We start from the raw sequence: 72,089 nt of genomic DNA, 5'->3' as shown, positions 1-72,089 counted from the left end.
TCGGTCAGTAGGGACCGATGCTGCTTAAAGGAGTCCTCTGGGGTGATGGTATGGCAGCTAGATGGTATAACTTCCCACAGGTGAAGTAGGTCCCCAGGGCTCCCAGTGTATGGTGAAGATGGTGGGTGGAGCGATGAAGAACGAGGATACAGGTTTGCAATGTCTTTACCTGGTTTACTGTAGGCTTCAGGCAACCGCAGTCCAGGGCACCAGACAACAGGTACAGGCAGAGTCCGGCCGGCTTGGAAAAGAATCCAGAGTCTCCCTGACCTGGTGGAGATCAAAGCCTTCCTCCAAGTGCGGTGGTGTTGTAATCCCTTACTGCTTAAGGCTTCCAATAAGGTCCTCACAATTCCTCTCTGTCCCCCATAAAGGTTAGGACACAACCCGTTTGACAGGTGATCTGGGCCTTTTTACAGGGTCTCTATCATGACTCGGGCCCTATAGATATCACTGTGTCTCCTGGGTATCAATGCGGACAGGTGATGTACAATCCAGCTGTCCTGCCGGTTTCAGCTATGCCACTATATAGTTCAGCACGGCCATGGTCTTCCTGCTACCGGAATCTGCACTAGCCACTTCTCAGCTCTGCTCCACTGGTGTTATTCTCCTGCACTTTCTCCCTCCTGCACTCTTCTTACAAGCTGTTTGTTCTTTCCAGTTATCTCAATCCTGGAGCTGCAGCACCTCAGGCTGCACGGCTCCAAACCCATCTCTCTGCCTTAGGGCTGTCCCACACGTCCAGATAATTCCGGTACCGGAATAAATTGGTACCGGAGTTATCCGTGTCCGTGTGCCTGGGAACTCACGGAGGCCATACCTGCGGCACACGTGTGCCGCCCGTATGGCGAGTGGGTACCACACGGAGCGTGTGGTACCCACTCTGCATGGTGCTGAAGCTGCGATTCATATCCTCTCTGCAGTAGCGTTTGCTGCAGAGAAAATATGAAGAATAGTGTTAAAAATAAAGATTTAGGTGTCCGCCGCCCCCCCACCCCCTGTGCGCCCCCCCGCTGGTCAGAAAATACTTACCCGGGTCCCCCGTCGGCTGTCGCTCCTTCTTGGTCTTGCCGCGGCTTCTCCTGCATGCGGTCACGTGGGCCCGATCATTTACAGTCATGAATATGTGGCTCCACCTCCCATAGGGGCGGAGCCGACTATTCATGATTGTAATTGATCGGCCCCACGTGACCGCATACAGTAGGAGGCGCGGCCAGACCAGGAAGGAGCGACAGCCGACGGGGGACCCGGATAAGTATTTTCTGACCAGCGGGGGGGCGCACAGGGGGTGGGAGGGCGGCGGACACCTAAATCTTTATTTTTAACACTATTCTTCATATTTTCTCTATAGCAAACGCTGCTACAGGGAAGATATGAATACCGGCTTCAGCACCATGTGGGGGGGACAGCGCTTACTGTAGCGCTGTCTCCTGCACGCACACGGACCCCAGACGGAGAATGTCCGTGTGAGGTGCGTGTTTTACGCGGACCCATTGACTCTATTGGGTCCGTGTAAAACGTGCGCTCCCACGAACACTGACATGTCTCCGTGTTTGGCACACGGAGACACGGTCCGCAAAAAATCAATGACATCTGCACAGATGCATTGATTTTTATGGGTCTACGTGTGTCAGTGTCTCCGGTACGTGAGGAAACTGTCACCTCACGTACCGGAGCCACTGATGTGTGAAACCGGCCTTAGGCTGCTCCAGTCTGCTGTCAGGCACTCACTGCTCACTAACTTCCCCTACAGCCAGAACATATATGGGCAGCTCCCCTTAATCCGGGTTCAGAGCGCCCCCTTCTGGCCTGCAGTATGAACGTTTTGTATGTAGTGTTTACCTGGTGAAAGATATCTTTCATCGCTTCCAAGCGTGACACCACTCTCCCCGAGGGGAAAGCAATGCCACTGTGACGGCCAGGACCCTGGGGCATCACACTGGCTTTACATTTCTCACTGATTTTCCTCATTGAATTTAATGGCTGAATGGGCTGAAATGAGGAAAATGTGTGCGTATTTGTCGCAAGCTAGACGAATGGTCCGTGTGGTGTCCGAGTTTCTCTCACATCCATAGACTTGCATTGGCAAGTCTTGGATGATATACGGTGCAAATCGCAGCAGCTGCGATTTTACAAGCACGTCAAATATGCTTGAGAAAAAAAACGGTGATGTGAGCTGCCCCATAGATTAACGCTGGACCGAATGCTATGCAATGTTTTCTCACATAGCACTCGTCCGTAGTCTACGCTAGTGTGACGCCAGCCTAAATCTGTATGTAGCACATACACTATGTTCCAAATTATTATGCAAATGACATTTTCCTCTGATTTTCCTAAATGGTTGGTGCAAATGACAGTCAGTCTAATAAAAGTAATCACCCGTTAGAGTATACATCGAATTTTATTGAATAAACCTCCCAATGATAACAGTATTATCTTCAAAATGAATAAAAACTTAAAATGCGCTGTTCCAAATTATTAGGCACAGTAGAATTTCTAAACATTTGATCTGTTTTAAAGAACTGAAAATGCTCATTTGTGGAAGTTGCAGCATTAGGAGGTCACATTCACTGAACAAAAGGCTATTTAACTCCAAAACATCCTAACAGGCCAAGTCACATGTTGACATATAAACCTTTCTCTGATATCGCCTTCACAATTCATGCATCCATTGAACTTGTGAGTTTTTGGAGAGTTTCTGCTTGTATTTCTTTGCATGAAGTCAGAATAGCCTCCCAGAGCTGCTGTTTTGATGTGAACTGCCTCCGACCCTCATAAATCTTTTGCTTGATGATACTCCACAGGTTCTCTATAGGGTTGAGGTCAGGGGAAGATGGTGGCCACACCATGAGTTTATCTCCTTTTATGCCCATAGCAGCCAATGACTCAGAGGGATTCTTTGCAGCATGAGATGGAGCATTGTCATGCATGAAGATGATTTTGCTCCTGAAGGCACGTTTCTGCTTTTTATACCATGGAGGAAAGTTGTCAGTCAGAAACTCTATATACTTTGCAGAGGTCATTTTCACACCTTCAGGAACCATAAAAGGGCCCTACCAGCTGTTTCTCCATGATTCCGGCCCAAAACATGACTCCTCCACCTCCTTGCTGACGTCGCAGCCTTGTTGGGACATGGTGGCCATCCACCAAGCATCCACTACTCCATCCATTTGGACCATCCAGGGTTGCTCAACACTTATCAGTAAACAAGAATGTTTGGAAATTAGTCCTCATGTATGTGTGGGCCCAATGCAACCATTTCTGCTTGTGAACACTGTTTAAGGGTGGCCGAATAGTAGGTTTATGCACCACAGCAAGCCTTTGAAGGAGCCTACACCTTGAGGTTCGAGGGACTCCAGAGGCACCAGCAGCTTCAAATATCTGTTTGCTGCTTTGTATTGGCTTTCTAGCAGCTGCTCTCTTAATCCGATGAACTTGCCTGGCAGAAATCTTCCTCATTATGCCTTTATCAGCACAAACAGATCTGTGCTCAGATACACAAATCTCTTAACAGTACGATGACCACGCTTAAGTTTTCGGGAAATTTCTAATGTTTTCATCCCTTCACCAAGGCATTGCACTATTTGATGCTTTTCAGCAGCAGAGAGATCCTTTTTCTTTCCCATGTTACTTGAAAACTGTGACCTGCTTAACCCCTTCGTGCCATGCGCCGTACTAGTACGGCGCTGCCGGCACTGCATTAGTGCCAGCCGCAGTACTAGTACGGCGCCCCGATCACCGCGGTCTCGCGCTGAGCGCCGCGGTGATCGGGTGCGGGTGTCAGCTGTATATGACAGCTGACACCCCGCAGCAATGCCCACGATCGGCGCTATCGCCGATCGCGGGCATTTAACCCCTCTGATGCCGCTGTCAATAGTGACAGCGGCATAGAGGGGGATCGCGCAGGGACGGGGGCTCCCTGCGCTCTCCCACCGGAGCAGCGCGATGAGATCGCGCTGCTCCGGTGACCTGGAAGGAGTCCCCGGATCCAAGATGGCCGCGGGACTCCTTCCGGGTCATGAGATGACCCTGCTTGCCGGCGTCTGCTGAGAATTCCTCATAGCAGGCGCCGGCAAGCCTCTGCAAAGTGCCTGTCAGATCGGTGATCTGACAGAGTGCTGTGCACACTATCAGATCACCGATCTGTGATGTCCCCCCCTGGGACAAAGTAAAAAAGTTAAAAAAAAAAATGTCCACATGTGTAAAAAAAAAGAAAAAAAAATTCCTAAATAAAGAAAAAAAAAATATTCCCATAAATACATTTCTTTATCTAAATAAAAAAAATCACACAATAAAAGTACACATATTTAGTATCGCCACGTCCGTAACGACCCCACCTATAAAACTATATCACTAGTTAACCCCTTCAGTGAACACCGTAAAAAAAAAAAAAAAAACGAGGCAAAATACAACGCTTTATTCTCATACCGCCAAACAAAAAGTGGAATAACACGCGATCAAAAAGACGGATATAAATAACCATGGTACCACTGAAAACGTCATCTTGTCCCGCAAAAAAAAAGCTGCCATACAGCATCATCAGCTGAAAAATAAAAAAGTTATAGCTCTCAGAATAAAGCGATGCAAAAACAATTATTTTTTATATAAAATAGTTTTTATTGTGTAAAAGCGGCAAAACATAAAAAAATTACATAAATGAGGTATCGCTGTAATCGTACTGACCCGAAGAATAAAACTGCTTTATCCTTTTTACCAAACGCGGAACGGTATAAACGCCCCCCCTAAAAGAATTTCAGGAATTGCTGGTTTTTGTTCATTCCGCCTCCCAAAAATCGGAATAAAAAGCGATCAAAAAATGTCATGTGCCTGAAAATGGTACCAATAAAAACGTCAACTCGTCCCGCAATAAACAAGATCTCACATGACTCTGTGGACCAAAATATGGAAAAATTATAGCTCTCAAAATGTGGTGATGCAAAAACTATTTTTTGCAATAAAAAGCGTCTTTTAGTGTGTGATGGCTGCCAACCATAAAAATCCGCCCAAAAAACGCTATAAAAGTAAATCAAATCCCCCTTCATCACCCGCTTAGTTAGGGAAAAATAATAAAATTTGAAAAAATATATTTATTTCCATTTTCCCGTTAGGCTACTTTCACACTAGCGTTGGTACGGGGCCGTCGCGCTGCGTCGGCCCGATGTACCGACGCATACTGTGCAAGCGCCGCACAATGGGGGCAGCGGATGCTGTTTTTCCACGCATCCGCTGCCCCATTGTGAGGTGCGGGGAGGTGGGGGCGGAGTTCCAGCCGCGCATGCGAGGTCGGAAATGGTGGACCGTCGGCACAAAAAAAGTTACATGTAACGTTTTTTGCTGCCGGCGGTCCGCCACAACACGACGCAACCGTCGCACGACGGTTGCGACGTGTGTCAATACGTCGCTAATGTTAGTCTATGGGGAAAAAACGCATCCTGCAGATGACTTTGCAGGATGCGTTTTTTTGCCAAAACAACGCATTGCGACGTATGCAAAAAACGCTAGTGTGAAAGTAGCGCTAGGGTTAGGACTAGGGTTAGGGCTAGGGTTAGGGTTGGGGTTAGGGCTAGGGTTAGGGCTGGGGTTAGGGCTAGGGTTAGGGCTGGGGTTAGGGTTGGGGTTAGGGTTTCAGTTAGAATTGGGGAGTTTCCACTGTTTAGGCACATCAGGGGATCTCCAAACGCGACATGGCGTCCGATCTCAATTCCAGCCAATTCTGCTTTGAAAAACTAAAACAGTGCTCCTTCCCTTCCGAGTTCTCCTGTGCGCCCAAACAGTGGTTCCCCCCAACATATGGGGTATCAGCGTTCTCAGGACAAGTTGGACAACAACTTTTGGGGTCCAATTTGTCCTGTTACCCTTGGGAAAATAAAAACGTGGGGGCTAAAATATAATTTTCGTGGAAAAAAATATATTTTTTATTTTCGCGGCTCTGCGTTATAAACTGTACTGAAACACTTGGGGGTTCAAAGTTCTCACAACACATCTAGATAAGTTCCCTGGGGGGTCTTGTTTCCAATATGGGGTCACTTGTGGGGGGTTTCTACTGTTTAGGTACATCAGGGGCTCTGCAAATGCAACATAACACCTGCAGACCAATCCATCTAAGTCTGCATTTCAAACGGCGCTCCTTCCCTTCCGAGCTCTGCCATGCGCCCAAACAGTGGTTCCCCCCCATATATGGGGTATCAGCGTACTCAGGACAAATTGGACAACAACTTTTGTTGTCCAATTTCTCCTGTTACCCTTGGGAAAATAAAAACGTGGGGGCTAAAATATAATTTTCATGGAAAAAAAATATTTTTTTATTTTCACGGCTCTGCGTGATAAACTGTAGTGAAACACTTGTTGGTTCAAAGTTCTCACAACACATTTAGATAAGTTCCATGGGGGGTCTAGTTTCCAATATGGGGTCACTTGTGGGGGGTTTCTACTGTTTAGGTACATCAGGGGCTCTGCAAATGCAACATGACACCTGCAGACCAATCCATCTAAGTCTGCATTTCAAACGGTGCTCCTTCCCTTCCGAGCTCTGCCGTGTGCCCAAACAGTGGTTCCCCCCAATGTATGGGGTATCAGCGTACTCAGGACAAATTGGACAATAACTTTTGTGGTCCAATTTCTCCTGTTACCCTTGGGAAAAAAAAATTGCGGGCTAAAACATCATTTTGTGGAAAGAAAAAATGATTTTTTAATTTTCACAGCGCTACATTCTAAACTTTAGTGAAACAATTGGGGGTTAAAAGTGCTCACCACACATCTAGATAAGTTCCTTAGGGGGTCTTCTTTCCAAAATGGTGTCACTTGTGCGGGTTTCCACTGTTTAGGCACGTCAGGGGCTCTCCAAACACGACATGGGTTCCGATCTCAATTCCAGCCAATTTTGCATTGAAAAGTCAAATGGCGCTCCTTCCCTTCCGAGCTCTGCCATGTGCCCAAACATTGGTTTACCCCAATATGTAGGGTATCGGCGTACTCAGTACAAATTGTACAACAACTTTTTTGGTCCAATTTCTCCTGTTACCCTTGGTAAAATAAAACAAATTGGATCTGAAGTAAAAATTTTGTGAAAAAAAAGTTAAATGTTCAATTTTTTTTAAACATTCCAAAAATTCCTGTGAAGCACCTGAAGGGTTAATAAACTTTTTGAATGTGGTTTTGAGTACCTTGAGGGGTGCAGTTTTTAGAATGGTGTCACTTTTGGGCATTTTCTGTCATATAGACCCCTCAAAGTCACTTCAAGTGTGAGGTGGTCCGTAAAAAAAAATGGTTTTGCAAATTTTGTTGCAAAAATTAGAAATCGCTGGTCAACTTTTAACCCTTATAACTCCCTAACAAAAAAAAATTATGTTTCCAAAATTGTGCTGATGTAAAGCAGACATGTGGGAAATGTTGTTTATTAACTATATTATGAGATATAACTCTCTAATTTAAGGGCATAAAAACTAAAAGTTTGAAAATTGCTAAATTTTCAACAAATTTTTGTTTTTTTCACAAATAAATGCAAGTCATATCAAAGAAGTTTTACCACTATCATGAAGTACAATATGTCATGAGAAAACAATCTCAGAATCAGCAGGATCCGTTGAAGCGTTTTAGAGTTATGACCTCATAAAGTGACAGTGGTCAGAATTGTAAAAATTGGCCCTGTCACTTAGGTGAAAACAGGCTTCGGGGTGAAGGGGTTAATAATGTGGAACATCATTTTTAAGTAGTTTTCCTTTAATTAGAATCAACTGGAAAACTAATTATCCCATGTATTTAAGATTGATTTCAGTGATCCATTGAGCCCTGAGACACAATACCACCCACGAGTTTATTTGAAAAACAAAATAATTAAATCTTTATCACACTTAAATCCAATTTGCATAATAATTTGGAACACAGTGTACAGATTCCATCTCGGATTTTTTTATTGTGTGTGAGCTCAGCCAACGGCCACTTCCACAAATCAGAGTATTACATATAGAAGCAGAAAGACACAAAACATACATACAAAATCTTGATTGAAAATGTTTTTTCTTCACAGCTTTATGGTATATGAATAAAGTATGCAACTCTACAGTGTGCATTCTTCAAAAATAGCTCGGTACATACACCATAGGGTAAGTTGTCAGTCTAATAGCAATGCACACATAGCTCTGCTGCACGCACTGGACAAATACAGTACATACAGTTCTGCTTCATGCACTTGTCATATACACACACAGCTCTGCCTCATGCACTGGTCATATACATACAGCTCTGCTACAAGCACTGGTCATAAACACACAGCTCTGCTACATGCACTGGTCATATGCACACAGCTCTGCTACATGCACTGGTCATATGCACACAGCTCTGCTACATGCACTGGTAATATACACACACAGCTCTGCTGCATGCAGTGGTCATATACACACAGCTCTGCTACAAGCACTGGCAGCGTCGGACTGGAGCACCTTGGGCCCACCAGAGAAAATCATGCTTGGGGCCCACTATGAAGCTACATATAAATAGATACAAGACCACCAATTGTGCGGTAAAAAGCGCTAATATCAGGGTATAATATAAGGTAGTTCACGTCTTAATTATGTAGCAAGGGTTGGGGTAGCCCCCTCACAGAATATAATGTAGCCCCCCTCAAAATATAATGCAGTCCCCTCTCATAGAATATAATGCAGCACCCCACAAAATATAATGCAACGCCCTCAGGTGTAACGCAGTCCCTACCATAGAATATAATGTAGCACCCTCATAGGGTATAATGCAGCCCCCTACATATAGTATAATGCAGCCCACCACAGAATATAATGTAGTCCCGAGAGAATGCAACCCCACCGCATAATATAATGCAGCCCCCCATAGAGTATACTGTAGCCCCCTCATATAGTATGATGTAGCCCCCATAATATAATGTAGTGTAGTCCCCTGAGAATAATGCAGTCCCCCCACAGAATATAATGTAGCCCCCTCATAAAGTATAATGCAGCCCCTCTCCACCCCCATCATTGTCCTCATCACCACCTCCATCATTACCTTCTCCCCCTCCACCCCTATCATTCTCCCTCCCTCCATCACTGCCCATTCCACCACCTGCATCATTGCCTCCTCCCCCACCATCATTGTCAATTTCATCACCTCCATCATTGCCTCCCCCCTCCACCATCATTGCCCATCACCTCCATCATTGCCTCCCCACCATCATTGCCTATCACCTCCATTGCCTATCACCTCCATCATTGCCCATCACCTCCATCATTGCCCATCACCTCCATCAATGTCCATCACCTCCATCATTGCCCATCACCTCCATCATTGCCTCCCCACCATCATTGCCTATCACCTCCATTGCCTATCACCTCCATCATTGCCCATCACCTCCATCATTGCCTCCCCCCACCATCATTGCCCATCACCTCCATCATTGCCTATCACCTCCATTGCCTATCACCACCATCATTGCCCATCACCTCCATCATGGCCTCCCCACCGTCACTGCCTATCACCTCCATCATTGCCCATCACCTCCATCATTGCCTCCCCCACCACCATTGCCCATAACCTCCATTGCCTATCACCTCCATCATTGCCCATCACCTCCATCATTGCCCCTCACCTCCATCATTGCCTCCCCCACCACCATCATTGCCCATCACCTCCATCATTGCCTCCCCACCATCATTGCCTATCACCTCCATCATTGCCTATCACCTCCATCATTGTCTCCCCCTACCACATCATTGCCCATCACCTCCATCATTGTCTCCCCCCACCACCATCGTCTCCCCCCACCAATATTATTGTCCTTCACCACCACACACACACACCTCACTGCAGCTCATCACACACACTCTCACACACACGCAGGCACACACACGCGCAGGCACACACACACACACGCAGGCACACAGCACAGCTCACCTCCCCGCAGCAGCAGCTCATCCCAGCAGCCTCTTCCTCGCTGGAAGCTTTCTGTCTGAGACAGCATGCTGGATGATAACGTCAACCAGCTGGGCTGTCTCAGACAGGAAGCAGGATGCTGCTTCATGAGGTGCTCTGTGTGAGTCTGTGTGCTTGCATGTGTGTGTATATGTGTGGTGCTGTGGTGTGTGTGTGTGTGTGTGTGTGTGTGTGTGTGTGTGTGTGTGTGTGTGTGTGTGTGTGTGTGTGTGGTGGTGGGGATTTACATGCAGGCAGAGTTAGCTACAGCCTGCAGCTGACGCTGCCCGCTATTAAAGAGAAATGGTATTCACACCTCTCCACGCCCATAGGGGTGTGGGGAAGCGTGAATATTCATTTTTGCTTTAGCAGCGGGGACAGGATCCTGTCTCCAGCTGCTGCTACGCTGGCACAGGGAGGGCCCCCTTGACTGAGGGGCCCCATAGCCACTGGCTAGGGGCCTCTGGAGCAGTGGGGCCCTAGGCAGCTGCTGGCCAGTATGCCAGCAGGTGTCAGTGCCTCGGCCCATCGGAGAATCCTCCGGTTCTCCGGTGGGCCAGTCCGAGCCTGAGCACTGGTCATATACATACAGCTCTGCTGCATGCACTGGTTATATACACACACAGCTCTGCCACATGCACTGGTCATATACACACACAGCTCAGATGCATGCACTGGTCATATACTCACACACAGCTCTGCTGCATGCACTGGTCATATACACACACAGCTCTACTGCATGCACTAGTCACATACACACAGCTCTGCTACATGCACTGGTCATATGTACACAGCTCTGCTACATGCACTGGTATTATACACACACAGCTCTGCTACATGCACTGGTCATATTCACACAGATAAGCCTCATGCACTGGTCATATACATACAGCTCTGCTACAAGCACTGGTCATATACACACACAGCTCTGCTACATGCACTGGTCATATACACGCAGCTCTGCTACATGCACTGGTCATATGCACACAGCTCTGCTACATGCACTGGTAATATACACACACAGCTCTGCTACATGCACTGCTCATATACACACACAGCTCTGCTACATGCACTGGTCATATACACACAGCTCTGCTGCATGCACTTGTCATATACACACACAGCTCTGCTGCATGCACTGATCATATACACACAGTTCTGCTGCATGCACTGGTCATATACACACACAGCTCTGCTACATGCACTGGTCATATTCACACACAGCTCTGCTGCATGCACTAGTCACATACACGCAGCTCTGCTACATGCACTGGTCATATGCACACAGCTCTGCTTCATGCACTGGTAATATACACACACAGCTCTGCTACATGCACTGGTCATATACACACAGCTCTGCTGCATGCACTGGTCATATACACACACAGCTCTGCTACATGCACTGCTCATATACACACACAGCTCTGCTGCATTCACTGGTCATATACACACAGATCTGCCTCATGCACTGGTCATATACATACAGCTCTGCTACAAGCACTGGTCATATACACACACAGCTCTGCTACATGCACTGGTCATATACACGCAGCTCTGCTACATGCACTGGTCATATGCACACAGCTCTGCTTCATGCACTGGTAATATACACACACAGCTCTGCTACATGCACTGGTCATATACACACAGCTCTGCTGCATGCACTGGTCATATACACACAGCTCTGCTACATGCACTGCTCATATACACACACAGCTCTGCTGCATTCACTGGTCATATACACACAGATCTGCCTCATGCACTGGTCATATACACACACAGCTCTGCTCCATGCCCAGTCATATACACACAGCTCTGCTGCATGCACTTGTCATATACACACACAGCTCTGCCGCATGCACTGGTCATATACACACAGCTCTGCTACGTGCACTGGTCATATTCACACACAGCTCTGCTGCTTGCACTGGTCATATACACACAGCTCTGCTGCATGCACTGGTCATATACAAACACAGCTCTGCTACATGCACTGGTCATATACACACACCGCTCTGCTACATGCACTGGTAATATACACACACAGCTCTGCTACATGCACTGGTCATATACGCACTGGTCATATACACAAAGCTCTGCTGCATGCACTTGTCATATACACACACAGTTCTGCTGCATGCACTGGTCATATACACACAGCTCTGCTACATGCACTGGTCATATTCACACACAGCTCTGCTGCTTGCACTGGTCATATTCACACACAGCTCTGCTACATGCACTGGTCATATACACACACAGCTCTGCTACATGCACTGGTAATATACGCACACAGCTCTGCTACATGCACTGCTCATATACACACAGCTCTGCTACATGCACTGGTCATATACACACACAGCTCTGCTACATGCACTGGTCACATACACACTGCTCTGCTACATGCACTGGTCATATACACACAGCTCTGCTGCAAGCACTGGTCATATACAAACACAGCTCTGCTACATGCACTGGTCATATATACACACAGCTCTGCTACATGCACTGGTCATATACAAACACAGCTCTGCTACATGCACTGGTCATATACACACACAGCTCTGCTGCATGCACTGGTAATATACACACAGCTCTGCTACATGTATTGGTCATATACACACAGCTCTGCTACATGCAGTGGTCATATACACACAGAGCTCTACTGCATGCACTGGTCATATACACACACAGCTCTGCTACATGCACTGGTCATATACACACACAGCTCTGCTGCATGCACTGGTCATATACACACACAGCTCTGCTGCATGCACTGGTCATATACACACACAGCTCTGCTACATGCACTGGTCATATATACACACACAGCTCTGCTACATGCACTGGTCATATATACACACACAGCTCTGCTACATGCACTGGTTATACAGTTTTTAGTATTTTTAAATAAGGCTACTTTCACACTAGCGTCATACTCGGCCCGTCGCAGTGCGTCAGGCCGACGTACCGACGCTAGCAGTGAATGTGCCGCACAACGGGGGCAGCGGATGCTGTTTTTCCACGCATCCGCTGCCCCATTGTGAGGTGTGGGGAGGTGGGGGCGGAGTTCCAGCCGCGCATGCACGGTCGGAAATGGCGGTCCGTCGGCAGCAAAAAACGTTACATGTAACGTTTTTTGCATAATTAAGTTACCTATTTGAGGTATGAAGTGACACGTTAAGAAGCAATAATAAAAAAGAAAACTTTATTGACATATAGTTTTAAAAGATTTACAATTTTTTAATAAAAAGACAGGATGATGTAGGGGAAGGACCTCCAAAATACAAACAGGGGGTGACCCACCGGTTCCCAGTTATGATGTCTAGTTATAAATTGAATATACGTATAACGTATTAAAATGCTTTAATCAGTAACCCTATGGAGTGAAAAAGAAAATAAAGACCAGTCTATGTGGATGGACGGAATCAGCGTCTCTTTAGAAATACCATATAGCGGTCTGATGATTTAAATAAGGGTATACCTGAATAATGAGCAGATGGTAATATATCTGTGCACCCAGCTAAATCTAGTACATCAGAAAAAAAAAAAAAATAAATAAATATATTAATAATGAAAAATGGCTCTAAATAGATTTGGAATGGTGATGGAGAGAGATGGTATTTGCTAATAGCATAAATTGCTGTGCATAGAAGGAGCGTAATGCTAGAACCATAAAAAGAATTGGCCGCTAGGTGGCAGTATGGTAAAAGAAATGTATTCCTGGGTGAGACAGCCTCGCAAGAGGACGGAGGAAAACACAAATGAAACCACGGCCAAAGTGAGTGTTTTACCTGATGGTAGATAAGAGTGGGTGCGGGTAAACTGGGAAGTCCGGTCACCTCCTGTGCCCGACGAGCGCCGTTTCGCCTTTCGGCTTCTTCCAAATCAGGAGGGGCATTGCCCCTCCTGATTTGGAAGAAGCCGAAAGGCGAAACGGCGCTCGTCGGGCACAGGAGGTGACCGGACTTCCCAGTTTACCCGCACCCACTCTTATCTACCATCAGGTAAAACACTCACTTTGGCCGTGGTTTCATTTGTGTTTTCCTCCGTCCTCTTGCGAGGCTGTCTCACCCAGGAATACATTTCTTTTACCATACTGCCACCTAGCGGCCAATTCTTTTTATGGTTCTAGCATTACGCTCCTTCTATGCACAGCAATTTATGCTATTAGCAAATACCATCTCTCTCCATCACCATTCCAAATCTATTTAGAGCCATTTTTCATTATTAATATATTTATTTATTTTTTTTTTTTTTTTCTGATGTACTAGATTTAGCTGGGTGCACAGATATATTACCATCTGCTCATTATTCAGGTATACCCTTATTTAAATCATCAGACCGCTATATGGTATTTCTAAAGAGACGCTGATTCCGTCCATCCACATAGACTGGTCTTTATTTTCTTTTTCACTCCATAGGGTTACTGATTAAAGCATTTTAATACGTTATACGTATATTCAATTTATAACTAGACATCATAACTGGGAACCGGTGGGTCACCCCCTGTTTGTATTTTGGAGGTCCTTCCCCTACATCATCCTGTCTTTTTATTAAAAAATTGTAAATCTTTTAAAACTATATGTCAATAAAGTTTTCTTTTTTATTATTGCTTCTTAACGTGTCACTTCATACCTCAAATAGGTAACTTAATTATGCATCAATAATCGAAGTGCTAATGCCTTGCCTACATTAAATCTTTTTTCGGATTATGGGATTAATGTAACGTTTTTTGCAGCCGACGGTCCGCCACAACACGGCGCAACCATCGCACGACGGTTGCGACGTGTGGCAAAGCGTCGCAATGCGACGCTAATGCAAATCAATGGTGAAAAAACGCATCCTGCAAGCACTTTTGCAGGATGCTTTTTTTCAACCAAACGACACATAGCGACGTGCAGTGCACGACGCTAGTGTGAAAGAGGCCTAACACAGCATGGAAATGTTTTCAGATCAATTAGATGAAAATGACTTACAAAAAACCGCACATAATTAATGCTACATGTGAACAGTCCCACTTTGCACACACTGGGCAGTGACATTACACGTGTACCATTATGTCCACACAGCTCTGCACATGTGCTTTCTTCCTTCTTTTCTATGGTCCCAATTTATCATTTGCTTTTTTTAGTCATCTTTATTTATTGGTCTTGTGGCATCCATTAATTTTTGCGCTACAGTCTTCAAAATGGCAGACAGGGGTTTATGAATTTTGTGTAAAACAAAGAAAATAATTCAAAACTCCACCAGAGCGGATTGGCTCGGACTGGAAAATGTTTGTGCAAAAAAAGGCGCAATTGTGAGCCAAACGAGAACTATCTGTAGTGAAAAAAAAAGCACAAACACAAAACAGACTAAATTAAGAGCAAATGAAAACCCTAAATGCAATGTCACACTGTAACACTGCAATGGGAATGTCACGCGCACATGTAGCCCCAGCGTAATGTTCCCATGCTCAGTATTTTACCTCAGTACTTATAAGCCAAAACCAGGAGTGGGTGAGAAATCCAGAAGTGGTGACGTGTTTCTATGATACTTGTCCCCTGACTGTTCCGATACTGAGGTAAAATACTGACTAAATACTGAGTGTGTGACCGTGGCATGATGGCGGGGCAGTGAGAAGCGTGCACTGCACACCCCTGGGAGCAGAAGGCTGTATGTCACCTACTGCTGTGCACATAGCACTGAGCACTCCGCATGTGCTGCATCTCCTCCAGAGCTGAACTCCTCCCACACACGTGACTCATCACATGATCCTGACATCACCACAGGTCCTTCAGCTGCAGCCTGGGAGTCAGTCACCGTCTGCCTCAGGTATGTGTGTGACTGTGGCTGCACCACATCTCCCAGCATAAAGCCCAGCTGCCTTACACCTGCCATAGGCCTGTACTGGGGGAATATAACAGTGGGGGGCGCTCTCCTACTATCCTGAGGAGTGGAGCCTCCAGAGAGATGTATGATGAGACCCCCATCCATATACAGTCCCCTATACCCAGCACCCAACAACACGGTCCTAACCACTGACAGATGTTTAGGTCGTCAGCTCTAACTTTGTTAAAACTTTTTTGTTTTTACTTTTTGGATTCTTGATTTTTCCTCCTGTTTTTCCAAGGTATATAACTTTTTTTTTATTTTTCCATCTACATAGTTGTGGGCCGAGTTGTCATTTTGATTGTCGCTGTCCTAGTGGGGGTGAAATGGGTAAAAAGCTGCAGTTCCACCATTGTTTTCTGCGTTTTGTTTTCACGGTGTTCATTGTACAGTAAGATAACCTGGTCATGTAGTTCTCCTGGCTGTCACCATAACAAACTTGTATTGTTTCCCCATGTCTTGCATGCAGCCCTATCTACAGACAGCTATGTAAGCCAGGACGCGGCAGCTGCTGCCCCCCGGTGTTGTGAGACCCCAACTACAAGGTATAACACCTCCGCAATCCGTCATGGCTTCCCGCACAAAGCCTCCATCTCTCCATCCAAACACCGCTGCTGTCAGTGAGTGCTCACCTGATGATGAGGAGGAGGAGGAAGAAGAAGAGGTAAATAATGAGAACCACATGTATTTGTCTTATATAGCATTTGTTGTTTGTTACCTTGTTTATTAAGATCGCTTTGTTCTTGGCATGATTAGAGCAGAGGAAATATGGACCCTGGTAATGACCTCCGTAGGAACGTAATAAATCCATATCCGAGTGTTGTTATCCGGGCAGATACCACGTGTTCTAAGCGTGAGTCTGATAGAGACGGTAGGACACTCGCTGAGGCCTCATTTGGAAGTCTGTGATTCTTCAAGTACACACAAACATGCTCCGAATGTGTACGGTCCGTGTGATGTTTTTACCATCATCAGTGTTTTTCACAGATAATAAATTAATTACAAAGATTCTCCTATTTATTGCAATGTGACTCCCGGACAGCACATGGATTGTACACTGATGCCATCCGTGTGATTTGTACAGACCCATAAACTTGTATTCCTACTTTTTATCCGTGATGTTGGATAAAAACAGACATGTGGCCGTGATTTTTGATTGAACCCACAATCTGCAAACAACACGGATGAGTGAGTAACACTATAGCTTGTAATGTAAAGTGTTCCAAAAGTGAAAATCATTGACAGGACGTGTATGTGACTCTCAGACGCCTGAATGAGGCCTATGTCTTCCAACATAATTACTTTTGTGACCTAATATACAAGTAAATATGGGAATGCACTATAGATTGATGCGGTGTCAGTTGTTACTACCAGGGCTGTGGAGAATTAAATTGACTGAATCCTAAAATAAATAATACATTGGGTACAGTAGTACAGTATAGGATGTGATGTAAGTGTTTTCATAATAATTTTGGAAAGTTATGAAATGTCCTATAAATGTCTGTTCTGTTCCTGATCTAAGGATCTCGGCTTTTAGTGGAGATGAATCTGTGCTGCACTTTATGCACATGCTCAGTAGTGACCAGTGCTGTGGAGCCGGAGTCGGAGGTTTGGCTTACTGACCTCACAACCCTAGTAACTACCTGTACTGCGCACCACTAAAGTCCAGAAGATTCATAGATTTGACTTAATTTTATATTAATATTTCCCATATTTCCGTGTGAGCAATATGTCCTGCTGCAAGGGCTTAATTACTAGCTTAGAAGTGAAATAAACTGTTACTTAATTTGCACATAAGGAACTATGCAAATGATTCCTACCCATGCCTAGGAATTAAATGGGGGTTTACATCACTTTTTAAAAACTTACCAGAAGGAAGGGATATTTATAAAATAAGGAACTAAATGGTACTTAGTCCTCCAAACCTCCGCTGCTCCAGCACAACTCTGGTTGTCTAAGTTGGCAACAGAAGTGATGGTGTTTGGTCTGTTCAGTCGTCTGACCACTGAAGACACTGGTTTATTTCTCAATATACCGTATTTAGCATAGAAATAGGTCCACTGAATTATTAGCCCAAACAGCAGAAATAAATATTGTGCCATCTGACAAACACAGACAAACTCAAAGTTATGAGTCAACTGTATTCATTAAGGGAGCCCCCATCTTCTCCACAGTGATTGATGGCAGCTGTGCATGCATGCAGTTATACAGGGGCCCATCAGCCACTGGTAAGAGGCCAGAGTGACTTACAGTATATAGAGCTGTATTTTTATTAAGTGTCGGTTAACCTTACATTATCTAAAACGGAGCAGTATGGTGTGATTGCAGATTTCCTTCAGGCAGGCTTTTTTTTCTTTTCTACTAAACTTGATTTGTAAGATATGTGAAATGAATAAGATATAAAACGGAACAATCCACTCCTAGATTGGGTTAAAAAAAAAAAAAAAGATCTACAGCCCTATTGATAACACTTAATTTCCTAACCAGTCGATTGTACATGTGTGAATGAATGAATTAAATTTAAAAATACCTTTTATTAATTCTTAATTAATTAAATTAAAAAATACCTTTTATTAATTCTTAATTAAAATATGTGAGGCCAGAAAAATATAAAGCCTACATAGGCTGAAATCAATATAAAAACAATCAACCATAAAGGCCCCGTCTCACATAGCGAGATCGCTAGCGAGATCGCTGCTGAGTCACAAGTTTTGTGACGCAACAGCGACCTCAGTAGCGATCTCGCTATGTGTGACACGTACCAGCGACCCGCCCCCTGCTGCGAGATCGCTGGTCGTGTCGGAATGGCCTGGACCTTTTTTTTGGTCGTTGAGGTCCCGCTGACATCGCTGAATCGGTGTGTGTGACACCGATCCAGCGATGTCTTCACTGGTAACCAGGGTAAACATTGGGTTACTAAGCGCAGGGCCGCGCTTAGTAACCCGATGTTTACCCTGGTTACCAGCGTAAATGTAAAAAAAAAAAAAACAGTACATACTCACATTCCGGTGTCCGTCAGGTCCCTTGCCGTCTGCTTCCTGCTCTGACTGACTGCCGCCGTACAGTGAGAGCACAGCACAGCGGTGACGTCACCGCTGCGCTCTGCTCTCACTGTACGGCGGCACTCAGTCAGAGCAGGAAGCAGACGGCAAGGGACCTGACGGACATCAGATGGTGAGTATGTACTGTTTGTTTTTTTTTTGGTAACCAGGGTAAACATCGGGTTACTAAGAGCGGCCCTGCGCTTAGTAACCCGATGTTTACCCTGGTTACCCGGGTGCTGCAGGGGGACTTCGGCATCGTTGAAGACAGTTTCAACGATGCCGAAGTCGTTCCCCTGATCGTTGGTCGCTGGAGAGAGCTGTCTGTGTGACAGCTCCCCAGCGACCACACAACGACTTACCAACGATCACGGCCAGGTCGTATCGCTGGTCGTGATCGTTGGTAAATCGCTATGTGAGACGGGGCCTTAAGCCATCAGGCCACTGTATGTGGTCACTAGCATAATTCTTATCAATCTTTCCAAGAGTGCAAACAATCTGTAATCAACCAACAGTTTAAAGCCAATAATCACAAAAAAATTTCAACGGTGTCCCTTCTGACTCATGGAGAAAGTTAGTGGACTCGTTACTAAAATACATACATACATACATACATACATACAGACCAAAAGTTTGGACAAACCTCATTTAAAGATTTTTCTGTGTTTTCATGACTATGAAAATTGTACATTCACACTGAAGGCATCAAAACTATGAATTAACACATGTGGAATTATATACTTAACAAAAAAGTGTGAAACAACTGAAAATATGTCTTAGGCCGGGATCACACATACGCGAGATACGGCCGAGTCTCGCAGGTGAAAACCCAGCTCTGGCACCGTCTGCACGCTCCGCTCCGGAGTGCCGGCGCCAGAGCTGGGTTTTCACCTGCGAGACACAGCCATATCTCGCATATGTGTGATCCCGGCCTTATATTCTAGGTTCTTCAAAGTCTTGCTTTGATGACTGCTTTGCACACTCTTGGCATTCTCTTGATGAGCTTCAAGAGGTAGTCACCAGGAATGGTCTTCCAACAATCTTGAAGGAGTTCCCAGAGATGCTTAGCACTTGTTGGCCCTTTTGCCTTCACTCTGCGGTCCAGCTCACCCCAAACCATCTCGATTGGGTTCAGGTCTGGTGACTGTGGAGGCCAGGTCATCTGGCGTAGCACCCCATCACTCTCCTTCTTGGTCAAATAGCTCTTACACAGCCTGGAGGTGTGTTTGGGGTCATTGTCCTGCTGAAAAATAAGTGATGGTCCAACTAAACGCAAACCGGATGGAATAGCATGCCGCTGCAAGATGCTGTGGTAGCCATGCTGGTTCAGTATGCCTTAAATTTTGAATAAATCCCCAACAGTGTCACCAGCAAATCACCTCCTCCTCCATGCTTCACGGTGGGAACCAGGCATGTAGAGTCCATCCGTTCACCTTTTCTGCGTCGCACAAAGACACTGTGGTTGGAACCAAAGATCTCAAATTTGGACTCATCAGACCAAAGCACAGATTTCCACTGGTCTAATGTCCATTCCTTGTGTTCTTTAGCCCAAACAAGTCTCTTCTGCTTGTTGCCTGTCCTTAGCAGTGGTTTCCTATCCTTAGCAGTGGTTTCCTAGCAGCTATTTTACCATGATGGCCTGCTGCACAAAGTCTCCTCTTAACAGTTGTTGTAGAGATGTGTCTGCTGCTAGAACTCTGTGTGGCATTGACCTGGTCTCTAATCTGAGCTGCTGTTAACTTGCGATTTCTGAGGCTGGTGACTTGGATAAACCTATCCTCAGAAGCAGAGGTGACTCTTGGTCTTCCTTTCCTGGGGCGGTCCTCATGTGAGCCAGTTTCTTTGTAGCGCTTGATGGTTTTTGTCTCTGCACTTGGGGACACTTTCAAAGTTTTCCCAGTTTTTTGGACTGACTGACCTTAATTTCTTAAAGTAATGATGGCCACTCGTTTTTCTTTACTTAGCTGCTTTTTTCTTAACAGTCTATTCAGTAGGACTATCAGCTGTATATCCACCAGACTTCTGCTCAACACAATTGATGGTCCCAACACCATTTATAAGGCAAGAAATCCCACTTATTAAACCTGACAGGGCACACCTGTGAAGTGAAAACCATTCCCGGTGACTACCTCTTCAAGCTCATCAAGAGAATGCCAAGAGTGTGCAAAGCAGTCATCAAAGCGAAAGGTGGCTACTTTGAAGAACCTAGAATATAAGACATAATTTCAGCTGTTTCACACTTTTTTTGTTAAGTATATAATTCCACATGTGTTAATTCATAGTTTTGATGCCTTCAGTGTGAATGTACAATTTTTCATAGTCATGAAAATACAGAAAAATCTTTAAATGAGAACATGTGTCCAAACCTTTTGTCTGTACTGCGTGTGTGTGTGTGAATATATATATATATATATATAATCATGAAGCAGCTGACAGCACCACCAAGGCACTGGATGAATGAACACATAGGCTGTCAGCATGAGCCGGCCGCTAGACCTCGGGTGCTGAAAACATAACAATGCAGATGCGAGTAGAAAGGGAAGCGGTAGCACTCACCAGTCTTCAAAGCAGGTAAGCGCTTCAACAGGTTTGATGAAGCGCTCGAGCAGCGTGTAACGGCCGTCGTTTGACCTGTACACTCTGTTGTATATGCACCCCCGAGCCGTGAAGATTTTATTGCAATAAAGTATTACCTGCTTTGAAGACAGGTGAGTGCTGCCGCTTCCCTTTCTACTCGCATATATATATCTATATATATAATTGTCTAAGGGGTACTTCCGTCTTTCTGTCGGCAACTTCCGTCACGGATATTCATTCGCTGATTGGTCTCTCCAGCTGCCTGTCATGGCTGCCGCGACCAATCAGCGACGGGCACAGTCCGATTAGTCCTGTTGTGAATTCCGTTCTCGGGCTCCCTCCTGTGGTCGTGAATGGTACTTTGGTGAGTTCTGTCCTTGGACACCCTCTGGTGGCTTTAAGTGGAACTGCTGATCTTTGAGGTTGGCTTTCTCAGCTGCCCTCGTTTATTGCTGCTGCTGGCTTCCCTATTTAACTCTGCCCAGGTCGTTAGTTCATGCCAGCTGTCAATGTCTCAGTACTGGTTCAGATCTCTCTTGGATTTCTCAGATGACCTGTCTACTCCAGCAGAAGCTAAGTCCTCGCTAGTCCATTTGCTGTTCATTGGTTTTTTAATATATTTCTCAGTACATGCTATGTTTCTAGTCCAGCTTGCTATTATGATATTTCCTTGCTAGCTGGAAGCTCTGGGGGTGCAGAGCTGCACCTCCACACCGTGAGTCGGTGTGGAGGTCTTTTTGCACACTCTGCGTGGTTTTTGTAGTTTTTAATACTGACCGCATAGTTCCCTTTCCTATCTTCTGTCTATCTAGAGAAGATTCGGCCTCCTTTGCTAAAATCTGTTTCATTCCTGTGTGTGTTACCGTGTTTCCCCGAAAGTAAGACAGTGTCCTACATTCTTTTACCACTCAAAATTCCCACTATGTCTTACTTTCGAGATATGTCTTATATTGGAAAATTGCGCCGTGTATTGCGATTGCGCCGTAAGTAAAGTTGAGCGATACCTTCCGATACTCAAAGGTATCGGTATCGGATGGTATCGGCCGATATCCAAAAAGTATCGGATATCGCCGATACCGATACCCGATACCAATGCAAGTCAATGGGACACAAGTATAGGAAGGTATCCAGGATGGTTCCCAGGGTCTGAAGGAGAGGAGACTCTCCTTCAGGCCCTGGGATCCATATTCATGTAAAAAATAAAGAATTAAAATAAAAAATATGGATATACTCCCCTCTCTCTGTTGCCTTTCCACAGCACAGGTTATGAGGAAGCTGCAGATTCTAGTGGGGAGCCTGAAGGACCTGTGATGATGTCAGGAAGAGGGAGGGCTCTGAGCTGCCATGTGACGCTCCAGCCCGCCCACTTCTGATATCATCACAGGTCCTGTTTGTGCAGAACACTCTGCCTCCAAGCATGGCAGGCAGGTATACAGCGATCTCCTGGCCCCTGCTGGTGCTGCCTCCTCCTCCCCCGGACACACAAATCTCCCTAGCTGCTGCAGGAATCAGCAGCTGAGGAAGCCATGTGTGTCCCTGCTTAAGTGCAGCATTCATTTGCTGCTCCGGGCTCACCGCTCAGCTGGTCGGTGGGCGGGGAGCCGCTAATGAATATTCACTGCACTTAATCATCGGGACCACATGGCTTCCCCAGCTGTGATTCCGGGCAGCGGAAAAATACGGTAATGCAGCAAAAGGTACCGGTACTATGGCTTATATTTTTCCAACGTACAGTTTACTATGTCTTACTTTCGGGGTGCGTCTTACATTAGCCGACCCCGCTAAAACCCCCACTACGTCTTACTATCGGGGGTGTCTTACTATCGGGGAAACACGGTACTTCCTCTTAACTCACAGTCAATATTTGTGGGGGGCTACCTTTACTTTGGGGAATTTCTCCGAGGCAAGGTAGGCTGCTATTTCTATCTTTAGGGGTAGTTAGCTCTTAGGCTGTGAAGAGGCGTCTAGGGAGAGTTAGGTACGCTCCACGGCTATTTCTAGTGTGTGTGATAGGATTAGGGATTGCGGTCAGTAGAGTTACGACTTCCTCAGAGCTTGTCCCAGGTTTTTCCATTTTAACCATCAGGTCATTTCGGGTGCTCCTAACCACCAGGTCCATAACATAGTCCCTCCCTACTCCCCTGCAGTCACTGCCCGGCGCCCGCTCCATACTCCCCGCAGTCACGGCTCACACAGGGTTAATGCCAGCAGTAACGGACCGCGTTATGCCGCGGGTAACTCACTCCGTTACCGCCACTATTAACCCTGTGTGACCAAGTTTTTACTATTGAGGCTGCCTATGCAGCCTCAATAGTAAAAACATCTAATGTTAAAAATATGTTAAAAAAAAATAACAAATCATTATATACTCGCCTTTCCGACGCTCCGGTGACCGGTTCTTGATAGCGGCAGGTTTCAGTGCTAAGGTTGGTGTGCGACAAGGACCTGCCATGACGTCACGGTCATCACACCCTCGGACCGGAACCTGCCGCCTGAACCGAACACAGGCGACAGAACTGCAAGGGGCCCCTCGGAAGGTGAGTATATGTTTATTTTTTAACCTGTGACATACGTGGCTGGGCAATATACTACGTGGCTCTGTGCTGTATACTACGTGGCTCTGTGCTGTATACTACGTCGCTGTGCAATATACTATACTACGTGGCTCTGTGCTGTATACTACGTGGCTCTGTGCTGTATACTACGTCACTGGGCAATATACTACGTCACTGGGCAATATACTACGTAACTGGGCAATATACTACGTGGCTCTGTGCTGTATACTACGTTACTGGGCAATATACTACGTCACTGGGCAATATGCTACGTAACTGGGCAATATACTACGTTGCTGGGCAATATACTACGTTGCTGGGCAATATACTACGTTGCTGGGCAATATACTACGTTGCTGGGCAATATACTACGTTGCTGGGCAATATACTACGTGGCTGGGCAATATACTACGTGGCTGGGCAATATACTACGTGGCTGGGCAATATACTACGTAACTGGGCAATATACTACGTAACTGGGCAATATACTACGTAACTGGGCAATATACTACGTAACTGGGCAATATACTACGTCACTGGGCAATATACTATGTCACTGGGCAATATACTACGTAACTGGGCAATATGCTACGTAACTGGGCAATATACTACGTTGCTGGGCAATATACTACGTGGCTGGGCAATATACTACGTGGCTGGGCAATATACTACGTGGCTGGGCAATATACTACGTCGCTGGGCAATATACTACGTAACTGGGCAATATACTACGTAACAGGGCAATATACTACGTGGCTCTGTGCTGTATACTACGTCACTGGGCAGTATACTACGTCACTGGGCAGTATACTACGTCACTGGGCAATATGCTACGTAACTGGGCAATATACTACGTGGCTGGGCAATATACTACGTGGCTGGGCAATATACTACGTGGCTGGGCAATATACTACGTCACTGGGCAATATACTACGTCACTGGGCAATATACTACGTGGCTGGGCAATATACTACGTGGCTGGGCAATATACTACGTCACTGGGCAATATACTACGTCACTGGGCAATATACTACGTGGCTGTGCAATATACTACGTCACTGGGCAATATGCTATGTCACTGGGCAATATACTACGCGTCACTGGGCAATATACTACGTGGACATGCATATTCTATAATACCCAATGCGTTGGAATCGGGCCACCATCTAGTGTGTGTGTATATATATATATATAACTGCTGATCTACTGGGATTTTCACGCACAACCATCTCTAGGGTTTACAGAGAATGGTCCGAAAAAGAAAAAAAATCCAGTGAGCGGCAGTTCTGTGGGCGGAAATGCCTTGTTGATGCCAGAGGTCAGAGGAGAATGGGCAGACTGGTTCGAGCTGATAGAAAGGCAACAGTGACTCAAATCGCCACCCGTTACAACCAAGGTAGGCCTAAGAGCATCTCTGAACGCACAGTGCGTCGAACTTTGAGGCAGATGGGCTACAGCAGCAGAAGACCACACCGGGTACCACTCCTTTCAGCTAAGAACAGGAAACTGAGGCTACAATTTGTACAAGCTCATCGAAATTGGACAGTAGAAGATTGGAAAAACGTTGCTTGGTCTGATGAGTCTCGATTTCTGCTGCGACATTCGGATGGTAGGGTCAGAATTTGGCGTAAACAACATGAAAGCATGGATCCATCCTGCCTTGTATGGAGCATCTTTGGGATGTGCAGCCGACAAATCTGCGGCAACTGTGTGATGCCATCATGTCAATATGGACCAAAATCTCTGAGGAATGCTTCCAGCACCTTGTTGAATCTATGCCACGAAGAATTGAGGCAGTTCTGAAGGCAAAAGGGGGTCCAACCCGTTACTACCATGGTGTACCTAATAAAGTGGCCGGTGAGTGTGTATATATATATATATATATATATATATATATATATATATATATATATATATATATATATATATATATATATATATATATATATATATATATATATATATATATATATATATATATATATATATATATATATATATATATATATAATATATATATATATATATATATATATATATACACACGTCCACTAACTTTCTCCATGAATCAGAAGGGAGACAGTTGATCTTTTTTGTAAATATTGGCTTTAACTGTTGGTTGATTAGAGATTTTAGAGATTGTTTGCACTCTTGGAAAGATTAATAGGAATTATGCTAGTGACCACATACAGTGGCCTGATGGCTTATGGTTGCTTGTTTTTATATTGATTACAGCCTATGTAGGCTTTATATTTTTCTGGCCTCACATATTTTAATTAAGAATTAATAAAAGGTATTTTTTAATTTAATTCATTCACACACGTACAATCGACAGTTTAGGAAACTGAGTGTTATCAATTTGGCTGTAGCTTATATTGAGAGTGGTGACAGGTAGTCACATACCCATGCTACATTCTAAAAAAAAAAATGATATCCAAAAAATGCACCTTTTGCTGAATGAAGAACTGTGTGTGCTTCTAGCTCTAAGCTGGAATGGTTATCTGATAGATGTTGTGTTTAGTTGATGATTGTAGCGGTGACATGGTTTCTCTCCTTTCAGGAACAGCTGGTCTTGGTGGAGTTAACGGGAATCATTGACTCTGACATTTTAGAAAAGTGCGGCGACAAGTGCAAAATTTTGGTAAAATGCAACATTGATAATCTAATACAGTAGTTATTTAGTTTAACAATTTACAAAATGCACAAAAATAAGGATGAGGCTTCTCCTTTTTATGTCCCAACATATGAGCTATTTGAATGTCGGAGTATTGGTGACGATAGCAACAATGGCTTGTTTAGGAGAAACCAGGCAAACCCTCCCTTTTTAGGCCACGTTCAACAGAGACTGGCTGCAGCATTTCTGAGAAAACCTACTATGAAAACATACTGGACTACTTGTGTTAGCTGACTAGTCTGAGGCCAGTCCCCTCAGCTTGGCATCGCCTTGATTTTTTTGATTGACAGGCCTCTCCTTGTATAGATGCATTGGGAGAGATCTGGCGGTCAACTAGAAAGGACTGTACAGAGGCTGCTGGAGACGGGCCTGGAATGCAGCCTTTTAGTGTAAAGCATGCCTGCAATCGTGCAGCCACACTGATTCCTGTGATTGGAGCAGCATGAATCTGATGACTGGTTCCCTTTAAATCAGTGATACAGAGCTATTTGCACTTTAGTGCTGGCGGAGTAGCATGATTTGTGTAAGATTCTGGGAAAAATCTGAGATATAACCAGTTAGCTATCATGTTTCCATGCAGACCACCATAACTGGTCTTTCCACTGTCCTCATGTTTATTAGCTTATTGTTTCTAAGAATAAAGAATAATTTACATATATAAAGCAGAACGCTGATTTCTAATTTCCTTTTCCATCTAGGGAATAAATACAGAAAAGCCTTTGTTGCAAGTTGATAAATACGTGTTTGCAGGCGAGTATGAAGGTAAGGGGCTGGTGAGTTACTGTGCTGTCCTTGCCAGCTAATTAGCTTCAGTGGTCATACACTGTTTCCCTATCACCCTCTACAAAAAAAATAATGAACAACTAAACTGCAGTAAATAAATAGTAATAGTACATGCAAATAACATAGGGTACTTAGTTGACACTATATTGATTACAAAATACATAAAAGCCATACGAACGAGACAAGGCGTACCCAATCAGGATGGTCCCTCACTTTGTGTCAGCAGGCCTCAAAATAGTCAGGGGCAGAGCTGTACCCAGGCTTGACTGTTTTGTACCTGCCATGGACAAGACGCACAGCCCAAAAAGGGTTTTCCATGTCCACATATGTATAAAGAACCAGCCCAAATCCTCTCCAACAGCCTTGTCACATGCTAAGGTATTGGTGTCGTGTACAGTAATGCAGTGGATGTAGCTCTCGCTGTGCCCGGCGTATGCTTTCCACACCCTTTGGTACATATGCAGGAATTGTATAGAAAATGTAGAAACCTATTTCTTCCTAAACAGGTGTCATTGAGTTTTTAAGTATGTTCACAAGTAGAGCCCTGCATTAGCTATTTATTACCCAGGCTTGCATGTCGGCTTACAATAAAACAAGCCATCACCCGAAATATTAGGTTGTTAATATATAAACTGTGGTGTTTTATTGTCATTCTAGATGCACTGGGCACATGTGTGATCTTTGAAGAAATGCCAGATCAAGGTAAAGGCTTGGACTGAGGGTATATTACAGTGTCCTCTTCTACTATTATGAAACACTAGATACATGATCATGTTGTTTCCACAGCGATGCCGATCATTTTAAGGTGATTTTTATAATTGTGTCATGGCAAATCACAAAGATTTAGTCGCTAATTATGACAATATAAGACAAGGAACAAGCGGCACAAGTTTTATGTGGAACTTTAATTTCAGTTGAGTTTTGATAGATTTAAAGATTTCCAGTAATGTTGCAGCCAAGCCACAACCAGCTGGGGGTGAACATCTGTTCAGGATAGCAAACCTCGTTTCCTGTTTGCAGATCTAGTAGTATTAGTGAGATAGATGCTTAATAAGAAACTTTTAATGTTCGTCCCTGAAAACCACCAGTAAGATTGGTGCCAAAATCACATCCGTTACTATTCGGTGACTGCAGTGTAAAGCAGCCAACACCTGCTCTGTACGAATTGGGGTCCGCTCCACATATTCATCGCGAACAACCATTGGACATGTACGGAAGAGACCTCTAAGGGGTTAGAGAACCGATCACAATCACAAAAATATTTCCAAAATAACAACAACAAAAGCAACAATGATCTGTATGATCTTCATGGTTGAACGTCTGTGTAAATTCTGCCAATCAGTGACTAAAGAGGAAAAAAAAGCTTCAATCTAAACGTATTCGGATGGGTTAAAGAACTAAGCAGTAGAATGCGCACAATCCAGGGTCCAGGGGATATCCAGTCCAGTGTAGGCGACAGGCCAATCTCTGTCTGTGTTGAGCCCTATAGATAGGACAGTGCTACACTATTCCTCAGTCTTATATGGTTGCCCTTATTAGTCCTGCAGGCTGCAGGGCATCTGTAAATAACCGTATCCTTTTTCTATGCAAATTGGATGAAAAATAGACTTCTCAGCCTTTTCCTATGCGAACAAGTAGGTTTGTGAACATGCCATAGACTATAATGGGTGCATGTTCTTATAGTAAAAAACACTGCTAAAACACGTATGACAAATGAAACCTAACTTGTATTTTAATCATGGACATGGCTCTGAGTTGTGCAGTCAAATATTAGACTGAAAACAGGAATATCAAGAAATGAGATGCAAGTTATACTATCATTTTCTGCTGGCGGATCACACCGTAGGTTCAATGCGTCCGATTTCCTTTAGCAGATTTTACATAAGACACTAACTATGGGTAAATACCTGTTATTTATGTGCATTTTAGCACTAACCGATAAGGGCAGGCTTCCAATTAGTGGCTGAAATTCCGCAGCATTTCCTAATGGGAATATGTGCTGCCTGTATACTGCTCGAGCTGCCTAGGCCCCTATGCTTCATACTGTTCAAGTTGGCTTCACAAGTACTCCCCAAGCAAATTTGTGGGTTTCCACCTGCTGAGTATGAATGAGAGTAATAGTAATATTTATATTCTTATTTTTGTTATTTCACACTCAGGAGATGGAGAAAGTACAAAACCCAAACTGAAGTACAAGTGCCACACAGTAAAGAAACTGAATATGACCAGAACCTTTCTGACAGAAAAGAAAGAAGGTGACGATGGAGGTAAGAATTTGGTTTTGAGTAATATGTTATGCTGTCTATTTCCCACTGTATAGAGGAATGCTCAGCCAGTATGTATTTGACTTGTGTGTGTATATAATCCTGTAATATGGAACACAAAGGGTGCCGGATAGTCTAGATTATTGGATTATCAAAAAAATCTAGATTTGTGACAATGGAGCTGTGAGGACATCACATTACTGTATTCCTTGGTTCTCCCTGCTCAGCATCTTGTGCAGTTCAGTGCTCAGACAAATGCTTTGGATATTTAAAATTAATTTGTATTTGCCATGGCTTTCTTATTCTTGCTGTGATTTGGTGTCCCCCTCACTAGCCCACTGAAAAAAAAGTTATATTTTTCATTATTCCTTGTTAGTTCTTTATTTCGTGGGGTTTTTTTTTGTTTTTTTTTTTACATTGTTCCTCTTTGATGTGCGTGGCCGTAATAATGGACAATTTAATTGCAGGGGGTAACATTGAATGGTTCCAGATTAAAGATGATAGTTCGGCTAATTGGCCACAGATGATATGCAGCTTTGCCCAGGAAAATGAGGATGCAGGCGAGTCTCAAAGTGAAGAAGATGACCATGGACAATTGGATGTATCTAATGAGGAGGCTGGACATGTAGAGCAGAGCTATTACTCAGATGGGAAGCAGAATTCGTCTGATCCTAAAATGAGACCTTCTGAATCTGAGCACCTGGACACTGAGAAAGTCGACAGTAACATAATGGTAACTGAGCAAGAAAGTCATTCAGCCGCAGAAAAAGGCTCTACTCCCCAAGATGATCAGACGGCTTAAAATGATTAGATGGTGAAGCATGAATACTTTCTAGTTTACTGCACCAAATAGGTCATGGTTAAAGGGGTTGTCCTGTGAAAGCAAGTTATCATTTATCCAATGGTCGGGTAATAGCTTGGTGATCGGTATAATCCGCTCCAATTGACAGATCAAGGAATTCATATCTCCAATGGGGTACTTTTATCTTCATTACAAAATGGTGCGACAGGTCAGCGCCGACCACTGCTCCATTTATTCTCTGTGGGGATTCTGGAAAAGGACAAATGCAGCGCTCTGCAGCCCCCATAGGAATGAGAGGAGCTTGGGTGGAGAATGCGTGTTTCTGCTCCATTCTATTGGGGAGAAAGTGTCCAGTTCTCTTGATCGTTACAGGACTCAGCTGTCGGACTTTCATCAATCAGCAAGTTATCACCTAATCTATGAATTGGTGATAACTTGTTTTCACCCCACAACCTTTTCCGCTTTGTCATAGGCAAGTGTAGTTGGACCTGTTGCATGGCAAGTTGTACCTCATCCAGGCAAAATGTGCATAGAGAAATGTGGCCCTTGTCTTTTGTTACATGGACCAATTTTAAATGCTGAGTTTTCATTTGAACTTTTGACAGAATAGACATTTAATATACAAAGTTATTCCCTTAGATCTATTGTATTATTGTATGTGTCCAGCCACTCACTTCTGCGTCAGGAGATGAGCAAAGCTGGTGATGTTACGTCTCCATGTGCAGAATCAGCAGATATTGTGCACCAGTCCACTTCTAATGACTATGACAGGTGTGTGATACACGGAGATCGCAGGACTTGTGTGCACACCTGACTTGTTCACCTCCCAATGTGGAACTGACAATCCCTTTCAGTTCTAGTGCAGCAACCAACACAGGAGGAGGAGAACTCAGATTCTGAGGACTTCCCAAATTGTGACTTTTAATTGCTAACATAGCATTTTCTGTGCCCCAGGTACTTTCTGTTCCTTTTTTTTTTTGTATCTTTTTTTTTTTTTTTTAATGAAAAATGGAGCCCATTTCCTCAGAAGGCGTAGAAGGTTTTCTTTGGTACAATTGTTTTCCGTCCTTTGTTCATACATATAGATACCGAGGGTGTACAGTTGTCCAGGCTGGCTGTGTAAATCTGCAATAACCCTGACTCACCTCTAGGTGGTGCTTCTGTACTTGTGAATTGCAGAAGCATGCTAAGATTATCCGGAGTCTAATCCTTGTGATGTGGCACTTCTGTCTATATTTTCCATCACTGTCAGACAGGAATGTGCACTGTTCTCTTACCCATCCATTACTACTTCACAGGGTGGCAAATGAGCTAAAAACATAGTCCTGTTCCTTTGCGTAAACCCACATGTTGTTGACCGTGAAATGCCTTCTGTGGATGAGAGATTCTGATGTTTTGTAAAATAAGTATTTTGTATATCATGATAATAAACCATTGCTTTATATGCAATATTTAATAATATTGTGCATTTCTTTTTGACCCCAGATCACCACTATATAAAGCACGTGTGTGCATCGGAGGAAGAAATCGGACAGCTCTCAAAGCGCCATGTCACATTTATAAGATCTCCAGGCTTGGCAGTGCTTTTGTTCACTGTGATTTGCCATCTTTGTACATTATAGACCTTTCACTGGCACTAAAACAATAGTTTAAATGTACTTTCTTATATTTAGTATATTATCTATTATTCAACCCTTTAAATAAGTGCTGTTGTATTAATGAAAAATTAGTACTAGGACACCCTGACCAGCAGCTAAAGCCCCTCTATATGCACAGGCAGTTACACAGGGTACAGCACGAGCACAATTATTAGTTTTCCTCTGCACTGCAACATTTTATTACTATTTAATACATCTAAGGGTATGTGCAAACATTGCGGATTCCATTGTGGATTTTTCCGCGTGGATTCTGCAGAATCCGCAGTTAAAATGACCTGCGTTTTACCTACGGATTTTGTGCGGATTTAGCCTGCGTTTTTACACCTGCGGATTCCTATAATGGAATAGGTGTAAAACACTGCAGACAAGGAATTGACATGCTGCGGAAAATAAAGCGCTGCGTTTCTGTGTGGATTTAGTTTTCCATAGGCTTACATGGTACTGTACACCGGGTGGAAAAACTACTGCCGATCCGCTGTGGATCCGCAATGTGTGCACGTACTCTAACTGTGAAACTGCTAATTTTTCAATTTTCTATCTTATTAAATAGTGGTTTTGTTTATCCCTTTTAATGACCTGACACTTATATTTTTGTCACATGAGGGGGTGTGTAGAGCGGGCTCTGGAGCTGAGCGGGGCAAATACCAGATATGTTATACAATCATTATCTGCCCTGATAGCTGCTGTTAAACCATTTAAATGCCGCTGTAAATCAATAACAGAGGCATTTTAATATACTGGTTGTCAGTGCCCTCGTGCATCAGCTTCCATTGCGCCCCCCCAGCAACACAATCGTAGGGAGCTGATGGGTTACCATGGCAGCTGGGGCCTACTGAAGGACACCGCTGCTGCCATCTTGGTCTTCTGAAGATGGGAAATTGTCAGTTGTACTTTATTATTGTATTGCCGTATACAGTTAAAAATGCATACAGGTTCAAGTCTGTAAGTGTTTATATATACGGTACATACAGTGATTAGCATAAGGGTAACAATGTTTTGAACCTTTTGACTTTCGGGGTCCATATCTCACCATCCACTTATGCTTTGATCGTGAGACTACCATCATTTTATACACAATCAGATTGGCTATCTCATACATAAATTTAAGTGTACGGCGTATTGTGGTAGATTGGACAGATACTCCAGTCTCTGCTTGGGAACTCTGCTCCTTCAGGGTCACCTTTGGTCTCTGTGCTGCCTCTCCCTCCTTGCCTGGATTGTGAGTTTTGGTGGGCAGCCCTCTCTTGGCAGGTTTGTTGTGGTACCATGTTCTTTCCATTAGATGATACTGGTTTTGATGGTGCTCTGGGGATCATCAGAGATTGGGATATTTTTATAAAACCCAACCCTGACTTGTTCTTCCCAACAACTTTGTCCCTGACTTGTTTGGAGATCTCCTTGGTCTTCATGTGGTGGTTTGGTTTGTGGTGCTTTTTGTTTAATGAGGTTGCAGCCTCTATGGCCTTTCAGAAAAGGTAAAGTGCATCTACTGAAAAAAAGATATGTTCAGCTCACCCTTTAGATGAATTTCCTTACGAGTCCAGGAAATCTTGAGCACGGATTCGCGTCTCTGCCAGACGCCTGGGGATGCACATGTGGAAAACAGGGAATCCAGCTCCAAGAGATAAAATCACTTAACTTTAATAGTATTCATTTAAAATAGAAATAGGCTGTAAAACATATAAAAACCTGATATACCGGAGGGAGGAGTGCCTGTCTAAACTGCACGTTTCTAACACACAAGTGTTCTTAGTCTCAGTTAGCACTAGCCAGGCATAGCATCAATTTATACAAAGACATAACAGGTGTGGAAAGTGAAAAAAAAAAAAAGAAAAAGCACACAGCACCACCTTCAATAAATATATAAAACAATGAACTAAATATTAAAAGCTGGAATTGTCAAGCTAATGTTGATGAAACAAACAAAGAACAGTCAATAATGCAACATGATTTCTTTTTTAAGATTTAAACCTGATGGAAAACGTGTATTTAACAAATAGATCCAAAATGCTTCTGTATGACGTAATTTCATCTTTGTCCCCACCCTGTGGATCTATATTAATTTGTTCTGTTGCAAAAACTTGAAGGAACGTGGCTTGTCTATTGTGAACGGTAACAAAATGATTTGATAAATTAGAAATATTAAGTGTAGTTTGTTGTGAAATGTCATATAAATGTTCTCTTATTTTGGGGGGTTTTTGTTTTGTTTGTTTGTTTTTTTTTCTTTCCACACCTGTTATGTCTGTGTATAAATTGATGCTATGCCTGGCCAGAGCTAACTGAGACTAATGGTACCGTCACACTCAACGAGAACGACAACGATCCGTGACGTTGCAGTGACGTTGCAGCGTCCTGGCTAGCGATATCGTTGTGTTTGACACGCAGCAGCGATCTGGATCCTGCTGTGATATCGTTGGTCGGAGCTAGAAGTCCAGCACCTTATTTCGTCGCTGGATCTCCCGCTGTCATCGCTGGATCGGTGTGTGTGACACCGATCCAGCGATGTGTTCGCTTGTAACCAGGGTAAACATCGGGTTACTAAGTGCAAGGCCGCGCTTAGTAACCCGATATTTACCCTGGTTACCATTGTAAATGTAAAAAAAAAAAAAAAACAGTACATACTCACCTTCTAATGTCTGTCACGTCCCCCGCCGGCGGCTTCCCGCACTGACTGTGAGCGCCGGCCGTAAAGTAAAAGCAGAGCACAGCGGTGACATCACCGCTGTGCTGTGCTTTACGGCCGGCACTGACGCAGTCAGTGCGGGAGGCCGCCGGCGGGGGACATGACAGACATTAGAAGGTGAGTATGTACTTTTTTTTTTTTTTTTACATTTACAATGGTAACCAGGGTAAATATCGAGTTACTAAGCGCGGCCCTGCGCTTGGTAACCCGATGTTTACCCTGGTTACCCGGGGACTTCGGCATCGTTGGTCGCTGGAGAGCTGTCTGTATGACAGCTCTCAAGCGACCACACAACGACTTACCAACGATCACGGCCAGGTCGTATCGCTGGTCGTGATCGTTGGTAAATCGTTTAGTGTAACGGTACCTTAAGGCTATGTGCACACGTTCAGTATTTCTTGCAATTCCTGAGAAAAACCTGAAATTTTCTGCAAGAAATCTGCATGCGTTTTTGCTGCGTTTGGTGCGTTTTTTTCCGGACATTTCCCAATGCATTTTATAGTGGGAAATCTGAAAAAAAACGCAAAATTAATGAACATGCTGCGTTTTTTACCGCAATGCGGTTTTTTTCACGAAAAAAAAAACGCATCATGTGCACAAAAATTGCGGAATTCATTCTAAATGATGGGATGCATATTGTATGCTTTTTTTTTTGCGGTTTTATAGCGTTTTTATCGCGAGAAAAACCCCGAAAAATCAGCAACGTGTGCACACAGCCTAAGAGAACTTGTGTGTTCGAAACCTGAACAGTTTAGACAGGCACTCTCCTTCTAGTATACCTGGTTTTTGTATGTCTTATAGCCTATTTCTATTTTAAATGAATACTATTAAAGTTAAGTGATTTTATCTCTTGGAGCTGGATTCCCTTTTTTCCACATGTGCAAAGTGTATATACTGACAGACCATGTGACACTTAGCTGCATGCTTGTGGACTTCCTTTCACAAAGCATGTGACTTATGAAGGTAATTGCTTACACCAGAAATTTTTAGGAGCTTCACCCCAAAGAGGTGCCAATTTTTAGTTATTTGATCCCATACATTTAAACTATGCCTATATGTTTCTCATTTCACAAATGTACACTATTTAGTGCTGATGCATCACACACAAATCTGATTACAAAAATATTTAAACACGTAATGTATCAAAATAGTTAAAAAGCCAAGGGAGTGAGTACCTTTGCAAATATATGATAACCTTGCATTTTTTTTTCTGCAATTTTAATGTTCTTGGAATTTTTTTCCTGGTTTTGAGTACATTATATGCCAAAAGGATTGTTGTCATTAAAAACTACAAAAACGAAAGCCCTCCAGAGGCAATGTCGACAGAAAATTGGTAAAAGTTATGGCTCTTGGAAGAAGGGAAGAGAAAAAAAGAGGCGCAAAAAGTAATAATTGCTTGGTGCTTAATGGATTAACTTGTAAGAATTGTACTGGCCATTCTCCTGTCTCTTCCATGCTTAACCAGATAATCTGGTAGTCTGTATGGCCACTATGCAAAGCCATGAGTGATGCCATCTTTATCTTCCAGGATAGGAAAGGCTGGAACAATGGATCCTCAGTTCCATCCACATCATGCATAGCAGGTACCAGCATAGGATGTAGAAGCTGGTTCTTGGTGAGATGGTGATTGCCCTGGGGCTGGAAAGCGTAGATGTTTACCATTGCAGCATATTGAAAACCAATTCTCCAGGGTGTAGGTAATGTACAGAAAGAACATCCTCTGGGCACGAGAGCTGTGGAGCTGGAGCCGGATGTAATGTTCTATAGAAAATGCAGCGCTATAGTAGTGTGACCAACGGCACATTGTCTATGTAACTGGGGACTATAAACAGAAAAAAAATTCTATTTTACATTTTAAGTATCATTAAATATGAATATTTATATAGTTTCACTATTTGGATCACTATGCACAATGCTCAGTAATTATCTTAAGCCTATAATGTTTGCGCTTGACAGATCTATAGTCACTAATCAGGGCATCATATTAATAGCAAACAAATATACTGTATGTTATCGTACTTGTCTATTTTGTAGGTACAGTCTGTGTCATTTCCAATAGCATAGCCCCCGGCTCATGATCTTCTTTAGAAATCTTTTGTATTTGACTGCTTTTTCTTGTTAGACTGGAAACTTGTCTTGCATATTTTGACTGTAAGTTGGAGACAAGCAACAATGTAAGCAGAATACATAACATAGACTGCAAGGTAATTATGTAGAAAATGCATTGCTACCTATTCACTGGAAAGATTTTGCAGATGTGCACCTGCTTCTATTCCAGTAAAACTTGTTTATAGACTACGTAAGAAAAATATCAGGTTATCCTCTCATTCCCAAATTCTCAATCTATGTGATATTGTTCATTTTATTACTCCTCTACATTGCGGCCTCTACTGTATTGTAAAATGGTAGGGCAGACAGAAAATTAATTTCTGGGGGCACCCATCAGTCTATACCCTCTTCCCTTTTCTTATATTGGGGTACATTCTTACATAGGGTTACATTTTTTCATGTTGAAAACTGATAATTTTAGCCAATGTGAGATCCATTTTCCATCTGTTTCTTAACTGTTTTTAAAAAACTGGATGCAGCAAACTGTCCGACTCTTCTCTACATTGTCACTTACTAATGGATCTGTTAAGTGTGTGTGCAGAATAGCTGCCTTCAGTATTTCATCCTATTTTAATGGATGGATCCCCATGGCTTTTAATAGCTGATTCTAATGTGCAATAACTGATGTGAATAGTACGTGCGCTGAGTTTAATCAAATGGATAGCAAAAAATCACTTGGCACTCAGGAAGTTTTTTATGCAAGATGAAATTAAATATTTCGTTTATTTAGTGCATCCAGTTCAAATGTTTAAACGTTTTCGGTCTAATCACAAGACCTTCATCAGAAACACTTTTGATGTACTGAAATATATATAAAAAAACAACATAAACATTTTTAAGGAAAAGGAAAAACATAATGCACATAGAATACATACAAAACATGATATAATCTGCTCAGAATAAAAAATACATCACATGTTATGTGAAAGATGACAGATGTGGCGGTCTGAACGGATCCGGACTGGTGCTCCGTGAGTCGTGAGCTTCAAAAGAGGACACTACGCACTGTGAACGTGTATAAGGAAAATAATGGGTACACCGTACTAATCATGAGTCCTATAGAAGGACTGTAGGTCCAGAATGCTGACAAACTTCAATCCTGAAGGATACTGATTAAAAGGTGATTTTGCAAGGCGTGGAGTCAAAGTGCTAGAGACAAAAGTGTAGGGTGAATACCTAAAACAGAAAATGTGACAACATGAGTAAGGCATCGCTGTTATTAGTCCCACCTAATGACAACACAACAGACACATAGGCACACCCCTATATGTTACCGAGAGGATCACCATATGCATAAAAACCTGGCTAAGAGTAGTTATATCAATGTAGTCCCCATAAAAAATATATATATACCAATCACGGCACTATATGCGGTACCTGGAAGCCAAACAGCAAGCTAAATGGGCCCAATGAGCCAGCGCACGACAATGCCCGGGAGGACGTGCCTGAGAAATAGGGAGAGGGAGCGGATATTATATAGCACTATATGCAGGCCACAATGCACAGCCGATCTATACGAGAACATGCTTATTACCTTTATGGTCCTGGAGAAGTGGGAAATAAACGCCGTGGCAGAGCGACAAAATCGCAAGGGACGTGGCGCTATAAAGATAAATATGCAGGAGATTGGTATCCATGAAACATTATGGACCGTTTGCGGGCTAATTTGTAACTGATCTCAATTTTACCTGATGTCTTCCACGAGTGTGGCGCTGAGCTGCAGGGGTTGCCGTTAATCCCGGGACCGCTATGCTATCGCGGTACTTCCGGGTATAAATGCGCGCTGAAGGTGGGTTACCTGACCCGCTGCGTCATAGTAGTCACGTGATCGCGGCCGAAAGGCCACGCATGCGCAGACCCGGCTCACAGGAGAGGGGCAGAACAACCTGCAGTGTACAGAGCCTCTAGCGCCTGCATAGTGGATAAATTAGAGCCCAGGACCGCGCCTGCGCAAACCTAGGTAAAGAAGATTGAGGGAGTGAAGCCTGCCATACACATAGGCCAGAGGGATAAATAGCAGTTTGTGAAAGCTACTATACGGGTGGGGCTTAGACAATGCATAGTGGCATTACTACTGGCTAACACGAGCACCTCGGACGATGTCAAGTGAGACTTTCTCCTTCAATGCGACAGAAGCGGCGGAGATCCTTTCTAAGGTAACCGCACCAAGCGATTTTCTTCAAATTCCTACCAAAGAACTCAAGAACCAGGACTTGGAGCGCGAGTCCAGAAGAGCAGTTAACCTAGAACTTCACATCATCACCATAGCTGAATACCTTCGAGTCCAAAGGATCCCACGGGGGCTGCGGGTCCCTTTACAACCTACATTCTTCAGGGAAGATAAAGACTACTGTACAAAATTTGAGCACATCCTGAACAAATGCTCGGCAGACCTGATGACGTTAACCCTCTCCTATCTACAAAAGAACCTGGATTCGGTAAACACTCAAATAAGTGCCATCGAGAATCAATTGACCAGTACGTTGCCCCAGGAGGAGTTTCAGGAACTCAAGTTAAAAAACCAAGAACTACTACGTATACACAGATCAGAACTAGAAAAGAAGAGAACGAAATTTCTGAGGGACACAGAGGATTATTTACAGAACCGCGTCTACCAGTGGCGGGACAATCGGCATTCCACCAGGCGGCACAGCTCCCTAAGCTCCTCTGGTTCCACCGACAGCAGGCCCGGCACCTCAAATACGTTTTCCTCCCATTCTTTTTTAGGGAACAATCGCGGTCGCCAAAAAGGAAAACGAGGCGGGGGGGCCAATGCCGCCGGGGAACCCAGAAACCAGATGGCAACTCGCTCTCAGGTAAGGACCTCCCACTGGTAGTCAATATTTCCTCAAAAAACCTAGACACGCACTAACTGGCTCTACTCCAGAAGAGCCTGTCTTTTTGCCCCATGTATAAGTTTAATTCCTTCGAACTTAGAACCTCTGCAGGTCCATACTATCGTAACCTCAGATTACGGGTCCACTTTTCTGAACAACCTCCTGCATTGAACTTACCCAGACAGGACAACACCTCTCTACTTGAACTTCGGGAACTGGGGCTACGTACTCCTAGTTCTTATATGCCACCACGGGCCAATCCACCAGTGGAAACCTTTGTCTCCCTAGTTGAGAGAGACATTTACTTATTGACTCGAGATATGGATCAGGGGAAGTTTCACTTCTGCGCCAATCTCTCGCAAGCAGAGAGACTTTCTTTGGAGCAACTATCGTCGGATAAGTCGTTGATAATAAAACAGATAAGGGCGGGGCTGTTGTAGTGATGGACAAAACTGATTACCTTGAGGAGGTATTCAGACAATTAAATGACACCACGGTTTACAGTGTCATACCACATAACCCTTTAAATCGTCTAGCCCAAAAGATCAAACCTATTATAGATTTCCACCTTCCAGCAGGAACTATTGACAGTAAGATGAGGGATTTCCTCATCAAATCAGACCCCATCACTCCAATTTTCTATGTATTGCCAAAAATACATAAAAGACTGGTCAAACCACCAGGGCGGCCCATCGTATCCCTAACAGATTCCATCCTCTCACTATTGTCCATGGTATTGGAAAAAATACTAACTCCATTAGTTAAAACCACCCGATCCTTTCTGTTGGATACCAACGACTTCAGGGTTATCAGGTCTATGGGCCCTATATCCCCCACATCCCTCTTAATCACCTGGGATATCAATAGCCTATACACGTCTATTATTCATGAGAAAGGCCTGTCAGCTACTGATAGACTCCTGAGTGAGAATAGGATAGACATTAAAATTCGCCATTTCTGTGCCGATCTCTTGGGCCTGGTACTCAAAGAGAATTATTTCATGTTTCAGGACACCTTCTATGCCCAGCAACAAGGCACATCAATGGGCTTAAATGTAGCGCCTCCATACGCTATAGCCTACATGGCGACTTTCGAAAACGATTTTGTCTATAATCATCCCCTATTCATTGCCCACTGCAAAATCTGGCGGAGATATATCGACGATATATTTTGTATTTGGGACGGCCCAATCGAGTCGCTTCTGCCCTTTGACAGCCACATTAATAATATTTGGCCAGAACTTAAATTTTCCATACAGCATGACACTAATCGCATTAGTTTTCTGGATACCTTGATATATAAGGAGAGGGGGGACACCCTGGCCATTGATCTATTTACTAAACCAACGGACCAAAATGGTCTATTACATTTCAGCAGCTGCCACCCTCCTTCAATTAAGAACTCAATCCCCAAATCACAATTTCATAGGGTTAATAGGATTGTCTCCGATGAGAACATTAAAAAAGTAAGATTCACCGAAATGGAAAATAAATTTGTTGACGGGGTTATCCACAAGGGATACTTATGGAGGCTAAACAGAATCTAACAGGCCAAAAACCCAAGGATAGTCAGAAGAGAATCCCCTTTGTCACAACTTTCCATCTCTTCTCTGGTCTAGTACAATCTACCATTAGGAGGCACTGGAATATACTAACAAAAAGTTATCCCAAAATTCCAGAATTCAAAATACCATTTTTGTCATGTTTCAGACGGGCAAAAAATTTGAAGGATAGATTGGTCAAAGCAGACGAGGGCCCAGGTACACTCCTCCCAAAACAGTCTTTTTTACAAACGCAGAGAAGGGGCACTTTTCCCTGCCTCAATTGTCTTCATTGTAGCAATGTACAAAAGGGTCCGTCAGTGTTTCACCCTCATACGGGCAAGGCTATACCTATCGGGTTTTTTCACCTGTGAGTCCACATATGTAATTTACCTGATCAAATGCCCGTGCGGCCTGGCCTACATGGGTGAGACCACACAGACAGTTAGGGACGGTGTCCCAACATAAATCCACTATCCGATGTAAAAAAAAACACCTTCCCCTTCCACATCATTTCATTGAAAAAAAACATAATGTCTCTCAGCTTAGGTTTCAGGTTTTGGAGCAGGTAGACCCCCTGAGGAAGGGCCAGAACCGCATTAAAATGCTCAAAAGAAGGGAAGCATACTGGATCTTCTCACTACAGACCCTAGAACCAAAGGGATTGAATAGGGACTATGACGTTTCAGCGTTCTTGTAATACACTGTATATCTTTGACTGTGAAGTGTTGTTGTAACATTGAGTTGCTGATTTTCTGATTTGTGTGTCTTTTAACAGTTTATATTTTCTTTCCTTTTGTCTAGAATCGCTAACACCTCATCCCGCACTGGGCACTGGCGTCACCCCACACGGTATAGTGATTTCTTCACATTACCCCCTGTTAGAGTGTCATCTTCCCTGGGTCAGGATTGTGTAACCATCTCAGGTGTACTGGCCTATGTTTTATTAGCCAGTAGTAATGCCACTGTGCATTGTCTAAGCCCCACCCGTATAGTAGCTTTCACAAACTGCTATTTATCCCTCTGGCCTATGCGTATGGCAGGCTTCACTCCCTCAATCTTCTTTACCTAGGTTTGCGCAGGCGCGGTCCTGGGCTCTAATTTATCCACTACGCAGGCGCTAGAGGCTCTGTACACTGCAGGTTGTTCTGCCCCTCTCCTGTGAGCCGGGTCTGCGCATGCGCGGCCTTTCGGCCGCGATCACGTGACTACTATGACGCAGCGGGTCAGATGACCCGCCTTCAGCGCGCATTTATACCTGGAAGTACCGCGATAGCATAGCGGTCCCGGGATTAACGGCAACCCCTGCAGCTCAGCGCCACACTCGTGGAAGACATCAGGTAAAATTGAGATCAGTTACAAATTAGCCCGCAACCGGTCCATAATGTTTCATGGATACCAATCTCCTGCATATTTATCTTTATAGCGCCACTTCCCTTGCGATTTTGTCGCTCTGCCACGGCGTTTATTTCCCACTTCTCCAGGACCATAAAGGTAATAAGCATGTTCTCGTATAGATTGTGGCCTGCATATAGTGCTATATAATATCCGCTCCCTCTCCTCTCCATATTTCTCGTGTTTAGTTGGATCATACTTTGTTTCATATTGTAATTAAAGAGAGAGGGAAAATCTATATAAAGCAAATTCTGTTTGGATATCAAGAGCTCAACTAAATCCTCCTCCTGATTTTCCTGGATATAGCAGGTAGACAACTAGCTACAGCAGAAGCTTTCCCACCGTGCCTTGTGTAATGAAGGGCAGAAGACTACCTAGACCCTCTACCGTCCCTATTATCTGTCTTAAAGGGAAACTGTCAGCATGATTGTGCACAGTAACCTACAGACAGTGTCAGGTTGGCGTCATTATACTGATTAAAATGATACCTGGGGTGATGAAATCTGTCTTGTGGTTATTGTTTTAATATTTATTTTCAGTTTTGAGTTACTGATATGCTCGTGCTCCGAGGTGGCCTGTGGGGAGGGACTTCATGTATTCACCAGTATGGCTCCTGACAGGTCACTGATCCCTTAGTGACCTGCCCCCTATTTTACATACTGATTATTATTATTTTGGAAAAATAATAATCACCTTCAGCAGGCGGGATGAAAATAGACCACGCCTCTTCACAAGCACAGTTGTGCTCTTTCCCTAGCGTGAGCTATTTTATCACCATTAAAGCAACCTACCTGCAATTTGATCTACTAACTGTTCTGAAGAAGGCCAGTATAAGCCGAAATGTCAAATTACATGAGTGGACTCCTTTTTTGTACAATAAACGTATATAATTTCAGCATTAAAATATTGGAGTGCCAAATTCCTTTTTTCTGCTATTTTATGGGCTGGAACCCTATTTGAGCCCCCTACAAGAGGACCACACAGCCTTTTTGTACTCAGATCATTAGTGATGGCCATGTTGATTACTGTGGCATCATGTTTTTCCAACGTAGAACATGGATGGTTGTGTTGAACTTCTGGAAAGACACCATGTAAAGATAGATATGAAATAGAGAGACTAGATAGTTAAGAGAGATAAAAATGACTGATGCCACCTGAGAGAGAATGGTTAATAGATCCAGCCAGGTGGCTCGGAAAGGATGGGTAGATGTGTGAGAGATTTAGCCATGCACTTTAGACTAATCCCACAACAGTGACAATCTTCTACTAAACTTTGAAGGATTTCCATGGTGGAGATAAGTCTTGTTAAAATGAACTTTTTATTTCATAGTCATATTCTTGATTGCAATATTCTTCGCTTAGTAATTTCTAATGCACTTTTCTGCCCTCTTCTAATGAATAGCCCTGCAGCATGTTTCCATCAGCTGTACAATCCTCTGGAGAAACCACTTAGCAACCTCACATGGAGTTTTCAGCTCTCCAGGGAATGGGCTGAACAAACCTAAGTGTGTTTGTAAGTCTCAAACGGACAAGATTTGTTCGAGCACCTACATAATCCAAAACATCAGCATTTTACATGTCTGACAAACACATAAAACATTATTTTAGCAATAAGTGTTACTATAACAGGAATGGCATTAAATTGCATGTCTACATGTGATACTCTAATGCAGTGGCACTATAAACATGGCTTCCACTTTCTCTTCCCGATCTGAGCCTATAAGGGTATATGGGGCTATCAAGAAGCTCTTATAACAATAAGGAGAGCTCATAATCCCTTTAAAATATATATTTAAAACATGTAAATTTGAGTGCTCATGAAATGGAACCCAACTATTACAGTATTAGTATTTGGAAGGACAGGCAATGTTCTTGAGCCATAGGGCCATCATAAAGAGGTTGTCCACTACTCTGACCTCTTCTCAATGCCTATGCTTCCCCCAGTAAAATAATGTTTATACTCCCCTCAGGTGCCAGCACCATTCCAGCAATGAGTGCACTGGCTCTCCAGGGGATCGCGTGTCATAACAATCAGCGCTGGCTTCATTCTCTTCTATGGACGTAATTAGCATCCAGAAGAAGTGATCACTGTGGCTGCTCTCTCACTACCTCCGAATGTCTAGATTTGTCCAAAGAAGGGGAAAGTGAAGCCAGTGCTGATTGACTGCGTGTGCCAACGCTGCTGGAATGGCACTAGTACCGGATGTGAGTATAAATATTATTTTATTGAGGAAACATAGGGATTCTTCCACTGAATATGTATCTAATGTACAGCAAAGTGGTTGTCCTTTACTGTGATATTGATGACCTATCAGAGGATAAGTATCAGTATTAGATCAGTCGGGAGGTCTGACACCTGCCACCTCCACAGATCAGATCCTATTAATTGTAACAAGAATCACTAATGGCATCTCTCCAGTGTATGGAGCCGTGGAGTTCCAGCTCCGAACACAGTTTACATCTGGCTGCTGCCAGTTAATTGGTGAGTTGCTTGGTGTCTGTGCTACATCGATCTGACATTGATGGCCTATTCAAAAGATAGTTTATCAATGTGAAAACAGTGGACAGCCCTTTTAAAGGCTTATATACAAAAAGAAGGTTGCACGCTATTGTGCTAAAGCATGTCAATGTGAAATATATGAAATATGAATAGCAATACGGCTTCTGATATGTAGGGACCCATCAGTTTTTTGAGACCACCTTGATGCTGGTTGATGGGCAGGCATGATTTGGCCAAATTTATGTGCAAAGCATCTCATTTTTTTTCCTAATATTCAGAAGCAGTATTGCTATTCTTTTCTCACATTGTCATGCTTTAGCACAACAGAGTGCAAGCTTTTTTTGTGTATTGTATATGGAGGTGGCTGCTCCTGGTATGCACCTATTCACACTGTCTTGGATGTGTCAGTCTTTTGTTACTTTTAAAGGCTTAGGGTACTGTCACACTCTGCAACTTTCCAACGATCACGACCAGCGATACGACCTGGCCGTGATCGTTGGAAAGTCGTTGTGTGGTCGCTGGGGAGCTCTCCAGCGACCAACGATGCCGAAGGCCCCGGGTAACCAGGGTAAACATCGGGTTACTAAGCGCAGGGCCGTGCTTAGTAACCCGATGTTTACCCTGGTTACCATTGTAAATGTAAAAAAAAAACAGTACATACTCACCTTCTGATGTCCGTCAGGTCCCTCGCAGTCTGCTTCCCGCTCTGACTGAGTGCCGCCGTAAAGTGAAAGCACAGCACAGCGGTGACGTCACTGCTGTGCTCTGCTCTTACTTTACGGCCGGCAGTCAGTCAGAGCGGGAAGCAGACTGCGAGGGACCTGACGGACACCGGAATGTGAGTATGTACTGTTTTTTTTTTTTTTACTTTTACGATGGTAACCAGGGTAAACATCGGGTTACTAAGCGCGGCCCTGCGCTTAGTAACCCAATGTTTACCCTGGTTGCAAGCGAACGCATCGTTGGATCGGTGTCACACACACCGATCCAACGATGACAGCGGGAGATCCAGCGACGAAAGAAAGTTCCAAACGATCTGCTACGACGTACGATTCTCAGCAGGGTCCCTGATCACTGCTGCGTGTCAGACACAGCAATATCGTATGGATATCGCTGGAACGTCACGGATCGTACCGTCGTAGCGACAAAAGTGCCACTGTGAGACAGTACCCTTAGTCACCTAACAACTATCTCTCCTGACTCTCTTATACACAGGAGTGTTTGGCTTGGCTTAGTGCTAGTGTTGTCTATGACGCATCAGTTTGGCAGTGGCTTATCTCCTCGCCAATCAAATTCATCAGGCCGGATGCATCTCTCTCCCAACATCATCTGTCAGGGAAGATTCGGGAGGCCTACATACACCTTAGATGGGCATCCGAATTCTGAGCAAAACACTCGATCGTCAGTTAAAATTATTTTTAAGCTTGCCTAAAAATCATTTTTCTCAGCGATGTATCCTCTTGTGTAAAGAGGACTTAAGCTACCTAAAACAATGGTAGCCTATGCGCCCAGAACGATCTATCACAAATCGTTCATTGCGCAAAGTTTAGCATGGTCTTCCTGTGTAAACAGGCTTTGAAATATATACTGATTGGCGGTTGCTTAGTGCTGCTGGTCGGTTCATGGAAATGGATCTTAAGCCTAAAAATCTAAGGTAGTTCTGCCATGTTTGTTGGTTTTGTAATGCACCATATTCTTTCTTTTGTGAAATTTGGCCACACCTAATACTATTATCCAGGGTCAGGCAGTTGAATCTGAATATCCTTTAGCATGCCCTTTCTATTCCTTAGACAAACCCTTTCTACACAGAATATTTTCTTTTTTATATGTACTTTTTTTTTTTTTTTTGTAAAATAAGGGGAGGGAAAAAAAGAAAATTGACACGAGTTTGTCTTTATGATCACATATTAATAGAGACTATTCATCCCATTTGGAAATATTTAGGCATTGTTTGCAAACTATGAATTTCGTAGATCATTTTATGTAAATTAAAAATGTTACGTATGTCTGAACAATGTCTAAAAAAACTGCCGTACATGAACTGGAGAGCATATTTCTATATCGGCATGTCTGAGTGCTTGCTTTTACGAGACAAACATTGAACTCAGCAATTGGTGTTATCTCAGTTTGACCTTATCGTAACTTTGGGCAAACCCATCTATTCTAAAGAACTGCATAGTAAGCAGTTTACTATTTTGTGCCATGAATTAAAATAGCAGAACTTAACTAAATGAGTCACATTAAGCCCTAAGCAGTCCTCTTCATATGCCACCATACATGTATGGGATCTACAAGATAACTGCTAAACACTGTTCATTTCGCCTACTGATGAGCCGAGGTTCTTTTTTTATTACATGGATTTTTTTTTATTATCAGTTCAGAATGGAAGGTAGCCCATATGAGTAACTGAGAAAAGCGTTCATTTGTATCCACGTATGAGCTCTTTTTTTCCCAGAAGAACAACGGATAGGGCATGTTTAAAATAAACCTGACATCTGTCATCACAGGAAACTAAGACACCCTTATAAACAATAGTTGGCCAAATCTGGCAAAATTGGTGGTTTAGCCAGCTTACATCGTAGGTGATTAACCATACTAAAGGGGTTTTCTCACAAAAAAAGTTAATGTTAAAGTTGATTTTAATCAATAGATCTTGGAATAAGTTCCACAATTGGATGTGTTAAATAAAATGTTCCTGTGCTGAGAATCTTATAAATGTGCCCCTGCTGTGTAATGGCTGTGTCTGACCGTACAGGGACATGGTCTGATCATACCATAGCTCCTGGGCAGGGGAGGAAGAAAAAGTATACAGATATTACAGTATGGGATCACAGCTTTTTGTGATATAAATTTCCCTGCCTGTTTTTAAAAAATGTTTTGCCTCCAAATTAAAGAATTATTTGGGATCCCGTGCTGTAATATCTGTACACTTTTTTTTACTTCCTCCCTTGCCCAGTAGCTGTGGTATGATCAGATCATGTTCCTGTACGGTGAGACACAGCCATTACACAGTACACAGCAGAGGCACATATCTCAGCACAGGAATATTATTTTTTAAAATCCAGTTTGGGAAATTATAAATATTCCAAGATGTATTGATAGAAATTAGTGATGAGCGTATATATTCTAGATTTCTCGATCACGCTCGGGGGTCCTCCGAGTATTTTTTAGTGCTCGGAGATTTAGTTTTCATCGCCTCAGCTGAATGATTTACATCTGATAGCCAGCATTAGTACATGTGGGGGTTGCCTGGTTGCTAGGGAATCCCCATATCTAATCAAGCTGGCTAACAGATGTAAATCAATCAGCTGCGGCGATGAAAACTAAATCTCCAAGTACTTACAAATACTCGGTGGACACCCGAGCGTGCTCGGGAAATCTCGAGTAACGAATATATTCGCTCATCACTCATCACTAAAAATGAATTTTGTTTGCGGGAAAAACCCTTTAAGAGTAATCAACAGGCAGAAGAGCAATGGCTGGATTTGAAATGGCATGACTGCAAAACCCAATCACTAGACTCAGTGATTGGCTGCAGTCGTCACATCATGTCTTGTCCGCTACGCTGCAGTCATATTAACAAAGCCAGGTGCTGTAGGAGCGTTCCAGTTAACATTCTTATTTTTTATTTTAAAAGAGGAAGCCTTTGACATAAAAAATGAAAATCAGAAAACACTTAGCATTGTGTGGTAAACTACAGATGTGTTTTTCCCTAACTCTCCTCTTCGCTTCAGATATATCCATGTGAATAACATTGGATGATTAGCTTTTATTTTAAAAAATAATACTTCACCAAAATAACACCACTTACAGAGTAATTCAGAAAGTTTATTTTTATTAAAATCTGTTTACGTCATTTACTGACATTCCGCATGTCAACAATGTTATAAAAAAATATTGTAAGTATGATTGCCTTGGGTAACCTTCCTGTGTATGTCACTCCCTGTGTGCTTTTCTTAGAATGAAGGTTTCACACAAATAGTGCCCCCTTTAACCCTCATGATGAGTCCATAAAATATCATTATCAACTACAAATGGGCTAAAGTTCCTCCTAAGGATAAACTAGTAGTATAATGTCTGTGTATAAGCTGTGTCCGGGGTACAGTGGGGCAAAAAAGTATTTAGTCAGTCAGCAATAGTGCAAGTTCCACCACTTAAAAAGATGAGAGGCGTCTGTAATTTACATCATAGGTAGACCTCAACTATGGGAGACAAACTGAGAAAAAAAAATCCAGAAAATCACATTGTCTGTTTTTTTATCATTTTATTTGCATATTATGGTGGAAAATAAGTATTTGGTCAGAAACAAACAATCAAGATTTCTGGCTCTCACAGACCTGTAACTTCTTCTTTAAGAGTCTCCTCTTTCCTCCACTCATTACCTGTAGTAATGGCACCTGTTTAAACTTGTTATCAGTATAAAAAGACACCTGTGCACACCCTCAAACAGTCTGACTCCAAATTCCACTATGGTGAAGACCAAAGAGCTGTCAAAGGACACCAGAAACAAAATTGTAGCCCTGCACCAGGCTGGGAAGACTGAATCTGCAATAGCCAACCAGCTTGGAGTGAAGAAATCAACAGTGGGAGCAATAATTAGAAAATGGAAGACATTCAAGACCACTGATAATCTCCCTCGATCTGGGGCTCCACGCAAAATCCCACCCCGTGGGGTCAGAATAATCACAAGAACGGTGAGCAAAAATCCCAGAACCACGCGGGGGGACCTAGTGAATGAACTGCAGAGAGCTGGGACCAATGTAACAAGGCCTACCATAAGTAACACACTACGCCACCATGGACTCAGATCCTGCAGTGCCAGACGTGTCCCACTGCTTAAGCCAGTACATGTCCGGGCCCGTCTGAAGTTTGCTAGAGAGCATTTGGATGATCCAGAGGAGTTTTGGGAGAATGTCCTATGGTCTGATGAAACCAAACTGGAACTGTTTGGTAGAAACACAACTTGTCGTGTTTGGAGGAAAAATAATACTGAGTTGCATCCATCAAACACCATACCTACTGTAAAGCATGGTGGTGGAAACATCATGCTTTGGGGCTGTTTCTCTGCAAAGGGGCCAGGACGACTGATCCGGGTACATGAAAGAATGAATGGGGCCATGTATCGTGAGATTTTGAGTGCAAACCTCCTTCCATCAGCAAGGGCATTGAAGATGAAACGTGGCTGGGTCTTTCAACATGACAATGATCCAAAGCACACCGCCAGGGCAACGAAGGAGTGGCTTCGTAAGAAGCATTTCAAGGTCCTGGAGTGGCCTAGCCAGTCTCCAGATCTCAACCCTATAGAAAACTTTTGGAGGGAGTTGAAAGTCCGTGTTGCCAAGGGAAAAGCCAAAAACATCACTGCTCTAGAGGAGATCTGCATGGAGGAATGGGCCAACATACCAACAACAGTGTGTGGCAACCTTGTGAAGACTTACAGAAAACGTTTGACCTCTGTCATTGCCAACAAAGGATATATTACAAAGTATTGAGATTAAATTTTGTTTCTGACCAAATACTTATTTTCCACCATAATATGCAAATAAAATGTTAAAAAAACAGACAATGTGATTTTCTGGATTTTTTTTTTCTCAGTTTGTCTCCCATAGTTGAGGTCTACCTATGATGTAAATTACAGACGCCTCTCATCTTTTTAAGTGGTGGAACTTGCACTATTGCTGACTGACTAAATACTTTTTTGCCCCACTGTATATAGAAATGCCTTCTCTCTGAGCTAAGCAGTGTTGATGCTGATCCATGGGTGATGATAGTTGGCCATCCGTAATTTTTTTAATATATATAACTGAATTTGTATTAAATTTCATATAATATTACGTTCAAGAAAAATAAAGACATATACAATCAGAGCAATTAAAGTTATACAATTAGAATGTGTACCACTTCTATATATTAAGGCAATTATCATTTAACCGAAATGGCATCTACTTATCAGATCTTATTCTTAAAGAATTGCATAAAGATAAAAGGACATGACAGGAAAGTGACACACGAGGATATGAAGGGAAAGGGTAGATGAAGATCCATAAATATAAATATTCCTATCTGACGAATGTCACCGCTTGCTACCATAGTCTTTAAGAGTCTCTTTGGACCCAATATATATCTCAGAGTCCACATCAACCGGTAACGTTCCAGTGTATTATTCAATAGGGCCGTAAGATATTCCATAACTCTAATATTTTGTAGAAAAAAGGAAAAATAAGTTGTCTCACCTAGTAAGCATATAGATTCCTTAAGTCCAGAACTCGCACGGATGAATTGATTAAGACGCAAGTCGAAACGTGTTGGTCCTAACGCTGCACTATGTGTACGATGCTGTTATGTGCAATGTTATATTCGGTGGAGCACTACTGGTGATTTTCTTATTTTAAATACCTCATTAAAAGCTATATTTTATTGCAAAGTCACAGTCTCTCGCTGGATTCAACCCATCTTCCACTGTTCTAATATTTTGTATTCTTAATTGAAGTTTGTTAAGTGAATGGAACTGAGTCGACCTCCGTTTGCAAGCTATCAGACATCTAGCAGCCGTCGTCATCTGTAGTAGAAGTTGTTTAATTTTACTACCCATCTGGAATGGCGAGATATTCATTAAATATATTTTTGAATCCAAAGGGATCCGGAGGCCAGTAACTTTGAAAATAAGGGACATAACCTTTTCCAAAAAAACCCTGGAGGACTGGACATAACTAAAACATATGGAGTAGGTCAGCTACTGACATTCCAAACCTCCAACAATGATCAGGAATTGTGTTAAGATTGGCAAGAGAGAGTGTATGGTACAAAACATAAGCAGTTTATATTGGTTTACCCTGTAGGTATAACATGTAGATGTCTTGGCCGCATTTCTCCATATCTGTAACCAGACCTGAGGGGAAAGATGTTCTAGAAATGTTCTCATTTAATCATGTAAAAGGTAATTCAGATTATCATCATCTGGGTTAGGATTGAGTAAAATATGGTAAATGTCCAATGTCAGGCCCTTAATTGAGACACCAGCCCGGCACAGTCTTTCAAACAGAGTGGGGAGACAGACTCCATGAGTTAAGAAAAGAGTGAATAAAATGTCTAATTTGTAAATATAGGTAGTGAGAATTGCTGGGTAGGTTATGATTAGTCTATAAACTATCAAAAGGTAAAAGAATCCTGAATTGTCTATCCACTATGTACACGAAGCAGAAAAGTTTTTTTATTAAACCATAGTTTTTAGTCTGGTTATTATTCAGGCTGTCCGGCAACTTTGGATTAAACAGGAAAGATGTCAGAGGAGAATGTTCAGAGATAAGTCAGAATCTTTTAGTTTAGAGCAGTGTTTCTCAACTCCAGTCCTCAAGACCCACCGACAGGTCATGTTTTCAGGATTTCCTTAGTTTTGCACTGGTGATAATTTCATCACCTATTCAAGCATTATTTCTCTTACCCCATGACGGCACCACGGAAAGAGAGGGATCCACCGTCAGGGACAGGAAACCCACAGGTTAAAAAGGCGGGACCTCTCTTCCACCTCAGTTCGGTTTCCTGTCCCTGATGGGGAACCTATAGGTCTGACATACCTGTCATCGCGGGATGCCGGGGACCATCTGGCAGAGTTCAGTCAGTGGGGGGCCCTGCCGCGGTCTTAGGTGGATTCTTTCCCTGAAGGCACGGTCTGGGGTCGGCGGGCCCTGCGCTGGTGCAGGGAAGAGGCAGTGAAGAGGAGTCTGCCACTTCCTTTCTCCAGTAAACTGGTAATAGGTAGTGGCGGCTACCTGGTAGATTACCGCCGGTCTGAGGCCCTGGGAGATGGTGGCGGCGGTCACCAATAGGAACCGCCGGCATTTAGAGCAGCGGCTGCTGTTGCGGTGCTACCGATGCTCCTGGGAGCCGGCTGCCAGAAACGCGCGTGGACTGGCCGCGGTCTAATGCGCAGGCGCGGCGGGTCATTTCCTGGTCAGCACAGGGCACCTCTAGGAAACCGGATGCCGGCTGACAGGCCGGAAATAAAAGCGACAGAGCAGCCTGATACCGCTGCTCAAAGATTTTCACCATTAGTGGAAAAGAGCAACTGGCAGAAGAGATTCTGCAATCACCCGCAGCAGCAACAGCAGCCTACTCAGAGTCACAGCTCAGGATCCCAATGCAGCAGAGGCTCCAGTGGATCCAGAAGAATGGCAACGGTCCAAGTCTAGGACGCACCTCCAAGACCAGTACCGGTATGTCCCTCATATTAGGAGGGTAAGTGACCTCCGTGAATGTCCATATTCTAAATAGGGGTTTATTGTGTTTCTTAGGGAAAGAAATGTACGGCGAAAACTAGACACAAAGTGTGTCCAATATGCTCTGCAGATTTACCCGCCACATGGATAAAAAAGCTCTGTGCCACATGCATAGAGAATACCATAAGTGAAGAATCCCCAAGATTCACATCTGATTTAAAGAACTGATTAGATCTCAAGTGGAAGATGCGTTGAAAAACGTAAAAAACCTTAAGAGAAAACACAAATCCAGACGTGAATCCCCGGATTCCAGTTCCAGTGAGGAACATAGTGTCCATTATAGTTCGGATAGTTCTCTGTCCTCTTCGTCGTCTTCTGCATCTTCAGAAGGCGGTCGTAACTGTTTTCCTATTGAGGAAACAGACGCGTTAGTAAGAGCAGTTAGAACAACCATGGTGCTGGTGGACACTCAATCTAAAATAACGGCACAAGACCTTATGTTTAGCGGCCTAGAGCAGAAGAAGCGCCGAGCGTTTCCATTAAACGAAAAAATACAGACCTTAATGAAAAAAGTCCTCTTAACTCCAAAGAGAAAATACCCATTTGACGACCCGGCATGTGCTTCTTGGGGAAAAGCGCCAAAATTAGATGTCGCTATAACGAAGGCCTCTAAAAAATTTGCGTAACCATTTGAGGATATGGGGACCCTTAAGGACCCTATGGATAAGAGAGCCGAAGTCTTCTTAAAGGGCTCCTGGGAAGCTGCTAGTGGGGGCTTAAAACCAGGAATAGCTGCTACATGCACGGCGAGAGTGTTAATGGTGTGGTTGGACCAACTAGAGTCCCAATTAAAGGATAAGATCCAGAGGGAATCAATATTGGACTCTGTGTCAATAATGAGGGGGGCTGCTGCATATTTAGCGGATGCCTCTATAGACTCTGTGAGACTGACAGCAAGGTCGGCTTCATTCTCAAATGCAGCCAGAAGAGCTCTATGGCTCAAATGCTGGCCAGGAGACTTACAAACCAAGGCAAAACTATGCTCTATACCATGTGAGGGAGAATTTTTGTTTGGGCCTACCCTAGATGACATTCTCGAAAAGGCCGTAGACAAGAAAAAAGCCTTCCCAGGTTTTCCTAACCAATCTTATAGACGGCCCTTTCGGGGTAGGAAATTTATGCGTAAACGCCCCCCAAAAAAACAAAAAGAAGGATGGGAGGATAGAAGATTTAAAGGAAGAGGCTTCATGTTCAACAAACCAGATAATAAGAAACAGCCCCAATGAAGGTATGCCCCAGGTGGGAGGGAGACTGACATACTTTCTTCAGGCCTGGGGAAAAATATCGGGAAGCACGTGGACACTAAATATAATGAAGACGGGACTAAAACTAAAATTTCATACGATGCCAGGCCACCATTTTGTCATAACACCACAAAGAAAATCAGAAATCGAACAACTGAGCCTGCAAAAGGAAATATACAGTCTTCTTACAAAGAATGTTCTACAGGAGGTTCCACAACAGGAGAAGAACACGGGTTTCTACTCCCCTCTTTTTCTCCGAACGAAGCCAGATGGGACTTTCAGAACAATAATAAATCTGGACAAAATTAAACAAATACCTAGTGACCCAGAGTTTCAAGATGGAAACAATAAAAACCTGTGTCAGAACCCTTCATCCGTCTTGTTTTATGACTGTAGTTGACCTAAAAGATGCATACTACCATGTGCCCATCCATCCGGATTACCAGAAATACCTCAGAGTGGTGGTGATAATGCAAGGGGAACTGAAACATTATCAATTCAGAGCTCTTCCATTTGGCCTTGCCATAGCCCCGAGGGTATTTACGAAACTAATGGCAGAAGAAATGGCTCATATAAGGGAACAAAACGTGTTGATAGTCCCATATCTGGACGACCTCCTAGTAATGGGCAGATCCTCACGCCATTGCAGTCAGCAGTTAAGGTACCGTCACACTCAGCAACTTTGCAACGAGAACGACAACCATCCGTGACGTTGCAGCGTCCTGGATAGCGATCTCGTTGTGTTTGACACGCAGCAGCGATTTGGATCCCGCTGTGATATCGCTGGTCGGAGCTAGAAGTCCAGAACTTTATTTCGTCGTCAGGTCGGCGTGTATCGTCATGTTTGACATCAAAAGCAACGATGTCAGCAATGTTTTACATGGAGCTAACAACCAGCGAGAATGATAAGTGAGTCGCCGTTACGTCACTGGATCGCTCCTGCATCGTTCTGGAGCTGCTGTGTTTGACGTCTCTACAGCGACCTAAACAGCGACGCTCCAGCGATCGGCTCGTTGTCTATATCGCTGCAGCGTCGCTGAGTGTGACGGTACCTTAACAACCAGCTACAACGATAAGTGAGTCGCCCATGCAAAGAGAAAAAGCGTTAAGCTATATAAAGGGGACCACCACTTAAATATAATAATATAAATTTTATTAATCAACTAGGAAAACAAAAACACCACTCTATTAAAAACAATTAAAACCAAGACCAAATGAACCATGGGTTCCACATGAGGAACCTCCCCCCTGGACATGTGTGATGGAACAAGATAGATAAGCAAATGAACAAATATACAGACAATCTTATAATGGTGCATGTAGTGATAACAGTAGTATATTTGTCCTAGATGGATAAATCAATAACACGGCTAAGGGTACTGTCACACAGTGCAATTTTGATCGCTACGACGGTACGATTCGTGACGTTCTAGCGATATCGTTACGATATCGCAGTGTCTGACACGCAGCAGCGATCAGGGACCCTGCTGAGAATCGTACGTCGTAGCAGATCGTTTGAAACTTTCTTTCGTCGCTTGATCACCCGCTGACATCGCTGGATCGTTGTGTGTGACACCGATCCAGCGATGTGTTCGCTTGTAACCAGGGTAAACATCGGGTAACTAAGCGCAGGGCCGCGCTTAGTAACCCGATGTTTACCCTGGTTACCAGCGTAAACGTAAAAAAAACAAACAGTACATACTCACATTGCGGTGTCTGTCCTCCGGCGTCTCAGCTTCTCTGCACTGTGAGCGCCTGCCGGCCGGAAAGCGAGCACAGCGGTGACGCGGTGACGTCACCGCTGTGCTTTCCGGCTGGCGCAGACACAGTGGAGAGAAGCAGAACGCCGGGGGACAGACACCGGAATGTGAGTATGTACTGTTTGTTTTTTTTACGTTTACGCTGGTAACCAGGGTAAACATCGGGTTACTAAGCGCGGCCCTGCACTTAGTAACCCGATGTTTACCCTGGTTACCCGGGGACTTCGGCATCGCTCCAGCGCCGTGATTGCAACGTGTGACCGCAGTCTACGACGCTGGAGCGATAATCATACGACGCTGCGACGTCACGGGTCGTAGCGATCAAAATTGCACTGTGTGACAGTACCCTAAGAGGACACCACCATGGAATGGTCACATGTGAATGTACAAACATGACACAACTCGCAGCATGAATGGCAAAAAAAATAGATATTTGCAAATCATGCATATCTAAACAATAGCTGCTGATGAGCATTTTGAACAATGTACAGCAGAAAATAATGTCTATAAATAGAACACTATATTGCTTTGCGCTGGCGTGTACTCCGGAGGACAGAGAATGAACTTCAATCCAATATTGCGGCCAGCATGCAGCCAGCGGGTAAGGAAAGGGTGAATCAAACACCCGAAAACCCCGCCCATATGACCCAAAACTGGTCCCGCCAAATTCAGGTGACAGGTTCCCTTTAAGGTTCAAATCACAGCACTAGGCGCCCTTTACAACTGTGACCTAGCAGGGAACCACTGGATAAAAAGGTTTATTAAAGCCTTAATTAGGTCTAAACCAGTCATACATCACACTTCACCTCCCTGGGACCTAAACCTAGTACTTTCCGCACTAACTAAAGCGCCGTTTGAACCTTTGTCTCAAGCTTTTTTAAAAATAGTTTCCCTGAAAACCTCTTCTGGTAGCACTAACCTCAGCCCGGAGAATTAGTGACTTACAGGCTCTATCAGCCTACCCGCCTCTAGCCCAGATACTAGAGGATAGGATAGTCCTTAGGACTGACCCATCCTACCTTCCTAAGGTGGCATCACGGTTTCATAGATCTCAGGAAATATCCTTACCATCTTTCTGCCCAAATCCCAAAAATGAAAAGGAAAGATCCCTACACACACACTAGATGTTAAGAGATGCCTGACCCAATATATAGCAGCCACAAGGGAGTGTAGGAGAGGTAGGTCTTTGTTTGTTTGTTTGTTTTCAGGGCCCAAACATAGGACACAAAGCATCAAAAGCCACGCTGGCGAGATGGGAAAGGGGGGATGCCATCACCCTATCATACACTTCATCCAATGAAGCTGTTCCAGATGGGAGTAGAGCTCATTAAACCAGATCGGTGGCAACCTCTTGGGCAGAGCGAGCAGGAGCATCAATTGACCAGATATGTAGAGCAGCCACTTGGTCTTCTCCCTCTACATTTTTCAAACACTACCAACTAGACCTATCTTCCTCTTCAGACCTAACCTTCGGTAGAAGGGTTCTAGAGGCAGTAATCTCACCCTAATACACATTCTATTAAATTCTCTTCGTGGTGCCGTCATGGGGTAAGGGAATATCGTAGTTACTTACCGATAACGGTATTTCTCTAATCCCATGACGGCACCCGTATATTCCCTCCCTTCACGTGTGGGTGTGCACACTAGTAATTAACCATTGATACTTAGTCATGCGGTGCCATAAAAAAAAAGGAGTTAAAATATTTTTGTTGTTTAAATAACCATTTAAGTTACAGCTGTAGTTCAGTTAAGGCTCCGTAAACCAACTGAGGTGGAAGAGAGGTCCCGCCTTTTTAACCTGTGGGTTTCCTGTCCCTGAGGGCGGATCCCTCTCTCTCCGTGGTGCCGTCATGGGATAAGAGAAATACCATTATCGGTAAGTAACCACGATATTCCATCACCTATGCAATACTAAGGAAATCCTGAAAACATGACCTGTTGGTGGGTCTTGAGGACTGGAGTTGAGAAACGCTGGTTTAGAGCATAAATCCCATATTGCCTTGGTAAAGACAATTGGGCCCAGCATATGTGGATCAAGTTTATTAGAAGAGGTCCCCCAGAGGAAAGAACTAGGGTATATTGGAGCTACACACAGCTTCTCTACCTCCATCCACCTAGAAAATGTTCTGAGGTTGGATCATCCTGGGATATGACATAAGTGGGTTGCCGAATAATACTTAACATCAGGAACCCCCAAACCACCCCCTGATTTGCTCGCATGTAGAATTTGATTTTAAATCCTGTGCCTTTTGTGGCCCCAAATAAATCAAAGAATAACTTATTAGAATATTGCGTATATCTCTCTATAAGTGACCCTCACTGGGAGGGTTTCAAACAGGTGGAGAAGCTTCAGGAGTATGGTCATTATGACCACTTAAATTCTTTAGAACCACAATATCATAAGGCCATTCCACATACCCAGCATTCGCTTAACTTCTGTGAACAGGTAAGGATAATTATGCCATTATATTGGTTTTGCAACTGGACGCCAGTCATATCCCCAGGTATGTTAAAAGGTTTCTTCTTGTAGTTACAATTTATTTTAATTGGCTTACCAAACTAGTCGGTATATTGAGGGAAGGGTTTCTGTTATGTTATTATTAACTTTGTAGCCTAACGGACCAAACTGGCTCACTACAGTGTGCAAATAAGGAAGGGTAATACAGTTGTGCTCAAAAGTTTACATACCCTGCCAGAATTTTTGCTTTCTTGGCATTTTTTCAGAGAATATGAATGATGACACCAAAACTTTTTCTCCACTCATGGTTAGTGGTTGGATGAGGCCGTTTATTGTCAAACTACAGTATTTTCTCTTTTTTAATCATAATGACAACCCAAAACATCCAAATGACCCTGATCAAAAGTTCACATACCCCATTTCTTAATACTGTGTATTGTCCCTTCTAACATCAATGACAGTTTGAAATCTTGTGGTAGTTGTGGATGAGGTAATGCCATGCTTCAGCACTCCCCAGACACCCTGAAGGGTGGAACCGTGACAGTAATGTGACCCTAGTCACTTCTCATGGCCAAGATATGAGTCCCGAGTGGTCAAGGAGTCCAAGGTCAGAAGCCAGGAGAGTATGTCATGAATAGAAGGAAGAGACAAAAGTGTAGTTTGGTAACGCTCTGAGGTCAGAGTACCGGGAGGATAACTGATCAGAGCTGAAAGGGTTAAACAGGCGGGTAGTCAGAATAAAGTCCAAGGTCAGGCAACAGATCAAACATATAGAACTCAAGGCACAGAGAGCACAGCACAAACCTCACAAGATGAACGTACATCTGGCAGTGTTCTGGGAAACTCAGCTCAGTTAAGAAGCATGGCCATTAAGTGGAATAATGAACATGAGACAGCCGACGCCTCACAGTCTCCAATAGGATAGTCGAGCTGTCAATCAACACACTGACAGCTCAGCACGCCCCTGTACCAGATTTGATGGCCAAGCTGTCAATCACAGTACTGACTGCTTCAGCACACCCCAGACACCCTGAGGGGTGGAACCGTGACATAACCTGTCTATTGTATTTGAAAAAAACAACATTGAAATCTCCAACTATCCAGGCAGATCGAGGAAGGCGCAAGAGCTTCAAGAACACCCGATTTAGGAATGAGATCTGCAAGACATTGAGCATAGTATAATACGTTGCATAGTATAATTGTGATATCTCTATATGTCCCTTGAAGTATAATATATGTACCCTGAGGGTCAGTGATTGCTGATAAAATTTGAACAGGACATGTCCCAGATAATAGAATCACTACTCCCGCTTTTTTTCTAGATTGGGATGCTAAATATATTGTTGGGTATAACTTTTTAGCAAAATTGCAATTCCTGTCTAAGTTTAAGTGAGTTTCCTGTAGAAAAGCTATGTCTTCAAGTTGTGTGCGTAGTTCATTGAGGACTAATGCATTTCTTGATGTTTGAATTGAGACCCTTAACATTTAGAGTTAAAATCTTAGCCATCATCTCTAATAAAGTGGAACATATGTTGTTTTACCTAAAATGTTGTACTGTTGAGCTACAATCATTCACAAAGGAGAACCGGTATAAAGTGCCAATATGCACCAGAAAAATATTTTATTAGAATTTACACATAAAATAAACAGAAGAAAAATATGTCTGCAAGGTTGCTACTAAGAAGCAGAGACTGCCACAATCAGTTATAGATAATATACGTATTACCACACCTATGCCTACTTTCATATACCCGTACATATAGCTCCATATACTACATAGTGTAGGGGTAAAAAACCCTGTCTCAATACATAAAAGTAATATGCTGGGTGAAAATGAAGATAAGCGGCACTTACATAAATCTGGTGTGGATCACAAGTGGCGTCCCCGCGGCCCCAACGCACGTTTCGCTTCTTCGTCAGGAGGCGTGTGTTGGGGAGGGGTGAGGCTGTATTTAAAGGACAGACAACCAATACACAAAGAGAAACGCATAGATTAACAATTAGCCAGCTGCCGATATGAGGCAAAATCCAAGCGACTTCCGGAACTCACTCGCGCATGCGCGGCCGACCATGCCCGTCATTGAGACGCATAGACTTGCGGCCATGGAACGCAAGCTAACATGGGCCGTCAATCAGACGGCGCATGCGCAAGCGTCCAAATGGCCACTCATGCAGGCGTCAAAGAGCATATCAGCCGCGCAAGCGCCGAGTCCGGGAGCTCGCATATGTAGCGCCCCCACCGCCGCAGGGCCAAGGGGTACCCGGTACCGGGCCTACGGGTCTCTGCTTCTGGGGTTGTCACGGCGGCTAGGCCCCGGTCCGTGACCCTGCCGTGGGGCGCACAGTGAATGATAGGTGTGGATGTTGGTAGTGGTGGTGCGGTGCAGTAAATAACGAGGACACCAGGTTGCAGTCTCTTTACTGAAGATCTCTGAGTCCACAGTCCAGAATACGGTTCACCAGGCTGCGCAAGTCCGGCCGGTCCAATGGCACCTCCAGAGTTCTCTTCACAGGTGGAAATCGGTGCCTTCCTTCTAGCGCTATGTGTTGCGGTCCTTCCCTGCTGTGCTTACGGAAAGTCCCCACAACCGTTGTGCCTGTTTCTTAAGTTCCCTCACAACTCGATTAAATGATGTTCTTCTAATCCTCCGTCCCTCCCTGATGTTCTGGTTGGGACGGCACCCGTTTGAGGGGTAGGCTCGGAGCTCTTCCGGGACCCTAGAGTCGCCCCTCTCCACAAGGTGCCCCCCAAGACTTCATAGGTGATTTGTGTGAGACAGCCCGCCTAAGACTGACTGTCCTGCCGCTGTTTAGAGTATTGCTTGAAGCTGAATGTTATAATACTCCCTCGGCGTTCCGGCCACCGGTAGTGCGCCTCAGTAGGGTGTTGCTCCGGTCTTACAGCACGACTCCTACTGGTATTTCTCCTATTGTTTGATCTCGTTTCTCACTCAGCACAATCTATCTCGCTTCTAGTCCTTTCTTGGGCCCCGCCGCTTCCCGGAGCTGGCGCGGACCCGTTACGTTCTTTCCAATGCCAAGCCTCTGTCAGGATCCCACCCCTGACAGAGACCCTACTGTATCTTCCCCTACAACACCCTCTGCCACAAGGTGTTGCCTGGTTCCAACCCAGTCAGCTTTCTGATCTAACTTCCTGCCTGACCCCCAGTTTACCCACTATGGTGGGGAGTGGCCTAATGAATAGCACCCTTAGCTCCCCCCGGAGGCCCAGCTGTGAAATGTATTGGTGTCTGTGATACCTGATCAGATGAACTCCTTCAGTGCCATCGGACGCACCGTAGCTCCCCATAGTGGCGGAGCCACAGTACTGCAACGACCAGGACTCTGGGGCGCTGCACATACAAAAAGAGAAAGAAAGAAGAATAAGCGCATTGTGCCCACCACATAAATAGATGTAAGTGCCTAAATTATTAGAAAAAAACTAACAGACTATACAATACAAAAATATTATTATACTGTAGTGAAAAATATTACTATATATAAAAATGAACATATAAACATATGTGCATATCAATGCCAAATATAAAAGCTAGTGGCGTTGTTGAAATATAAAAGTGCATGATAATTATATATCCATAACAGTACTCTTCTAGCCATACCATAAAGTGCAATGTGCAAAAAGTTAGAATAATTATACACAATATCATCATGTATATAATGAACATTATAATATATAATAGCCTGAGACTATATATATTTATAAGTGAAAAAGCATACACAAAGTGCTAAATGCAATAAAAAAAATAAATAAATCATGGTGCTAAAAGCAAAACAATACAATCAGATTCTTCCTCATATACACAGAAAGACAGCATCCATTGTCAAGATGGTATAGAAAATATAAAGTACATATTTAGTAATGAGTTTTTACTCCTTCTTTTCCACAAAGTTCTTTCCAGAAAGTGCCAAAGACAGCCATGCAGAAGGAGCGAACTGACTGAAAATTTATATATAGTAATATTTTTCACTACAGTATAATAATATTTTTGTATTGTATAGTCTGTTAGTTTTTTTCTAATAATTTAGGCACTTACATCTGTTTATGTGGTGGGCACAATGCGCTTATTCTTCTTTCTTTCTCTTTTTGTATGCGAGCTCCCGGACTCGGCGCTTGCACGGCTGATATGCTCTTTGACGCCTGCATGAGTGGCCATTTGGACGCTTGCGCATGCGCCGTCTGATTGACGGCCCATGTTAGCTTGCGTTCCACGGCCGCAAGTCTATGCGTCTCAATGACGGGCATGGTCGGCCGCGCATGCGCGAGTGAGTTCCGGAAGTCGCTTGGATTTTGCCTCATATCGGCAGCTGGCTAATTGTTAATCTATGCGTTTCTCTTTGTGTATTGGTTGTCTGTCCTTTAAATACAGCCTCACCCCTCCCCAACACACGCCTCCTGACGAAGAAGCGAAACGTGCGTTCGGGCGGCGGGGACGCCACTTGTGATCCACACCAGATTTATGTAAGTGCCGCTTATCTTCATTTTCACCCAGCATATTACTTTTATGTATTGAGACAGGGTTTTTTACCCCTACACTATGTAGTATATGGAGCTATATGTACGGGTATATGAAAGTAGGCATAGGTGTGGTAATACGTATATTATCTATAACTGATTGTGGCAGTCTCTGCTTCTTAGTAGCAACCTTGCAGACATATTTTTCTTCTGTTTATTTTATGTGTAAATTCTAATAAAATATTTTTCTGGTGCATATTGGCACTTTATACCGGTTCTCCTTTGTGAATGATTAAAAATAGTTTGGTTTATTGTGCCCTTTGAACTTTATATGGGTCTAGTGGTGTAGCTGTTGAGCTACAAGTCTGAGACAGTGCTGGCTTCTCCCCTTTTTTTTCTTTTACAAGTCTGAGACAGACCCATCTTAGGGTCAGTGAATTACCCATCATTAGTTTCCAGTCATTTTGAATCCTGTTGGATAAGAAACAAAAGGGAATGGGGAAGACAAGGACAGTGCATACGTAATAAGAACTAAAACATGTACACATCAAAGATATTAACAATAGGGAGAGAGGAGGAGCGAAAAATAATGTCCATTCTATCTACCCTCCTGGTAAGGGCTATAGCAAAAAACTCAGTAAGAGTTCTGGAATGCGAGTGGGGAGCAGTGAATATTTATTCTCTTTAATAGCGGGCACACGTGATCGCCGAGCCACAGGAAGCCGGTGGGTGCGGCTAACTCTGTGCCTGCTATTAAACAGAATAAATAGTCACTGCTCCCCACTCCCATAGTTTTGGGTGTGGAGTGCAGTGAATATTCCCGCAGCTGAGCTCAGTGTGTGAGGGTGCATGGCAGTGATGTTATGCACTGTTACACACTGAAATCAGCTGCTGGCATCAACACAGGACACCATGCTGTGGGGGAGAGGAAAAAAGGTGAGTAGAATAATTTTTTTTTATGGGGGCCATGTATACCAGGATGGGGATGAGGGGCTCATGTATACCAGAATGGGGATGATGGGGCCATGGATGCCAGAATGGGGATGAACGGGCCATGGATACCAGGATGGGGATGAGGGAGCCATGGATACCTGGACTGGGGGCCATACATACCAGGATGGGGACATATATATATTCCAGGATGGGGGACATTAGTACAGAATTGGGGGACATTACCCCATAAGTGTAAGCAGCAGATCCTCTCCCAATAACAATGCGTCATAACTACATTTTTTTCCTTCAATGTTTTTTTCCTCCTCTAAAACCTAGGTGCATCTTATGGTCTGGTGCACCTTATAGTCCACAAAATAAGGTAGCATAAAAAATGCACGGGCCACAGATGCAGGAGCCGGCGGATGTGGCTAAAGAGAAATTAATATTCATTTGTCTGTAATAGCGTACAGTGACAGCCGCAGCCACCGGCTTCCAGCACACATCCTACTTACCTTCCTGCGCACCCTCGCTGCATCTCGTTCATTCCGACCCCAGCAGCTATTGCGGCCGAGCGATCTCGTGGCCCCGCTCATTAAGGTAATGAATATTCACATCTCCACTCCCATAGGCGTGGAGTGAATATTCATTACCTTAATGAGCGGGGCCATGTGATCACTCGGCAGGAAGAGTTGCTGTCTCTGGAACGAGATGCAACGAGGGCGTGCAGGCAAGGTAAGTAGGATGTTTGTTGTTTTTTTTTATAGGAGCCATACATACAAGGATAGGGTATAAGGAGCCATGCATACAAGGACGGGGATGGGAAGCCATGCATAGAAGGACAGGGACAAGGGAGCCATGCATGAGGGGACAATGCATATCCGGCTTATACTCAAGTCAATAAGTTTACCCAGCTTGTCATGGAAAATTAGGTGCCTTGGCTCATACTCGGGTCAACTTATACTTGAGTATATATGGTAAATGATGAATTGGGGTCATAGTCTGCAACAGAATTTAGGTAGGTGGTGCGTGTAAAAGTAATATCAACATGAATGTCAAGAACCAAGTTATCCAAGGATAATATTGTCCAGAGCATCACATAGTGGTGTCATCTCTTCCCCAGGTGAGGAACAATCACCCAGCCCTCCACATAATGTGTAAGTAAACCTGATAATATAAGACTAGGCCACCTCCTTCCATTGTTGCATCATCCTGTTCTGATGTTCACATGTCCATTGTTGGTACAGATTGGTCAGCATTATCTTCTTGACTGATCTGTAGCTACACAGCCCGATATGCTGCTAGGTATTGTAATCAGTGCAGCCAGTATATTTTACCATTACTGTTTTGACCATTATATGTGCCCTGTAGGCCTCATTTAAAAAAAACATTACAGCTATTGGAGATGTTCCCGATGGCAACCAATCATGTTTATATCTTTTTTCTAGGACAGATTAGAAATTGAAAGCTGGGACATTTCTCTACTTTCTCAATGCACTTGTTTGCAGAAATCAGGTAATGTATGTAGTCACATAGCACTTTTGTGTGCACACTAAAATGTTTCTAGAACTGTCTCTATGGAAAGTCACAATCACAGTTTTTACTTGCAGTTTCTCTTGAAGTCAATGGTGTGAGGCAGTGACCGGTGTAATATGCGAGGGTCGATATGTATCCTCCGGGATGCGGACGGAGTCCTATTGGACCCGCTGGAGTGCCTTGTGGTGAAAGCAGGATGCCTCTGAGTCACGGGGTAAAATAAAAGTAAGCGCAGACATGGTCAAGCTATTTTGCCTGTGCATTGTTCAGGAAAAGCCAGTATGGGCTTTTTTTTTTTTAAATGGACTGCAGGAAGGAAGTGGTGCCGGTCCGTTTCCTCCAGGCCGGGTCTTGCAAGTGGCCTATGGCCACAGGTTATTCTAAAAACCCTTGCAGAAGAGGGTTGGGGGTGTCAGTGTGGAGTTTGCATGATGTAGAAAAGACAGCAAAAGCTCTGCCTGTGTGAGGGAACACAGAGCCCAGCGGAGGGAACTCCTGGCACCCCGCAGCATAATACTGTGGTGCAGTCGCCATCGGCAAGCGGACGTATTATTGGACTGTTTTGTTTCCCAGCTGCGATCTGGAGGATACCGTTTCTTTTGTTTGTAAGGTTTTTTTACATTAAACCTACGGTTACTTTGAATTTCCTGGGTCTCTGCCTCCTCACTGCATAGCGTGGACATCGCTGCACCACAATGGGAAATGCACGAACAATGCCAAACAAGGTCACCAATTAGGAGGCGGATAAAAGTCATAGGGCGGGGAACAGTTTCTTTTACATTGGCTAGACACATCACCTTATCTTCTTACACAGAGCCATGACTACACTATACAAGAGAACTGTGAGGAAAGATAGATCTAATCTACAACTGTGCCACTGACAGCGAGAAGTGTGAGACACTAACTTTGAGGAAAGATTTCCATGTAAAGGCCCCGTCTCACACAGCGACGCTGCAGCGATACAGACAACGATGCTGATCGCTGCAGCGTCACTGTGTGGTCGCTGTGTGGTCGCTGGGGAGCTGTCACACAGACAGCTCTCTCCAGCGACCAACGATCAGGGGAACGACTTCGGCATCGTTGAAACTGTCTTCAACGATGCCGAAGTCCCCCTGCAGCACCCGGGTAACCAGGGTAAACATCGGGTTACTAAGCGCAGGGCCGCGCTTAGTAACCCGATGTTTACCCTGGTTACCAGCGTAAATGTAAAAACAAACAGTACATACTCACCATCTGTTGCCCGTCAGGTCCCTTGGCGTCTGCTTCCCGCTCTGACTGAGCCGCCGTACAGTGAGAGCAGAGCGCAGCGGTGACGTCACTGCTGTGCTCTCACTTTACGGCGGCTCAGTCAGAGCAGGAAGCAGACGCCAAGGGACCTGACGGGCAACAGATGGTGAGTATGTACTGTTTGTTTTTTTTTACATTTACGCTGGTAACCAGGGTAAACATCGGGTTACTAAGCGCGGCCCTGCGCTTAGTAACCCAATGTTTACCCTGGTTACCAGTGAAGACATCGCTGGATCGGTGTCACACACACCGATTCAGCGATGTCAGCGGGACCTCAACGACCAAAAAAAGGTCCAGGCCATTCTGACACGACCAGCGATCTCGCAGCAGGGGCCTGATCGCTGGTACGTGTCACACATAGCGAGATCGCTACTGAGGTCGCTGTTGCGTCACAAAACTTGTGACTCAGCAGCGATCTCGCTAGCGATCTCGCTATGTGAGACGGGGCCTTAAGTGATCTCAGACAAATGTGTCTTTGCATTTGTCCATTGATTACAGGAAGAAAACAATAGGGCAATAAAATCAAGAAATTCATCAACAATGTATGATAAAAAAAATGGTACAAGGGATTTCCACCATATGTATTTCTGAAAGTCTTAAGCTGCATTTACACTGAAAGATTATCAAGATAATGGTGTACACAGGCTGACGACCACTCGATAAATGAGCAAACGTTTGTTCATTAGGTGAAATTAACTTTTGCGCAGTTCAAGAGATCATCGTTCTCAGTGCTGCATAGCAAACACGACCCACAGTGTGCACTGAGCGATCTATTAGGGTGCTTTCACATTGCATTAGGGCACCTGTTCATTGGCCCCATCAGGGCTTACGTCCGAACCTCCCACAAAATGGGATTCAACGGGGCCATAGACTATATTGATGCCGGCACAGCGATTGTAAGCTCTGCCGTGCATCGTTTGCCTACTGGAGGCAACTATATCAGTGTCCACCTCGATTAGGTGTAAATGCTCGAAAATGATGCACTACAGAGTGAGGGTATGTGCACACGTTCAGGTTTTTTCGCTTTTTTTTCTCTTTTTCGCAATAAAAACGCTATAAAAACTCATTAAAAACGCATACATTATGCATCCTATCATTTAGAATGCATTCTGCATGTTTTGTGCACATGATACATTTTTTTCCTTGAAAAAAACGCATTGCGGTAAAAAAAGCAGCATGTTCATTAATTTTGCAGGTTTTCTGCGTTTTTCCCGCTGTTCTATTTATTGGGAAAAACCGCACAAAAAAAGCGTCAAAAACTTGAAAAAACCGCATGCAGATTTCTGGCAGAAATGTCTGGTTTTTGTCAGGAAAATTTCTGCAAGAAATCCTGACGTGTGCACATACCCTCAATGTTCACTCTGCTGGCACCATTATAGTTTATGGCCCTGTCTGATGAGGCCTCCGAACAGGTGCCTGAATGCAATGTGAAAGCACCCTTACAATTCGTTTGTGCCACTGGTTGGGTCATGTACACGGACCCATATAACTGTTAATTTTGTTTCTTAAAGGGAATCTGTCACCCGCTGGACAATTTTGATCTATTACTATGGGCATACAGATAATAGAATGGTTAAAGCAGTCTTACCTGTATGCCTCATAGCTGTGGTGTAGATGTTGAGAAATGCAGTTATAATGTTTTACGTGCGAGGGGGTGTGCAGTGTCTGGAAGAAATCCCTGCCTCATATCTTTATTATAATGGCACCTGCCTCCCATTAGCGTCACACTGACCTGTGACGTGCAGTTGTGGCGCTGGAATCCAGGGCATGGGCTGTCCATTTGCACGGTTATGTGAAACATCCACCTTTCTATAGGCAGATTCTTCATTAATCTTCTGCACAGGCGCTGGCGAGTCACTGCACAATAGCAGAGACTCCCCTGCGCAGAAGATCGATGAAGACTCTGCCCATAGAAAGACTGATAAATTTCACATAACAGCGAGAGTGGATGGCGCATACGCGCTACTACAGCTCAACAACTGCATGGTGCAGGTCAGTGTGACATGCATGGTGCCATTATAATAAGAGGAAGCAGGGATTTCTTCTATGCACCTGTGAGGCAGTGACCAAAGTCATATGCGAGGGTCGCTATGTGCCCCCAGGATGCGCACACAAGCATATTAAGGCCATGGGAGTGCACTGCAGTCACAGGCATAGCTGTGATTGAAATGCAGAATAAAAGTGAGTGTTGGCTTTGGGCAAGCTATTTGTCCAATGCAGATTTAGGAAAACCTGTTATGGGCTTTTTTTTTAAACTGACTACAGGAAGGTAGTGGGGTGGTCCGTTTCCTTCCCCGGCTGGGTTTTCCATGTGACCTACGGCCACAGGTTATTGTAAAAGCCCTTGCAGCAGAGGGTTGGGGTGTGAAGTTTGCAAGCTGCAGAGCTGTCTGCTTCGCAAAAGCTCAGCCTGTGTGAAGCAACACAGAGCCAAGTGGAGCGAACTCCTGGCACCCCATGGCGTGATACGGTGGTGCTGTCGCCCTCAGCAACCGGACGTATTTACTTATTTCCGGACTGTCTTGTTTCCTGACTGCGATCCAGAGGATAACGATTGTTTTGTTCGTGAGTTTTTGGACATTAAACCTATGTTTACTTTGAACTTTCCTGGGTCACTGCCTCATCACTGCACAGTGAGGACACCGCTGCACTACATATGATGGAGAATGCGGGCAGTGTGAACTGAGCATACCCCAAAGCGTGCTGCATGTCGGTTATTAGGCCTGCAACACTGCAGCTCAAGCCGGCTGACAAGATTAAGGAAATACTAAGACAATTGGCCATCTCTCTAGTACAACAGATTGCGGCTCTGTGAGAGGCGCCCTCACTAATGACCTCGATCCGTTCTGAGGCCCGGTACAAGGTCCGGTCGGCACTGTGGAAGATGAGTCCTGAGGATGATATGGAGGCTTTCCTTACAGTGTTCGGGTGCACAGCAGAGCGGGAGAGCTTGCGGTTTTCCCAGTGGGCTGAAGTCGTGGCCCCCTTCCTGAAGGGAGATGCCCTGAAGGCCTTCCTGGACCTCAGTCGGGAGGATGCCCTGGACTATGAGAAACTAAGAAGTGAGATCCTTGATCGACTGGGGGTTAATACATATGTGCGGGCCCAAAGGGTGTTCCAATTGTCCTTTGACGAGTTTCGCCCTGCCAGGTCTCAGGCCTATGACTTGCTGCAACTGGTTAAAAAATGGCTTCAGTCTGAGAGGGTGGTGGTGGACCGGCCCGTGAGGGCTCTTTCAGCAGCCATACAGTGTTGGGTGGGGCAAGGGAGACCCAGGCACTCTGGACCAGGTAGTTGGACTGGTGGAGCGGTATACAGCCACTCAGGACTTTATACGGAACACTGCTCCACTTTGGCTGTCATGTAAGGCCCTGCCAGCCCCGGAGTCTGGGAAAAGTCCACGACCCTCCACTGGGGCCAATCCAGACTGAACCCGTATGGAGGGGGGTATCCCAAAGGGAGAGTGACAACAGACCTGTGTCCCCTAAAACAGTCCCAAGGTTCACTCGTTTTGCAGCTATTAAGTTTTGGCAGTGCCAAGGGCCAGGACATGTGGCTGCCAACTGCCCCTGACAGCTGAACCCATGGACTGTGTGTATGCTCGCTGTGTGTCTATGTACACCCAGCCAGTCGGAACTGCCACCACAGCCACTGCCGGTACCGAACCCCCAACTGTGCAAGGTACTCGTTAACGAGTACCCAACGGATACTCTCTTGGACTCGGGGAGCTTAATGACTCTAGTTCATGTGTCCCTTGTTGCCGGGGACAACCTCAATGGACGAAAAGCGGTGGTATGCTTACAAGAGGAACTCCGAGAGTACCCGACCGTGGAGGTTACGTTTTCCACCCTGTGTGGATAAGTAAGACTTGTGGGAGTGGTAAAAACTCTTCCATATGGAACTGTCTTGGGAAGAGACTTGCCCCTGTTCTGGTCCCTATGGGAGACCAGGGTTAACCTCCCAAGGTAAATGCTATTCTGGGCGTGGAACCCGAAGATCCCGAGTCAGGGATACCTGCCGTAGGGGTTGTCAACATAGGGACAGAGTATAACCCTGATAGGTTTCCCCTAGAGGTATTGGCAGGAGAGGTTGAGGAGACCCTACCGATCCCCAAACTGGAAGTGTCCCCTGGTAAGTTCAGGACAGCTCAGCTCCAGGATCGCATCCTGGCCCGGGCACGAGAAAGGGTGATTGAAATTAATGGAGTAGCTCAGTAACCAGGTGCAGAGACAGTTTTACCCCATATGGCTATCCACCAGGAGTTGTTATATCGGGTGGATAACGTCTGGGATGAGGTGGTGGAACAGCTGGTGGTACCCCAATCTTACCGTCGGGTGGTGCTCAACATGGCTCACACCCACATGCCAGGAGAACACTTGGGGGCCAAAAAAGATGCAGGAGGGCATCCTGCATTTTTTTTGGCCTGGAGTCTACGTGGAGGTCCAGAGGTACTGCGACACGTGTCCAGAGTGCCAACTATCCTCACCTACCACAAACTACCAGAGTCCATTGTTACCTCTGCCCATCAAAGAAGTACCATTTGAGCGGATAGCCATGGATCAGGTAGGTCCCATAGTGAAATGCGCCCGTGGCCATCAACATATTTTGATCATAGTGAACTACGCCACACGGTACCCAGAGGCAATACCTCTCTGCCACACCTCGGCCAAACTAGTAGCCCGTGAACTATTTGCCATGTTTTGTCACCTTGGGCTACCAAAGGAGATTCTAACAGATCAGGGGACTCCTTTTATGTCCAAGGTGACCAGGGAGCTACAGTGCCTTGCGAAAGTATTCGGCTCCCTGGAACTTTTCAACCTTTTCCCACATATCATGCTTCAAACATAAAGATACCAAATGTAAACTTTTGGTGAAGAATCAACAACAAGTGGAACACAATTGTGAAGTTGAACG

General features: G+C 44.1%; 1 protein-coding gene and 1 long non-coding RNA gene across 5 annotated transcripts; one reads left to right on the top strand and one right to left on the bottom strand.

The window, feature by feature from the left end:
- The first annotated feature begins 15,598 nt into the window (after positions 1-15,598).
- On the top strand, positions 15,599-32,192 carry GTF3C6 (general transcription factor IIIC subunit 6). Of its 4 annotated transcripts, none has more exons than XM_077264367.1 (8): positions 15,599-15,735; positions 16,262-16,456; positions 26,526-26,606; positions 27,338-27,401; positions 28,080-28,124; positions 29,582-29,689; positions 30,154-30,419; positions 31,974-32,192. In XM_077264367.1, the coding sequence occupies exons 2-8, from the start codon at positions 16,361-16,363 to the stop codon at positions 31,986-31,988; spliced, it is 675 nt and encodes a 224-aa protein (XP_077120482.1). In that variant the 5' UTR covers positions 15,599-15,735; positions 16,262-16,360; the 3' UTR covers positions 31,989-32,192. The 4 variants fall into 4 exon arrangements, with proteins under 4 accessions (XP_077120482.1, XP_077120480.1, XP_077120481.1 ...); XM_077264365.1 differs by having other exon boundaries at positions 30,154-30,500; XM_077264366.1 differs by lacking the exon at positions 31,974-32,192 and having other exon boundaries at positions 16,262-16,452; positions 26,525-26,606; positions 30,154-31,949.
- A 5,166-nt stretch (positions 32,193-37,358) lies between these two features.
- Positions 37,359-60,119, bottom strand: LOC143775795 (uncharacterized). Its single transcript, XR_013215707.1, has 3 exons — positions 59,753-60,119; positions 38,049-38,114; positions 37,359-37,943 (listed from the first exon to the last, which is right to left on the bottom strand). It is a non-coding gene; the product is annotated as an uncharacterized LOC143775795 (long non-coding RNA).
- Positions 60,120-72,089: the final 11,970 nt, after the last annotated feature.

Source organism: Ranitomeya variabilis, chromosome 5 (assembly GCF_051348905.1).
Source record: "Ranitomeya variabilis isolate aRanVar5 chromosome 5, aRanVar5.hap1, whole genome shotgun sequence".
NCBI classification, from domain to species: domain Eukaryota; kingdom Metazoa; phylum Chordata; class Amphibia; order Anura; family Dendrobatidae; genus Ranitomeya; species Ranitomeya variabilis.
The sequence above is the reverse complement of the archived record's forward strand: the minus strand, read 5'-3'. Positions and strand labels throughout refer to the sequence as shown.

Excerpts from the sequence above, each read along its gene's own strand:
- GTF3C6 (XM_077264365.1), top strand. The coding sequence starts at position 16,361 with ATGGCTTCCCGCACAAAGCCTCCATCTCTCCATCCAAACACCGCTGCT. Across the intron at positions 28,125-29,581 it reads TGAAGAAATGCCAGATCAAG|GAGATGGAGAAAGTACAAAA; the intron begins GTAAAGGCTTGG and ends TTTCACACTCAG. Across the intron at positions 29,690-30,153 it reads GAAAGAAGGTGACGATGGAG|GGGGTAACATTGAATGGTTC; the intron begins GTAAGAATTTGG and ends ATTTAATTGCAG.